Source organism: Rattus norvegicus, chromosome 1 (assembly GCF_021556685.1).
Source record: "Rattus norvegicus strain SHRSP/BbbUtx chromosome 1, alternate assembly SHRSP_T2T, whole genome shotgun sequence".
In the NCBI taxonomy this organism is placed as follows: domain Eukaryota; kingdom Metazoa; phylum Chordata; class Mammalia; order Rodentia; family Muridae; genus Rattus; species Rattus norvegicus.
The window spans coordinates 126,586,711-126,638,360 of NC_141534.1; the positions used below are offsets into that span (position 1 = coordinate 126,586,711).

At 37.3% G+C, this 51,650-nt stretch overlaps 1 protein-coding gene across 1 annotated transcript; it reads right to left on the minus strand.

Moving 5' to 3' along the window:
* Positions 1-32,566: 32,566 nt before the first annotated feature.
* On the minus strand, positions 32,567-50,378 carry LOC103691146 (uncharacterized). Its single transcript, XM_087601046.1, has 4 exons — positions 50,190-50,378; positions 39,329-39,727; positions 39,008-39,048; positions 32,567-35,314 (listed from the first exon to the last, which is right to left on the minus strand). Exons 1-2 carry the CDS (start codon positions 50,220-50,222, stop codon positions 39,374-39,376), a joined length of 387 nt encoding a protein of 128 aa, XP_087457172.1. The 5' UTR covers positions 50,223-50,378; the 3' UTR covers positions 32,567-35,314; positions 39,008-39,048; positions 39,329-39,373.
* Between the last annotated feature and the right edge of the window lie 1,272 nt (positions 50,379-51,650).

Sequence of the window (51,650 nt, forward strand, 5' to 3'; positions counted from 1 at the left end):
TCAAAGGGACACGTACGTTTTGGTACGTCATCTGGCATAATTGGCAGCGACCAGTCAGAGAGTGACACGTCCTAGGCGAGGATAGTTTCCTATATAAGGGACGGTTATTCCTCACTCGGCGTCTCTGCATTGTAAGCTTATGCTCTCCCTCTCAAGACGCATTAAAGCTTTTCTGCAGTAGGATCCTGTGTGTGCCGCGTCGTTCCTGCTGGCGAGACATAGCGCGGGACATCTGGTGCCGAAAACCCGGGAAAGACCTCGCCATCGTCAGCACCTTCAGAGATCCCTTGGCGACAAGGAGGATTCATAACTGCAGGTAGATACGTTCAGAGAGGCAGCTCTCTCTTGGACTTTGGTCTGGGGTTGTCACCGCCTTGGGAAGGATTTGTTGAGGCTATAGTATTTGTCCTGGGAGCCACCCTACTCTTTATGTTCTGTTTTCACCGTTTTCGCTGTTAAAAGGATGATCACAGCAGCTGAAGGCGCGTCTCAGTTTCTCATATATAAGTGAGCTTCGCGCAGCTCCCTTTTACCTTCGATTTTGACTGTTGAGGAACAAGGACGCGATAAGGCCGACGTAGATAAGCGGCACCGTCCGGGGAGGCGCACATAAGACTCCCGTACATAAGTGAGCAGCGTGTCCGTCTCTACCCTTTCACCTCACGCCTTGTCAGACGGACGTAGATAAGCCGCCGGCATTCCTGGCCCATCATGGGATCCTCACAGTCTGTGGTCATGGCCTTGGAAACAGTGTTAAAGCAGAGGAACATCAAAATTGGAGGAGGAACACTTAAAAACTTTGTGAAGGAGGTGGAGAGGGTGGCGCCTTGGTTTGCCTGTTCAGGCTCGTTTACGATTGCCTCATGGAACAAATTTGGAAAAGACCTTGACAGAAAATTGGCAGAAGAGGATCTGCGCCTAGGGACCAAAGCTATATGGAAGCTGGTTAAGAATTGTTTAAAGGATGAAATGTGTAAGGCAGCAGTAGTAGAAGGACAGGCCACTCTCGAGGTAGTCCGGGAAATTCTGTCAGAAACCGAACATAGTGAGAGGTTGGGAGCGCGCAAGAAAAAGGACGTCCTAAGAAAGAAAAAAGGCCCTCCCGGTAAGTCCTCAGACAAGGGAGTGTTGAAATTTTCAGATTCCAGCACTTCCTCCTCTACACATAAACCAGGAGGGGGAGCCAGCCTATACCCTGTGAAAGAGCTAGAAGCGCTGAACCTTGACAGTTCTGAAAGCTCTAAAAATAAAACCTTAGACTCAGAGGAGGAGGCCGAGCTAGATGAGGAAGCTAAATATGAGGAGGAAAGATATTACCCCAATGAATGTAGGGGAAGTAATAGAAGCCTTCTAGCGCGGCCGCCACCAACGGCGCCTCCTCCATATGAGACACACTCACGCGCCTTCTCACTAGTCCCCGAGAGGGTGAGAAGAAAGCTGAGTATGACATTTCCTATCTTTGAGACTCTGGAGGGAGGACGGGTCCATGCCCCTGTTGAATATAATCAGATTAAGGAATTAGCAGAATCAGAAAGTATGGAGTCACGGCCAACTTTACTCTAACACAACTCGACAGGTTGGCCATGACAGCATTGACACCAGCTGATTGGCAGATGATTACTAAGGCAGCCCTTGCCAGCATGGGCCAATACATGGAATGGAAAGCGCTCTGGTATGAGGCAGCCCAAACACAGGCCAGAGCGAATGCTACGGCCTTAATACCTGAGCAACAAGAATGGACTTTCGAACTCTTAACAGGACAGGGCCGCTTTGCAGCTGATCAGTCTGCTTACCACTGGGGCGCCTATACTCAGGTCTCCAGCACGGCTATTAGAGCCTGGAAGGCACTGTCCAGGAGAGGAGGGATTGATAATCACCTTACAAATATCGTTCAGGGACCCCAGGAAAATTTCTCGGATTTTGTAGCTAGAATGACAGAGGCTGCAGGACGAATCTTTGGCGATCCTGAACAAGCAGCACCACTAATAGAACAGCTCGTTTTCGAGCAAGCCACCCAGGAGTGCCGAACAGCCATAGCCCCCCGAAGAAATAAAGGGCTACAGGATTGGCTTAGAGTTTGCAGGGAACTTGGAGGACCCCTTACTAACTCAGGCCTGGCGGCTGCCATTCTCCAGTTCCAGCGACGCCCCTTTAAAGGGACGGATAAAAGATCATGCTTTCAATGTGGGAAAACAGGCCATCTAAAAAGAGACTGCAGGATGACAAAAAGAGACAGGGGGTCTGCAACCCTCTGTGTCCGATGTGGCAAAGGCTACCACAGGGCTGACCAGTGCCGATCAGTGAGAGACATTAAAGGCAAACTACTCCCTCCTTTGGAGACTCGACCTAATGAGATGTCAAAAAACGGGCTGGTGGGTCCCCGGACCCAGGGCCCTCAAAGATATGGGAACCGCTTTCACAGGGCCACGACCCCAGCAGAGGAGGTCCCCCAAGAGGCGACACAAAAATGGACCTGCGTGCCGCCTCAGACTCCTTTCTAATGCCCCAGATGGACATTCAGCTAATTCCTGCTCAGACTGTGGGGCCTCTACCCCCGGGCACCATAGGCCTTGTCCTTGGGAGAGGATCTCTCGCCCTACAAGGACTGATAGTCCATCCAGGCCTTGTTGAAGCTCAGTGCTCTCTTGATATTCAGATACTTTGTTCAAGTCCCGATGGGGTTTTTTCCATAAGTAAAGGAGATAGAATAGCACAGTTATTACTCCTTCCGTGCTCCCAGGCCACAATACAGGATACCAAGGGACCCATGGGGTCCACTGGTCAGGTTTCGGCATATTTGGTGGTTCACCTTAACAACCGTCCAAAATTGAGCTTAGAAATTAATGGAAAGAAATTCGAAGGCATACTGGATACTGGGGCTGATAAAAGTATAATTTCCTCAAAATGGTGGCCTCAATCATGGCCTACCACAAAATCTTCTCACTCACTACAAGGATTAGGCTACCAGTCATGCCCTATGATCAGCTCTGCCACTCTAACTTGGACAACTGCCGATGGCCGACAGGGAAAATTTATTCCTTATGTACTTCCCCTGCCTGTTAATCTTTGGGGGAGGGATGTTATGCAGACCATGGGACTGACCTTATCTAATGAATACCCCCCACAAGTGGCCCACATGATGTCAAGGATAGGCTATAAGGAAGGGAAAGGCCTAGGGCGATTAGAACAGGGTTGTCTCACGCCCATTGAACTGATCGCCAACCCCCATAAACAAGGCCTGGGTTTTTCCTAGGCACCATTGGGGCAGCACGACCCATACCATGGAGGATGGAGGACACGGTGTAGGTTCCCCAATGGCCATTAACCTCTGAGAAATTACAGGCAGCTACAGGACTGGTGGATGAACAATTAAGATTGGGACATTTGGAGCCCTCCACCTCTCCTTGGAACACCCCAATTTTTGTAATAAGGAAAAAATCAGGAAAATGGCGACTACTTCTTGACTTGAGGGCCATTAACAATCAGATGGAATCCCTTGGACCCATTCAGCGGGGCCTTCCTATACTCTCGGCCCTACAAAAAGATTGGAATTTGGTAATAATAGATATCAAGGATTGTTTTTTCTCTATTCTGCTTTACCCCCCTGATAGGCCCAGGTTTGCTTTTACTGTCCCGTCAATTAATCATACTGAACCTGATAAAAGATACCAGTGGAAGGTCCTACCTTAGGGCATGGCCAACAGCCCTACGATGTGTCAGTTATATGTTCAGGAAGCCCTCAAACCAGTCAGGGAGACCTATCCAAATTTACTGTTAATCCATTATATGGATGATATATTGAGGTGTCATAAAGACTTAGAATTACTCAAACAAGCCTATTCCTTATTACAAAAAACCCTTAAACAATGGGACTTACATATTGCTACAGAAAAGGTCCAAATTGCTGACACAGGTAATTTTCTAGGATCCATTATTTTCCCTGATAAGATTATACCCCAGAAACTGGAAATCCGTAGAGACCACCTCCATACTCTTAATGACTTTCAGAAGCTCTTGGGAGATATCAACTGGTTGAGACCATTTTTGAAAATCCCTTCCGCGGAATTAAAACCTTTGTTCGAAATATTGGAAGGGGACGGCCACATCACCTCCCCTCGTGTGCTAACTCCCGCTGCAACCAAGGCCTTACTAAAAGTAGAAGATGCCATAAAACAGGCCCAATTGCAACGCATTGATTGGTCTCTACCTTTTTCACTCTTTGTACTAGATACCAAGGATTTACCCACTGCTGTTTTATGGCAGCAAGGTCCACTCTTATGGATCCATCCACATGCTTCCCCTGTGAAGATTATTGATTGGTATCCAGCCGCAGTAGCACATCTGGCTATTAAGGGCCTAAAAGCTGCCATCTGTCATTTTGGGACTCCACCCCAATCCTTGATTATCCCATATACACCCTACCAGATCCAAACTCTAGCCGCTACCTCTGATGATTGGGCAGTGCTGCTCACATCCTTTACAGGGAAGATAGATAATCATTATCCTAAACACCCCCTATTGTGTTTTGCAAGATCACAACCTATTGTTTTCCCTCGCGTCACATCCCACAGACCATTAAAGGAGGGGATAACGGTGTATACGAATGGGTCAAAAACAGGGGTGGGAGCATATGTGGTAAACTCCCAAATATTCTCACGACAATATTTTGAAACCTCACCCCAAGTGGTAGAATGCCTAGTGGTCATGGAGGTCATTGAAAAATTCCAGGTTCCTCTAAATATTGTTTCAGATTCCTCCTATGTGATTAATGCTGTTAGTATTCTTAAAACCGCCGGTATAATTAAAACCACTAGTAAGGTGGCAGATATTTTCCGAAAAATCCAAATTATCCTATTAAATAGAAGGTTCCCTGTATACATTACTCATATACGGGCCCATTCTGGACTCCCTGGCCCAATGAGTTCAGAGAATGATTTGGCTGACAAAGCCACAAAAATGATAGCTGTGGCCCTGGCCTCTCCTTTAGAGGCCGCTAAAGCCTTTCATGGCAATTTCCATGTCACCTCAGAAACTTTACGCCGCCGCTTCTCTATAACTAGAAAAGAGGCACGTGATATAGTCACCCAATGCCAACAGTGCTGCCAGTTCCTCCCAGTTCCTCACATCGGGGTCAACCCGAGAGGAATACAGCCATTGCAAATCTGGCAAATGGATGTTACTCATAATTCTACTTTTGGAAAATTACAGTATGTGCATGTATCTATAGACACATGTTCTGGCATTCTACATGCCACCCCACTTACAGGAGAAAAAACAACACATGTCATTCAGCACTGCCTTGAAGCATGGAGTGCTTGGGGAAAGCCAAAATGTGTAAAAACTGAAAATGGCCTCGCCTACACATCTCAAAAATTCTGTCAGTTTTGTGCTCAGATGCAGGTTACCCACCTGACAGGCCTGCCCTACAACTCTCAAGGACAGGGAATCATAGAGCATGCTCATCGGACGCTCAAATCATATTTAATAAAACAAAGAAGGGGAATTATGATAGAACTCCGCCAAACACCCCGAGTGGCCACTGCTCTGGCCCTTTTTACCTTAAATTTTTTAAATCTTGATGAAGCTGGACAAACAGCGGCTCAGCGACATTGCTCAGAGCCCAAGAGGACAAAAGAATTAGTCAAATGGAAGGATGTATTAACAAATGAATGGAAAGGCCCTGATCCTGTTTTAATAAGATCCAGGGGAGCTGTCTGTGTTTTTCCAAAGGACAATGAAAATCCCATATGGATTCCAGGAGGACTTACTGGGAGCATCACAGCAAGTGATCAAGAAGGGACTGGGACTCCTGCACCTCCTCACTCTTCTTCCATGGATGCCAGCAACGGTGCAGGGCGAGCTACGATGGGGAATAATGTCAACCTTTCCACTCCCGATGCCGGTGATGTACCACTAACAGGGATTTAGGGTTGGCCTATTTACCTAAGGATCCACAGGTTGAACGACTAAAAGAAAATAGGACTATTCCCCTTAAGGGCAGCCTTTGTTTTGGTATATTCAACAAAACATCTTTTGATCTCCCTTGCATTATGTTATATAATCAATCTTCTGCTTGGTTAAGGGAGGCCACATGGGGAACTGGTGAGGAGGACATTGTGGCTAACGCCACAGTTCTCTATGGTGGTGGCCTTACATTGCGTTAATGGTAGCTGCACTGATCTTACGCCCATGGCGATGCTACGTGGAGGAAAGGGCGAAAAGGGACTTTTGTCATTTTCCTGGACGGGGAACATCAAACCTGCTGCCTCTGTCTGGACAGCTACTCATATAAAATAGCGCAGTAGTTACCCGCATGCCTCGCTTTATCCCGATCCCTGTTGATACCCCGGGGACCATGACCTTATTTAGAGGAAAAAGAGATTTTGGTACTTCTGCAATTATTGCTGGCATTATTGCTACGACAGCAGTCGCTGCCTCGGTTACTGCCTCGGCATTGGCCTTGTCAAATTCAGTACAGACAACCCAAACTATCAATGATTTATCGGCCACTGTCTCTGTGGTTCGGAACAGACAGGCCTCGGCCAATACTCAGATATAGGGAGGCCTTATGCTTGTCAACCAACGTATAGATCTGGTCTGAGAGCAATTAGACATTCTATGGCAACTGGCCCAGCTTGGCTGTGAGCAAAAACTCCCAGGCCTTTGTGTCACCTCCATATAATATGACAAATTTACCCGAGCTGCTAATCTGTCTAAGAGTCTTTCACAGCATCTGTTACAGAATTGGACCTCGGAGTTTGAACAGACACTTCGAGAACTGAGAGCGACCATCATTCAAGTAAATTCTACCCGAATGGACCTGTCTTTGACGGAGGGATTGTCGTCCTGGATCACCTCAGCAGTCTCTTATTTCAAGGAATGGGTGGGAGTGGGACTTTTTGGAGTGATCCTCTGCTGTGGATTAGTGTTACTCCTCTGGTTGCTTTGCAAATTGAGATCTCAAACAAGAAAGGACAAAGTAGTGATCGCCCAGGCGCTTGTAGCCCTTGAACAAGGAGCATCAGCCGATATCTGGTTGACCATGCTCAAGCAACAGGTCACGGGCTGGACAGCTCTTGCACTCCTAGAACCTCGGTTCATTGCACAGGATTAGAGTGTCCGGCTTGAGCAGCCAATGAGGGGTGACGAGCTTAGCATCGCACAGGGAAGTTCTACCAAATACGCTCCCTGGAAGACATGTCATATTACATGAGGGTTTCTGCCCCAGTTTTTCCTCCCTCGAAAAATGGCAGTGTGACGGGTCGGGAGTGCCCTGGGTCCCAACAACAGCCTAAGGGTATCTCTCTTGTACAGGTTCGCCAACTTTTTACGAGGATATGACCTCTGTCTTCGCCCTCCTATATCTGGGTGTCCTGTTTGCTTAAAAAAACAGAAAAGGGGGAGATGTGAGGAGCTCTCCGAGGAGCTGTCCTCACATATGTGAGGAGCTGTCCTCACAAACTCCATTACAAGATGGCACCGGCATCCGGCAGAATGCACCTAGTAAAAAGGGCGATACGCAGGCGCCTGGTAACTTCCCTACTCAAAGGGACACGTACGTTTTGGTACGTCATCTGGCATAATTGGCAGCGACCAGTCAGAGAGTGACACGTCCTAGGCGAGGATAGTTTCCTATATAAGGGACGGTTATTCCTCAAACGGCGTCTCTGCATTGTAAGCTTATGCTCTCCCTCTCAAGACGCATTAAAGCTTTTCTGTAGTAGGATCCTGTGTGTGCCGCGTCGTTCCTGCTGGCGAGACGTAGCGCGGGACAGACCCAGTTGATTAAAATGATAATTTTTTCATATAAACTATTGGAGGTAAGACAAAAAATAATGAATTTCAATTTTCATTCTCAATAGTGGGTGATGCTGCAATCTGATACCACATATCTCCAAATCTCAACTTGAAAAACAATTCCACTTCAATAACTCAATCAATTTCACAGAGTTAGGGTCCAGATGAAGAAAAGTATTATAAAAATCCGAAGGAAAACATGGTAGAATTTGGAAGCTAAGATTCACAATGAGCTTTCTTTAGAAAGTACGTACTGTGCTTTGCTTTATTTTCTGTACTGGCAGAGTATCATCTTCAGTTTCTCCCCACTGTTAGTCAGTTGTTTAAATACTTTGATCTGGAAACTAAAATCCAATAAAGATTAGGATTTCAATTAACCTAAGTCAGAAGGACAAAGATCAACAAAACTAACATGAAATGCTATAGGATATGTGAGGATAAAGAATAAGTCATTTAATTTCAATGCAACAAAAATTTTTCAAGCCACACTGGTAATTAGTGTGGAGAGTTATCCAAAATCTAAAAATAAACCTATTATATATTCCAACTATATAATATAATAAGTATAAAATAGTATATAGATAAACACCAAGAATTTAAATGAGATTTTCTAACAAGATCATCAGAAAAAAATTCAGAAAAAACACAGATAATCAACATACAATATGCAGCCATAAAAACATAGTTATATAAAATATATCCTGCAACTTTATGTCAGGAGTCATTTTAAAAGACGGGTAAAACAGATAGCAAAACCCAGGAAATGGACAGTTTGCTGAAAGATTATGTCATCTATGGAAAGATTATGTCATCTAGGAGAGCCATAAAATAGACTTACTAAGTCTCACCAGCATGATTTCCAAGCATGAGATTTTAAATAAACAGGTTAAATTGAGCTTAGGAATTCCACATGTCCTTAACTCCCTATTAAATATTTGAAGAACCTAAGGAATGTTAAGAGAATGAGATATCATTTTCCAAATGGAAGAAAACCTTTGGTTACAAAATAGAGTAATATATAACCATAAATATACACATATGTAACATTATACAGAACAAAATTGTTTTATTTTTGTTTTTAAGAAGAAGCACACCTATAGATGTAAATGTCTGCATTTGAAAAAGTACAAGAATTGTTAAAAGAAGGAATGGAGAATAGAGAAAGGGAAATTTAAATTATAATATAATTTCAAAATTAAAGAAAAAATTAAAATGCATTTCTACCAAATAGAGATAGAAACAATGCTTACCACTTCACTTAATAATACAAGAAGATGACAGCATGGAATTCTGCTGAACTTATCTCTTTGGCACTATGGAGTTTTATTGAGCTAAATTACAAGACCTACTATTGTAAGTTTGCTCTGACACAAAGCCTTCAAAATAATGTATTTTTCAGGTGAGTTGTTTGATCTCTCATAGACCCATTGATGGAGACATCCTCCACTATTCCCAAATTATGTCAGCAGTTTTTTTTAACTTAGTTTACCTTATATTTACCAATACAGGTCTCTTTGGATATATAGTACAAGACCAACAAAATATGCAACTTATCAGAGTGTGGGAACCACAACCCCAAAATGTACCACAAAGTACTATCTCAGCTGTGATGAACATTCTCACAGTTATGTGTAGGGAATATACTTCTTTTAGTCTTTTCTAACATGTATATGTTACATCTCTCTGAGAGCATATTAATTAAAGTACAATTTTATGCAACATCTGTGGAGAGTCGGCTGAACACTCAAAATCAAGTAATGGACTTTTGATAATCCTTGGTATTCTATGTGGGTGTAGACACAGCAGTCATTAAGTCAAAGGGGCAGAGTGTATATCTTTCTGGGATAAATCTGCTGTTTCTTAAATTTCACATGAATATCTTTGCCCTAAGTGTAGTATTAGCCAATAGAATTTACCTGCATGCAACAGACTAGTCATTTCAATATGTGTCACCAAGTTTTCAGACACATGCAACTGCTATTTGTCAATTCCTGACCACTTTGAAAATGAACTGTCAATTAATATACACCTTTCAAGTTATATTTTACTACATAAGTATGAGTCATTTGTATTTATATCAAGTAGAATATAAGAACAAAGTCAGACAGTGTGAAAATTTAAAATTTAAGAGGTTTAAAAAATAATTGTGAGGGGACCTATCTGTTGGGGAAAAGAGGTGATAATCTCAAGCATAATCAGGACAGAAGAATCTGTGACTTACTGTGTAGACATTTCTATTGACACTATTTTCCATTAGGATAATATGATTTGTCATATTTCTAGAAGATCTACCTAAACAGACCAGACAGGATGTAACATAAGAGCTGCTCTGTAGGGGCTGGGGATTTAGCTCAGTGGTAAGCACAAGGCCCTGGGTTCGGTCCCCAGCTCCAAAAAACAAAATAGAAAAAAAAAAGAAAAAAAAGAGCTGCTCTATAAAATGAGATAAAAGAGTGAAGACCAAGAGAGAATGAAAAAAAGGTACTATATAACATTCTTACCAAAGAGAAAAAAAGTATTGAAGATTATAACAGTAGGTGTTCTGAACAGTGGAGCTCAGCAGTAGACACACAGGTTTTAACAAGTTTTACACTCCTGACACTGTTGGATTTAGTGATCATGACTAAAACTAATGCATGCTTCAATTGCTTGTATTTGACGCTTTGAAATTAATTTATTTAACTTCAGTAACCTTAAATAATTACTACTATTTGCTGGCCTTCTAGAATCCATCAAATAAAAAAAATAAGAGGAGTAACCATTTCATTTTATCCAATTAATCTTTTGTCAAATCTGTAAACTGCACACAAGTTAATAAGAAGTGTGTTAATAATATAACTCATACCTACATTAATTTGATAGTAAAAGCCTGTCTTGTCTATTTACCACAACTGGAAAATAAAAACATACCTGCCAATTTACACTACATGGTATAAAAGAAATCAAAGAAAAGAACACGAAGAAAATATTTAGTTTTATAATCACTGCAGGGTTTGGTGCTGCTTGATAAGAAGAAAAATAATTCTCAATGATGTCCTCTGTTTTCTCATCGAAAAATAAAACAGCAGATCCAGTTTCTGATTGTTACTGGAAATATTTTATCCATCACCTGGCTCAGAGACAAACTAACAGGTGCTTCCAAGTTTTATCTATCTTAGAAGTAGAGTCAAAGGGCTATGGAAATGTTAAATCTCCTTCAGAGAAATGAATTTTTTCACCACTCAATTGTCATTCTAGAGCTGCAGGAGAAATCTCATGTTTCACATATTAGGCAAGGTTTCTATCTCTAAACAACATAATATGGCCATGAAGATAATTTTCTTACCATTCACTACCCTTCTCCCAAATCACTGGGAACTGTAGAACCTATTGTCTTTTTCAATAAAAAAAGAGTTCGTTACACACATAGTATGGAATAAGGGAGCTCACAATAATGACAGGAATCATCTCTAGAGGTGGCTTCTTTAAGTGCATACCTGTTATTTCCCATACAGTCCAGCTAAGGAAGTTGTGTCTCTCCTGTATGATATACCTCCTAAAGATGTCACTTCACATCCCATGTGAAGATCACAGTAAAGGCACAGATCCCAAACTTAGCATCACCACAGTAGTGATAACCCACAGAGTAAGCCTGTTCATGCCTTCCATACTGAGGTCTCAAAGGACATATAAAGAATAACTTCTAGTAGGCCTGTGAGTTTTGAAAAAAAATTAAATCCCCTCTGGACAGCCAGCTCTCAACCATATTTTACAGGACAGGGACAGAGTCTTGTATTGTAACATGTTCAAGTCTCCAGCTCTTAATTCTCTACCCAATCCACCTTGAAATTAAAGCAAAATTGGTAATGTCTACTTCCAGTTCATCTGAAAAGAACAAGACTATATCATGTTGAAGAAACAGAAAAGTGTGACAGTCTGCATTTGTCCAGACAATCTAGACTTTTGTGGATAAATTTAGGTACTCCTAGCAAACATGTTCTGCATCCAGATCTAATTTTTCTTTTCTGGACGTCTTTGATGCACTTGTCCTTGAGCTTTTGAAAAGGAGTTAAGTCAGTTTGCACTTTCTACATGCTGACCCCAACTTAAACCAACACCATTTGTTAAATAGGATGTCTTGTTTCCAAAGGTGTTAACTTAATTTTTAAAGATCAAGTGACCATAGGTGTGTAGGTTAATTTCTGGGTGTGCAGTTATTTTCATTGATCAATCTCTCTGTCTCTGAACCAATACCATGCAGTTTTTAATCAATATTTCTCTGTAGTAGAACTTAAGATCAGGGATGATGATTTTCCCATAATTTCAAGTATTGTAGAGAATAGTTTTGGTTACACTAGGATTTTGTTGTTACAAATGAATTAGAGAAATGCTCCATTTATCTTTGTGAAGAATTGAGTTGTAATTTTGATGGGGATTGCATTGAATCTGCAGAATTCTTTCAGTAAGATTTTCCATTTTACTATATTATTCCTGTGGAACCATGAGGATGGGAGATTTTCCCATCTCTGAGTTCTTCATCAATTTCTTTCTTCAGAAAATTGAATTTCTTGTCCTACAGAGTTTTTACTTGTATGATTAGAGTCACATCAATATAGTTTATCTTATTTGAGAGGATTATGAAAGGTGGAATTTCCTTAATTTCATTTTCAGCCCATTTATTCTTTGATTGCAAGAAGGTTACTGACATTTTTGAATAAGTTTTATATCCAGACCCTTTGTTGAACATTTTTTATCAGCTAAAGGAGTTCTCTGGTGGAATATTTGTGGTCACATAAGTTTAATATAATTTTATCTGTAACTAGTGATGTTTTGACTTCTTTTCCAATATGTATCTCTTTGACCTCCTTTCGTTTTCTAATTGGTCTCTCTAGAATGTCTATTATTATACTGAAGAGATAGGGATAGAGTGGCAACATAGTTTAGTCCCTGATTTTAGTATTAAATTATTTTAGTCCCTGAATTGTATTAAATTTCTCTCCATTTTTTGATGTTGGTTACTGGTTTATTGTATATTGCTTTTTACTATATGTAGGTACTGGCCTTGCATTTTTTTTTGTTCTTTCCAAGACTTTCAACATGAAGAGTTGTTGAATTTTGACAAATGTTGTTGAGAACCTAATCAGATGATATTTTTTTTCCTTTGAGATTTATTGCATAGTGGATTATGTTGATGGATTCCTGTACACAGAAACACCCCTGTAACCTTAAGATAAATCATACTTGATCATGGTAAATGATCATGTTGATGTGTTCATAGATTTGGTTAGAAGAATTTTATTGAGTATTTTTTGCATCAATATTCATAAGGGAAATTGTAAGAATTTCTTTCCTTTTTTCCTTATTTTTCTTTTATTGTATATTTTCTTTATTTACATTTCAAATGTTATCCACTTTCTAAGTTTCTGTCTGGCAATACCCTATCTCATACCCTTACCCCTGCCACTATGAGGGTGTCCCCACCCCCCTCCCTCCATTCTCTATGCTCTTGCATTCCCCTATATTATGGCACCAAGTCTTCATAGTGCCAAGGACCACTCCTTTCATTGATGCCAGACAATGCTCCATATGTACAATTTTGTTGGTGATATAGTCCCTAGGGACCCTGGATTTCTGGTTGGTTGATATTATTGTTCAGCCTATGGGGCTGCAAATCCATTTATTCCCTTCTGTCCTTTTTCTCACTCCTCCATTGGGACCCTATTTACACTGCAATGGTAGGCTGCCAGTACTTCTAGGCATCTGTAATTGTGTCTGGGTTTGGTGATTGAATATCGAATGAATGCCCAAATGTGGCATTCTCTGAATGGCCTTTGCTTCTGTTTCTGATCCACACATTTTCTTTTTATTTCCACCTGTGAGTAATGTGAATATTGACTGTGTGCCCACTGATTAGTCTGGATAAGGGTTTACCTGTTTTGTTGATTTTCTTAAAGAACAAGTTCCTTGTTTTGTTGATTATTTGTACAGTTCTTTTTGTTTTACTTGGTTGATTTCAGGCCAAATTTGATTATTTCCTGCTGTCTACTACTATTGTCCCATAACTTTGAATATGTTGTTCCTTAATTTTGGTTGAATTTTAAAAAGTCTTTAATGTCTTTCTTAATTCTTACTTGACCAAATTATCATTAAGTAGAGTTGTTCATGTTCCACGTGTATGTGGGCTTTCTGAAGACAAGCCTTAGTTTAGTCCTTGATGATCTGATAGTATGCATGGGATTATTTCAAACTTCATGTATTTACTGAAGCCTGCTTTGCAACCAATTATATGGTCAATTTTAGAGAAAGAACCGTGAGGTGCTGAAGGGAGGGCATATTGTTATGTTTTAGAATAAAATGTTTTATAGATGTCTGTTAAAGCAATTTGGTTCATAACTTCTGTTAATTTCATTGTGTCTCTGTTTAGTTTGTGTTCTGATGATCTGTCCATTTATGCCTTTGTATTGGGGAATTGATTCCATTGATATTAAGAGATTTTAATCAGCAGCGATTGTTGTTTCCTGATATTTTTGTTGTTTTAGGTGGAGTTTTGTTTGTGTAGATACCTTCTTTTGGGTTTGTTAAAAGAAGATCAATTTTTTTTGCTTTTTCTTGTTTGTATTTTCCCCCATCTGTTGACATTTTCCATCTATTATCCTTTGTAGGGCTGGATTTGTGGAAAAATATTATTTAAAGTTGATCTTGTCATGAATATCTTGGTTTCACAATTTATGGTAATTTAGTGGTTTTGTGGGTATAGTGGCCTACACTGGCATTTATGTAGTCTTAGTGTCTGTATGATACATGCTCAGAATCTTCTGGTTTGTAGAGTGTATTTTAATATGTCTGGCATAATTCTGATAGGTGACCTTTATATGTTACTTAACCTTTCCTCTTACTGCTTTTAATATCCTTTGTTTGGTGTTTTGATTTTTACATAAGAAGAGGAATCTATTTTCTGATCCAATATATTTGGGGTTCTGTAGACATCAAATGTAGAAGGAAACAGGTAAGAAAATTGGACAGAGGTGTGTAGCATTGGAAGAGGAGGTAGTCACTAGAAAGTGCAAAATTCATCAGGACTCAAGAGTTTCCCAAGACCCAACATGAATGACATTAGCTGAAATACCCAACAAACTGAGATAGAAGATGTAGAGACCATATCCAATGGATAAGCAAGGATGAGACATGGGGACATCCACCTATGTGAAAAGTATCAATCCAGACCAGCACTTGTCTAAATAAAGTACAGGTTAGCAACCCCAGAAGAGGAACAACAATATCAAACAAAGATATTCCCCAAAGCTCCCTTGGACTGAGCCACCAACCAGAGAATACACATGGATATCTCTGAATTCAGTACATACATAGCAGAGGATACCTTACCTGGTATCAATGGGAAGGGATCCACTTTGTCCAGTGGTAGTTTGATGATCCAGCTTAGGGGAATGCTAGAGTGCTGGGGCTGGAGATGTTGGGTGGAGGAACACCCTTATAGTATCATGGGGATGGTGAGAGGATAGGGGGTTTAACTGGAAAAGAGGATAATACATGAAATATAAATAAATGAAATAACCAATAAAAACACAATTACAGCCTATGATACTTAACATAAAGTGTACATAGGAACACTAAACAAAACAATCTTTTAGTTATTAACACAGTGAGTAATACACAAACATGCACATTGAACTGTATGAAGTATGATAACATGCTTTTCTTTCTGTAAGGAATTTTATTGTGTTCTGTGAAATGTTTATGTGAAAATATAGGAAGGTAATTACCAACTATAGAAAGTTACTTACCCAAAATAAAGCAATTCCAATATTCCCAACCCCAAAATCACTCAGCCTAAAAACAAACTTTTCATAATTGTTTTCTATTATCATAGGTATATCTCTTCCTCTGCTTAGTTTATTTTTTTCCATTGGAGTTGGTTGAGTATGCATTGTACATGGTAACTGGTGGTATGAGGACAGGTAGCCTTGTTGTAATAATGATGAACTTGTAAAAGAAAGTGCCTGTCTATGAGGATAGATATTCATTGGGCCAATCTATGCCCAGTGTGTAAGAGACCCTCTTCTTGGCTGTCTATGGAAGACAGTCTCCTCTGACCACATTTGTTCAAAATATAGAACTCTTGGCTCTTCTAGAAACATATCTGACTTCAAACAGCATGACTTCTATCATGATGGTAATGAACTGAAGCTATGAAACAGTAAACTGGACCCACTGCAATGTTTTCCCTTACAAGAGTTGCCTTATTATGGTGTCTTTTCAGAGTAACCAAACCCTAACTGGAATAGAAGTTGCTACCAGGATCTGGGGTAATGCTCTAATAGGCCTGCACTGTTTTTTTGTTTTTTTTTTTTTTTTTTGTTTTGTTTTTTTGTTTTGTTTTGTTTTGTTTTTGTTTTGTTTTTTTTTAAGGAATGTGGATCAGGGAACATTTATTTTTTAAAACAATTAAATGTTTTAAGTGGGGTTTAATGGACCATTCTTGTAGGAATATGGAAGGCATTAGTTCTGAGGGTAGTTTTAACTCTGGGGATGTGACTCAACATGTTTCAGAGGAAAAGAAGTTTAGTATGATCTAAGAGATCATTTGTATGATATATTGGTGAAGAATATAGTTGCTCTTTGCCCTGGTCAAAATAGTGTACCTGAGGCTATGGTAAAAAAAATTATATCAATTGCATTTGCAAAGGATGCTTCAAAATGGCCTGGTAGGAACATTGTCCAGTGGATCTTGCTTGTAAGGATTGTTTTGATCAAGGATAGCAAGCATGTAAAGAAAAATAACAGTGTATGATTGAAGTTTTAACTCACACCAGGAAGTGAAATGAAGATAAATACCCTGTTTAAGAAGATAAATGACTGCTTCCAATCTCTCCCAGGGCCCAGAGTGTTAACACAACTGAGAACAAATGTAAGACCACTTTGGCTCTGAGGGATGGTCCTGAATCCCTCATTACATAGGAACCCAGAACAGTCTGATCTAGGATCCTTTCAGGTTCTGCCTGTTCCCAGAGCACAGCCAGTCCCACAGATCTCTGTATCCATATCCCATTGGTAAGGAAGCTGGACTCTCAGAAGTGTGGACAATGCTGAGAGATCATCAGAGACCATCACTTCTGCTCACATTCCTGGCACAAGAAGAATATTACTGGAGACCTTTGGACATACCTAGGTGCAGTCAGTGGTACTTCTGGATTCTGACTGAGTCCACAGGTGACCCTCTGACATAACTCTCTGTACTCAGATTCTGTTCGAAGAAAGTTGTTCTTGATGAAGCTGAAAATTGCGTGCTGAAAGGGACCGGTTATAGATCTCTCCTGAGAGACACATCCAGAGCATGTCCAATATAAAGGTCATTGTAAGCAGCAAACCACCAAACTGAGAATAGGACGTCCTTTAGGGGAATTAGAGGAAGTATAAAGAGATGAAGGAGCTTGCAACCCCATAAAAACAACAATGCCAACCAACCAGCGCTTCCAGGGACTAAAGCACAACCGAAAGACTATACATTTACTGACCCAGGGCTCCAACTGCATATGTAGCAGAGAATAGCCTTGTTGGGGCACAAGTGGAAGGGGAAGCCCTTGGTCTTGCCAAGGTTGGAGCCCTGGTACAGGGGAATATGGGGGGGGCAATAAGGGGGATGTGTAGGGGGAATACCCATGTGGGGGAGGGGGAGAGGAGGGACAGGTTTAGGAAACCAGGAAGGGGAACAATGTATGAAATGTAAGTAAAGAAATATATCTAATAAAGTTTTTTTAAAAAGGAAAATGAAATACAAATATTAAAAAATCCTATTATATCAAGGCTTATTTTTTTCCAGAAGCAATAATACCAACAAAATTAAACAGGGAATTTTTGCAAATAACATATTTAATGTGTTATGATTAAAATGCATTCATTGGAAAGGCTATATAGGGTAAGTTAAAATGTATATTCTACAGGGAAGCTATGTAAAGACAGAAATTATGTAAAGACATAAATTATGGAATTTTTCAATGCATAAACCAAAAATCAATCTTTCTAGAACTCAGAGTCTTTGAAGTATTCTTTTGATTTTGCTTTTATATAAGAAAGTTATGTGACTATAATTTCTCCATTTACTTGTTTTTTATTATTTCATAGAAATAGTGATATTCCCAACATCTTTACTTTTTGAATGCTGGATGTCTGATTAGCTCCTCTTTGAGAGGTAGGTAGGACTCCTTATCAGAGAAAAGAGTGCATCATCAAAGGATATTTTGTGTGTGATACTAAATTGGGAGGGAGAAAAACATCTTGTACATACAGTTTCTTCTCAGTTCAAAGAGCACATTAGTAATGTTTATATGTAATCTTATGTTTCAGCCTTTCAATCAGAACAAAAACCTTCAGGTGATTCATTGTAAATAAGAAATACCCAATTTAATAAAGATAAAAAAGGAAGCAACAGAAAATCATCATACAAAAAGTATGGTGTCTGATGTAGTCACTCACTTTATTTCTTCTTTGGCATGAATACTACAGACTCCCCAAAAGTGAACTTAATCAATTCACAGTTGCAAAGACAGAATAGTCGAGTATGGTTAAACCCGTGCTGGTCTCCTGATCCTTCTAGCCATTAAATGAATGGATGGAAGCTATCCCCAATGCCAGCAAGTATAAGTCTTTTCCAGATAATGTCTCCAATTTGGCAAGTGTGCCCAAGCACAGAACAATGCTACATAAATATTTGATAGTGCTCTAGTCTCTGTATTTTACTGAGCCACAAAACCTTTTTTTTTTCATTATTCTGTCTCTACAAGAGGAATTTTTGGCCCAAATTTTCATGCTTCTATCCTACTATAAAGGGAGAAGAAACTAGAGGTCAGAAGGGAACTGGGTTTTGTGGGAGAGGCAAATGGGAGGAGCAGGGAAAAATGGCAACATGATCAGGTATTGTGGGAGGGCAGGATTTAAACACAAAAGGCCATCAGAATGAATGTAAAACATACAACCTCTGGAGGTGTGACCTGGGTGGATCCTCTAGAAAGTACCAGAGACCCAGGATATGAGATAATCTCAACACTCAAAGGAGTGGACTTTAGATGAAATGCCCAACAGTGGGGAGAGGGAACTTGTAGAATCCACCTCAAAAAAGTAAGAGTATCAAGTGGAGGGATAGGTTTACAATCCCACAGTAAAAACTCTGACTCAAAATTGTCACTGTCTTAACTACAGGAACAAATTTGGAGAAGAACCTAACAAAAAGGAGATCAAGTGACCAGCACAGTTGAGGAGCCTTCTAATGGGCAGGAAGCAAGGCCTGTCTCTATTATTGATGCTATGATATACCTAAGGACAGGAGATTAGTATGGCTGCACTCTGAGAGGACCAATAAGGAGATAACTGAGACAGAATCAGATAGTTACATGAAGAAGTCCCTGTGGTTGAATGAGGAAAAAGCTGAGAGAAGCTAAGGAGGAGGGCGATACCATAGGAAAATCAGCAGTCTCAATTTACCTTGATCCCTGAGGTGTCTCAGACACTAAGTCACCAACCTGACTGCATATACTAGTTCATCCTAGACTCTCTACAAATACTCAGCAGAGGAATGTCTTGTCTGGTCTTAGTGAGAGAAGAAGCACCTAACCCTTGAGAGACTTGACAGCCCACTATATGGGGAGGCCTGCATAGACATGTGTGTGTGTGTGTGTGTGTGTGTGTGTGTGTGTGTGTGTGTGTGTGTAAAGGAGAGGGTGTGTAGAGATCATTCTGTAAATGAGGAAGGAGGAATAGGATGAGGAACTGTCTAAGGGTAGAACAAGAGAGGGTTAATGACTGGACTGTAAAAAAGATTAAATAATAATAATAATTTTTAAAAAGTAGTGAGGACATTTTCTACTCTGAAACTAAATTTATTAAAATAATAAGTGTTAAATACTGGAAAATTAATTGTTAAAAAGTGCTCACATGCTAGAACCAGGAGCTTCTCCAGACTTGCCTCAACAACTCAGCTGCCAAAAATGACACATTTCCACTGTTGCAATGAGCTCCATACTCTTACAAACCCCATGGCATCACCCCTCTGCTATTTATTTCTCTAGTATCAGAGTTCATAGTCAGCTTATCTGACTGTCCTCAAGTATATTAGGGCATTTGTTTATGCCTGATTTTACCAACCACAAAATTTTAATCCAAATTCTAGGGAGCAATTCGTTAGCTACTAAAGCTACTAAATCCTTCTAACTGTATAACCCCTAAGTGACTCTCTCTCTTCCTCCTGCAAACTTCTCTACTTTTCGCCATATATACTCACATGGGAATCTCCCTGTTTTTCTACCTTGGCTCCCCAGGAGCATACAGTTCTATCTTCAGTAACATGAGACTATTTCTTTTGCATCCTTCTCCTGAAAGTTACTTGCTACACGTCTCCTTGAGCCTTTCTATAGCTTTTTATCTCCTTACCCTTCCCTCGGTTCAAGATGCTGTCTGTTCCACCCTGTAGATCCACTATATCCTCACAGCTTGGAACTCATGTCGAGTTCTTACTCATTCTGCCTTACGCCTTACATGCTCCTTTCCATGTTTAACCCTAATAGACATGTTTGCTCATAGAAACAACAGTCCTGTTATCACCTATCATGGGACAAATTTCTAAGGTTATGACCGGCCACACAATTTGAAATCTCTTTATATAAGAAACTTATTGAATCCTATTTTCCCTGATCTCTCCTGGCTCTCTTTCACTACAACATGTAATCCTGAAGCTTCAGCTTTTACCTCCTTTTTGGAAGTTCATTGCATAGGTGTTCCTTTTGCATCCCTCTATCTCTAATGCCGTAGGTTCAGATTTTATTAACACGACTTATCTGCAATATAAATTAATGGCCAAAAATTGGTGCAGTTGATTCCCATATTATTAAGGATTGTAGCAACTTCTGTCACCGCACAAACAAATGATGCCCAAGTCTCTTATTTCTACTTTTACTACTTCAAACAACTTCTATCTATTACTTCTCTGTGGTCACTCTACAAAAGCCAATTTAGACTGTTTTGTAAACTCTCTCAAGAATTTTAAGTTCATTAGCTATGGTTTAAAATTCATTAAATCTGTAACACAATTTATCTTTAAAATTTTTAACTTAAGGATTAAAATTAAAATGTGTATATATATATATATATATAAATAAAAATCTGTATAAGAAAATTTTAAACATATATATGTTTTAAGATTTGTGTGTATGTATGTATGTATGTATGTAATTTGTTTTCAACACGGTGTTTGGGTGTGAGTGTGTGTGTGTGTTTGTGTGTGTGTGTAAAGTATATAACACTATGTGTGTATAAGTGTATATAACTTGGATTCATTTCCTATTTAAAAATATATAGTTACTAGGAAACATGTTTTTGAAATAGCAACCACATAGTACCCCAACATTTTGGCCAATGTACTCATTAGGAATTAAGCAAACATGTGACTAAAGTTAAAGTATCTATAACATGTGAGTTAACTGCCATCTTCAGATGACAATTTGGCATAGAACAATTGTAAAAGTTCATAGTCCTAATGACTATTTGTTTATCATTATATCTTCTTTCAGACTAAAAAAGCAACACATTTCCAAAATATTTTGGACTGGTATGCATTTTTGTATGCTGGCCAGAATTTTAGGTATTATTTGCTACAATCAAGTCTGGTTTATAATATTGTCTATATGATCCTAGAAAATGAAGGTTATAAAGTACTATTGAGGTTGACAAATTCTGACATTGAGATTTATACCTAAATACTTACAGTTTTGCTAACTTTTTATCACAAGGCTTCCAATATTTGATAAGTTAAAAACATGTGGCTTACAAATACAATATATTTTTCTATGAATTCCTAAATTTTACTCAGGTGCACAGAAGTTGATGCAGTTTATAAATGATTAAAGGTATAAGCTTAATTTGTCCTTCTACATATGTTTTCAAATTATGCCTTAAACAATGATAAGAAGCAGGAAAATTTTGTTTAGTTTAGATATACTTAATAGAAAAATTGTCCACAAGTTCTTCTGATATCTGCTGAATATAGCTTTTAAAATATTTAATCAAAGAGCTTTCTGTGATTAAAAAGAAGTCCCAGCACTTTGTGTCACCCTTCAGATCTCCTCCAAAGAAGATGATGGTGCACAGGTGTACTCCACCTGTAACTTGCTTGAAATGTGTCAAAGCTGACCACTGGGTATAAAACTGCCTATTGCTTTGCCTGAAGAGAGGACCCTGTACAAACTGTGGAAAAGCAGGGCAGTGAGATGTTGATTGCGTTGCTTTCATAAGACAAGTTAGCCTGCCATATATGTGTGTGTGTGTTTGTGTGTGTGTTCGTGTGTGTGTGTGTGTGTGTGTGTCTGTGCCTGTGTGTATTTGTTCCAGCAACCCTCCAGCTCCAACGATTTCCTCACAACTTTGATCTGAGATAGCTTCAAAGTTGCTAGCCCCAGATGTTCCAGATTTATAGAAGCTTCCTACTTTTTCCTAAGCCCAGGATGTAGTGAGAATTCTGTTTACTGTAAAACTTCAATTATGGAACATGAGCAAGTGTTTGTTTGAAACACAGTCTAGAACATGGGGATAATGCAAATTGTCAGAAGCCGCAGACTATTGACCTCATGAGTACACTGGAAGAGAAAAATGATGTTTGCTAGCTACAGATAATATAATTCTGAGAACACATGAGAAAGTACAAATTTGACAGACCTCAGAAATCCTGCGGTTGCTGCTCCCTTTTGTGTGTCCCCACAGCTTCTGGCTTGTTATTCTGCTGTGTTTATTATTACTGGTTTATTGGACTGCTAGATATCATGACAAAAAACGTGGTACTTGCCTCAAGGAACAATATCCCGACTCAACAGGAAATTTACATCCCTTTTCTCCCCTAACATTCTTTCTTTCATAACTATTATTAGAGTCTTAGTGTGAATAAAGGTAGTAGAGATGTAAGAACCCAATAAAACCAACTTTTAAAAAGTGTCTACTTCTGATGATCCTTTAAAAGAGCCTGACTGGAGTGTGAAATAGCCTGCTCTACTTGGATGTGACCAGCTCACCAGCTTTCTTGGGACACAAAATCAGTGAGAAATAATCTAAAGTTCATTGCACCCCCATTTTTGCCTTACCAGCTGCCCCATTGAATTTTATCATCTTTCATAATAAGCAAAAGGCAAAATGTTAGAAACTTTTCATATTTCAGAAGCAGCCCAAATTCAGCATGGAGAACCAGCAGCATTATCATCATAAGTCACTTAATGAAACATATCTCTACTGTAACCATGAGTAGCATACCCTTCTAAAGCCAATACATCACACCCTCCTTACGTTTTCTCCATTCATTGTTCAGAGGTCTCACCCCACTTAATACATTACTTGTGTAAAGTGGTCTATAATGTATTGTCTTTGTAGCATTTCTCAGCCCTAATCTTCCAAGGTATTCTTTTGATGCAAAACTCTAAAATAATCTTAGACAAGGAAAATAGTATATGAAAGCAAGCAAAATATCTGAGAAAATTAATAGGTACATCATTTAACCAATCAAAGCACATTGTTCTTCCTTGTAGTCTCTGACTTTCCATTTCACTAATATTTTCCTAAGCACCTACATATTTAATTTTGGGCCAAAAGAAATTTAGATGCAATATAATAGGAACTTTAATTCAGTGTATAACCTCTCATGGCATTATTTCAATAGGTGAAACATTTTTGACTGAATTTTTACTGGGAAACATGCAAGATGTATAACTGGATAAAACTCTCTAAATTAATTCTCCAAAGCATTCTCAGTGGTAGTTACTAGGCCTGTAGGAGCTAGCTACCACAAAGAATAAACTAACACTCAGAGACACAGACACACACATACCAGAGAGAGAGAGAGAGAGAGAGAGAGAGAGAGAGAGAGAGAGAGAGAGAGAGAATATTGGAGTAAAACGAGGAAAATTCTAAAATTACCATGCAGTGCTTAACAATAGGACTGCAGAGTTGACAAACTTCATAAACTATTTTTAAATTCTATGGTCAGCTGCCATGAACTCAACTTCAAATATAGGGACTTCATATCAGAACATGGGTAGTTCATATCTGTTATCATTATTTGTGTTTTGAGCATATCAATATTGGAAATTATAAATACAAATGGAAGCCTAACTTTTTTTTATCTCTGTGGAACCCATATTCATTTCTCCCTTAGACTTTCTACTTCAATTATCTAGAGTGCTTTAGAGTGACAGCCCTTCATTTACCTACCAATGACTAAAATGATCAACATGGCCCCATATACACTGTTTGTCTCCTCAAATTGATTTTGGGTTTGGGATACTCAAGATAGGACCTTCGTTTTAGGTTTTGGGTAAGCTTGTGAATACCTTTATCAAGGTATTCTTAATGGTTTAAGGTCTGTCTATGTTTCAGGGGAATAAGACATTGAGAATAACTAGGTGAATGGTAGGCACCTAGATTAGAATTGTAATAAAGAGACGAAGGGACACTACTGAAGTAGAAAAACTGTACCACAATTTCATATCAACAGAGTATTCTGGTGGTGGAAGGATTAAGAACTTATGTCAGAAAGGAGCTCTTCCAAGGCTTAGAGAGGAGGAAATATCCCAGAGGAAGTTAGGATGTAAACAAATGGAAATGTTTTACTTCTTCATAATATCTCTGCCCAAGAAAGGTGTTGGGCAACTAGACATAGCAAGGATAAAATGAGCTATCAGTTGGCCATATAAAGAGCACAAAAGAGCCTATAGTCCTTTGCTGGTAGGGCCAGCCTTCAACAGCAATCAAAGGGATCTGAGAAGGATACATTTCATCAGAGAAAGCAGGAAGAATAGTCTAAGTGTTACCTCATCGATGATTTCACAAGGCTGTTCTCAGCAACTTAGCAATTGCTATTGTCATTATACGCTGTCACCAATAGGTGACCCAAGGGTTTGTGTGTGTGTGTGTGTGTGTGTGTGTGTCCTGATAAAAGGAACCCCACCCAGTTCTCTCTCATTTAATTTCTCTTTGGCATTCTCTCTCACTCCATTCTGTCTTTCTCTGGACACACCTCTGCCATGTTTACCCTCATGGTTCTACTCTCATCTATCTGTCCGTCTGCCTAGCTACATGGCTTGCTCCTCTCCCTTCCCCCAATAAATTCCTAGTGCATGGCATGATTACTCAAGTTGTCACCTCGGTATGAGCCAGCAAGGTAACACATGGGACATTATATTTCATGGCATAGGGACTGAGACTGAAAAGCCTCTACTGGTGCTTTGGCTCTTTCTCATGTGCCTACGCTGCACAACAGCACTCTACTTTCTACTCAAAGCTACCTGCAACAAGTTTGCTTTCTGGCTCTGTGATAATTTACCAATTTGATCACCAGCCACAATTAGTTAAGTTTCCCATTGAGTTTAAATCAATATTTCCCTAAGCTCAAAGAAGGGATCTTTTCAATGTCCAGCATTCCTCCAATATGATTACAGGCAGAGGTCCTCCAAGCATAGAAATTAAGGCCAAAGTGATTGTTCTTAACCTAACTCCAACGCTCCATACTTGGATCTGCAACTCTGCAGTTTCCATAGGTGCTACTGGGCTAATGTCCCCTTCCTTCTATCTTCTATGACCCCACCTTTAAATTGCCTGTTAATCTCATATGTCTTCTAAGGCAGTGAGATTTTGTAACTGCCTTCCTCAAAAATTTCATTTGGATCTAGAATCTGTATATTTTCACATATATATATATATATATATATATATATATATATATATATATATATATATATATACACATATATATTCTCTTTATATGTATATTTTTATCAGTTGTCAGGTGTTGAGAATTTCCTCTGCCTTACAGAGGCTCAACCGCTAACCTTATTAAGTGTTATTATGACCTCTAAGTGTAATTATGACCTACTGAACGTTCCACATTCACATTCAGTCCTCCATAAAGGCTGCAGTGACATATTTTCCATCTCATCCAGGAGAACATTGTCTTGCATAAACGTTCATAACTCTTTGGGATACCACTTACAAAACCTGTATCATCTGCACTTGAATGCCCTTAATTCTATTCACTCTTGCAATGAAATTTCCTATTTTATTAAAGACCTTTAAAATAATACAAGAAATTGGAGAAAAGGAAAGAGATACTCTATCCTCTATTTCTCTTTTCTCTGACCTCTATTTCTTTCTGTCTGGTCTCTCTCCCACAAACTGTTTATATATCTTATCTATAAGCTACAACAGATTGGGGTAAGGCAGGTCCAACGGTCTGATCCTGCTAATGGCTGCTCTAAAGAAGTTGCTTATTTAACCACTCCTGAGGTATGCATGATCATTTGTCTATGAATTTCATTCCAAACTAGCTAGAATCCTATTCCACTGCTACTCAGCCTCCCCACATAGACACTCAAGTGCCTTTGCTCCATCATGCTTTCTGGCTTCATGCAGCCACCCTGCATTAAGCCAAACATGTTCACCCTCTTTCCCTTCAAGAACTCAGATATCATTCCAAACTGTGGCTCCATTCAAAGGTCTGAAATTGGCACAACTGATTATCAGCTTCTCACTGACAAGAACAAATGATTCCCAATTATTTTTAGATAAACATTTCTCTCTATGCTGAGAAAGTCTCTTACCTCAAAGGGTCTATTCCCCATACTTAAAGCATCTTTATCTCTGACTTATTTCCATGTTGATCTCAAGGAAAAAAGAAAGAAAAGGAAAGGAAACATAAGGTTATCTTGCAAAAAAAAATTTAAGGATTTGTTGTCTGCTCATTAGATATGATTTAGCATTGATATAATCCACAGCCATATTTGGCTTTAAATTTGTATAATAAAACATATTAAATTAAATTAAATTTAATATGTAACATAAGTTTATACAATAAAAGGTTTTTAAGCACATGTGCTTAAGTACTCTTGTTTAGGGTGTATGATGTGTGTCAGTAATTCTTATTCAACTCCATATGTGTTTCTGTGCATATAACTTGGATGCAACTCATCATAAATAGTAACCATGTTGAGGTGGCTTACAACCTGCCATGTGAATTTACCATCTTAAGAAGGCTATATTTTGACTGGGTTACATGCCTTAGGATTATATTTTCTAGTTTCATTCATTTGCATGCAAAGTTCATCAAGTTGTTGATTTTAATAGGTGAAAAGTAATCCATTGTGTAAATATACCACATTTTCTGTATCCATTCCACTGTTGAGGGACAGCAGGTTGGTTTCGAGCTTTTGGCTTTATAAATAAGGCTGCTATGTGAACTTAGTATTGCATGTGTCCATGTTATACGTTGGAGAATCTTTTTGGTTATATGCCGAGAGTAGTATAGCTCAGTACCCATGTCCAATTTTCTGAGGAAATGCCAGACTGATTTCCACAGTGGTTGTATCAGTGTGTAATTCCCCCAACAATTGAGAAGTGTTCCTTTTTCTCCACATCCTTGCCAGCATCTGTTTTTACCTGAGGTTTTTTTTTTTGTTTTTTTGTTTTTTTTTTTTATCTTAGTCGTTTTGACTGGTGTGAAATGGAATCTCACGGTTGTTTTGATTTGCATTTTCCTGATGACCAAAAATGTTGAACATTTCTTTAGGTATTTCTCAGCCATTTGATAGTACTCAGCTGATAAATGTTTAGCTCTGTACCCCATTTTTAATAAAATTATTTGGTTCTCTGGAATCTACTTTCTTCAGTTCTTTTTATATATTGGATGTTATTCTTCTATCATATGTAGGATTGATAAAGATCTTTTCCCAATCTGTGGAGTGCTTTTTTGTCTAAGATGAGAGTATCCTTTGCGTTACAGAGTTTTTCAATTTTGAGATTCCATTTGTCTGGTGAGATAACACAGTCAAAATAGAATATACATGGTATGTACCCACTGATAAGTGGATATTAGACAAAAAGTTTGGAATTACACACAATGCAACTCACAGACCTTATAAAGCTCAAGAAGAAGTAAGACCAAAATGTGGATGCTTGAGACCTTCTTAGAAGAGGGAATAAAATATGCATAGGAGGTTGACTGTAGGAAGGATTTGGTAGTAAGAAAGGAGGGGAACTCAGAAAAAGGTGGCAGGATCAGTTATGGGAGGAGATATGGATGATATACAGAGGGCCATAAAGCTGAACAAAGATATATAGCAATTGGGATGGGGAACTGGATGTAGCCATCAGAAAGTCCCAGATGCCAGGAAAACCAGAATCTCCCAGTATCCAATGAAGAATCTTTTTTGCTAAAATACTCAACAAGTGGAGAGAGAAACTGTAGAGACCATATCTAGTGATGTAGGCAAGGCCCCAGTTGAGGGATGCGGTCACCCACTCATCTCAAATTTTTAACCAAGATTTGCTACTATCTAAAAGAAATACATGGACAAATTGTGGAGCACAGCCTGAAGGAAAGGCATCTAGAGACTGACCTATCTGGGGATCCATCCAATATACAGACACCAAACCCAGAACCTATTGCTGATGCCAAGAAGTGTGTTCTGAACGGAGCCTGATACAGCAGTCTTTGGAGATTCTCTGCAAGACACTGACAAATACAGATGTGGATGCTCACAGCCAACTAATGGGGTGAGCATGGGTACTCCAATGGAAGAGATAGGGAAAGGACTGAAGAAGTTGAATCCTCATAGAATCAGGTGAGTAGGATGGAATAAGGGTTTTTCAGAGGAAAAAGCAGGAAAGGGGATACAGTTTGAAATGTAAATAAAGAAAATATTCAAAAAAAAGAGATCACACTGTGTTCAGTAGTAAGCAGAAAGCATCTTAGTAACAGTGAACTCTCTGTTTGATACTCTATCTCATTTTAGTATAAGAAAGGAATGAGTTAACTTTTTATATTTATATAGATTTTTATATGATGGTAGAAATTCACATAAAAAATTTTTAAAACAGACTATATATGTGCTTCAACACTTGTTTAAAGTATTTTTGGCTGCATTTCTGAGAGTGCTCTCCCACCCACCTAACCCACCCCTGGCTCTCCCACCCTGGCATTTCCCTACGCTGGGATATCAAGCGTTTACAAGACCAATGGCATATCCTCTCTTTGATTTCCAACAAGACTATCCTCTATTACATATGCAGCTGGAAAAATTGATCGCTCCATGTGTACTGCATGCTCGGTGTTTTAGTCCCGCGAAGTTCTGGGGGATGTGGTTGTTTGTTATTGTTGTTCTTCCTATGGAGTTGCAAACCCTTCAGCTCAATCAGTCCTTGGACAAATTCTCCCTATGGAAACAACATGCTCAGTTCTATGGTTGGCTGTAAACATCCACTTCTGTATTTTATAGGCTCTGGCAGAGACTCTCAGGAGACAGCTATATCAGGATCCTGTCAGCAAGCACTTCTTGGCATCACCAATAATGTTTCAGTTTCTGTCTGTATGTCCTTTCTGTCAGTCTCTATTCCACTCCTTGTCCCCATATTTCCTTTAGACAAGAGCATTTCTAGGTTTAAAATTTGAGAGATGAGAGGATGGCCCCATCCCTCAACTCTTTTCATCTTTCTCCCTGTCTCTCTTTCTTCTCTTTATTTAAAGCAGCATAAATTTACTAATTCCAGATTTTGATATCAAAGAGAAATCCTGTGAGATATGCAATGATTTTACTTTGATATTTGTTACTAATGCAGTATTTGGATTGCTGCTTGTGCTTGTAAAATTGTGAACTGTCAATTGAGCTTTTCTATGCTAAATTCTTTCCCTATCAAATGTTCCATAAGAGAAAATTTGGACATAATGAAATTACAGATAACACCATAGAACACTATATGAAATGAGATATATAGGATTGAAAAAAAAACTTTGTGGTTTCCATCAGCCATTCAGAAAAATCTGTATAACTATATAAACACCTGTATATGGAAATAATTAGCCTGAACAGAATGCTAATGAAGAGATAGTGGTATGTCAGTGGAATATTTATTTTCAAAGAATTAGAAGGAAATTTGGTGGGTAAATTTCCTTCAATGGAAGTATAAAATACTAATTTTATATCATTGAGAAGCGATTGAACTTCTAATTCTCTTATTACTTACCTACTACATACATGGACAGACCAGCAACAGAGAAAAAGTCTGAAAATTATTATTTTTCAAAGGGCAATGACAATTTTATATTGTAAAAGCTGAATCTCTGAGACACTTGTTGGCAACGAAATAATAACAAATAAAACATTATTTTTCTTTGTTCCAAGGTGACCTGATACAAGTATGAGGATAATCTGTGAAAGTTTTTCATCTCAAAGAGAAGATAGTGCCAATGGGTCAGGCAAGAGCAATTCCTGCCTTTGCAAATATTACATCTCGGAATGGGAAAGTATTCTGGCAGTTGAGAGCCAAAACCAGAAAGTCACAACACATATAAAATCTCAGACAAGAGATTTATTGGAAGGAAAAGACAGAGGAGGATGGTTGTTCCTGTTCAGAATAGAACCTGCAGAAAAGCAAGAAGAAACAAGTGATTTTATGATATTTATTGGGGGTAGAATTTTGTGTAGATGACCAGACTATTAGTAGATTTTCAAGTCCAGGGCTTAGCCCTTTTCCTCTGGAGTTCTGTGGTAGGGTCAAGCTGTTAGGAAAAGTAGAGTGTTATAAGAGTGGAACATGGTGGCTAGAGGTCATTAAATAGAGAAGATTGATCCATGTGTGCCCCAAGCAGTTTAAACTTCTTCATATTTTTCAATATTAATAAGCAGTAGGAAGTGGAATTGCTAAGATTTTACTGATTCTTGCTAATTTTTTCTGCTCTCAAACCTCTTTCGCCAAGCCCTCACTTTTATTCAGAGAAAAAGTCCCACCAGTTGACATTCTGTTTTCAGTCTAGGGAACCATAGGCCTGAATAGAATACACGACAGGGTGCATATCAAGTTTATTAGTGGTAGAGATTTCTGGAAATTTCCAGAATTTCAAGTTTAGAGCTTGTTTGGTTTGCAAATAGTACAGGGGGCTTCATCCAGCTGTTAGGACAGATAGAGTATTCTGTGTTTGGAATCTGGTGATTGATGATCTCCAGAGACAGGGTCTTTCCAGTTGTGTACCTCCAGGGACAGTCAATCCCTGTTCTCTTTCAGAAATTTATTCTGAAAGTAAATCATACCCATTGAAGATGATGCAGGACTCCAAGACTCACAAAATCCTGCATGTCTTAAAGCAGCATCAGTGGCTTCAGTGACACACTTATTTCTTGCACAGGAGACAGGATTTCATAACTCAGAACTATAATCCTGTGAACCAACCTATTTCTACTTTCCATTCTCTCTGTCTTCTGTAGATGTCAGGAACAGTTATTCTTCTCTTGAGCATATCAAATGAAGACGTAAGTTATACCCAGAACAACTTGAATCCTAGACTATAGCCAGGGGCTTGGCTAGTGAAAACTCTCACTACAGACTGTTTTAATGGCTCTCCTGTATTTGATTGGATGAACATTTGCATCTGAAAATGAATGGATTATAAACCAGTCAGAAAAAAGCTCTCAAAGAGGAAAAGAAAACAAGGACTTGGTGATCACAATATGAACTGCTGATTCATCTATCTCTCCTCCCCTGAACAAATAGAAAGTGGAAGACTAAGAAAACCTACTATTTATTCTGAGCTCTTTTCAATTAATAGTAGAGTAAAAACAGCTTTAGTGCCTGATTGCTGATCATGTATCTGGAGTCTACAAGTTAGTAGATCCTGCATATCTATAGTAAAGCTGCAATTTCTACCTGCAATTTTCTGATTGTGACTCTCTGCATCAAAGTGAATTTTTTTGATAACTTGTGGTAGGATTTTGCCAGTTTCCACAAGTTCTATGATCATAAAAATCAATTATAACAGTAAGTAACACAGTTTTCTGTATTATAATGACCTTCAGAGAGATGCTGGGAGTGTAAAAGTATATGTTGGATCCAATCCTATTGCTAGAATACATACCAAATTAACATACATTACCCCTGAGTAATATAATGATAAATAAATAATTTACGACATTAATTTTAGAAATTATACACACACACATATACACACAGACACACACAGACACACATATGCAAATTTCCAATAATTCTTAATGTGTGCATGCAGTTTTATGTTATATACATATATACATCATTGGGACAACTTATATCATTGCATATTAGTAGCAATTGATCTTTCTAAAATCGCTTACACAGTATAAATATTTGAATATTTTGTGTTTGAAAAATGTAGCCAGTTCTCTAACATTGAATATCTACACCTGCAACACTATTATCACTATTCTAGCTTACGTCATATACATTCTCACTCTTTAGTAACAACTATTTATTTAAGGTCTCTGTGAGTACATGGATATGACACAATATATATCCACAAACTTTGGGATTCTAGGTTCTCACTCAGATGTACTCATTAAGTTTCATAATAACTCTGGATATAGGAACTCAAGAGATTCTAGCAGCACACACAGGGCCAGCATAGATTCAAACAGTCAGAAATACTAGTGCTAAGAAGGAGAAATAGACACAAAGTTCCATGTTATCCAAGAAAATATTTGTGATACCTGTTCCATAGAAAGGCAAAACTCATTTTTTCCAATGGAGTGCTATTGTATATATCAACCACATTCCAGGACAGGACTCAAGAATGGGAACACAGAAACCAGACCCATTGATTCATTATTCTCTTCTGGGTATTTGAGTCATTTTATTTTTGTATATTTTTGCATTGTTGGGTTTTTAATTTGTTTATGTTTTTGTTGTTTCATTTTTATTGTGGGGGTTAAGACAGACACAGAGATCGTTAGCTTGTACACAGCCAAGGGAGGATGAAATTTTATTGTAGGGAGACAGAAAGCTCTGGCAGTAGTTGGAAACGGGGAAAGATGCTAATTAAAATATGTGTGAAAAACATCAAATAATAATACAAAATGAATTTATATACAAATACAATCCAAACCATCCAACAGAAAAGTAGTTATGCTATTATATTTTAAATGTTACCTAAATAACTAGGAATATCTTAACATAGATAAAGACCTCCTGTAAAGTACTATGACATTAATACAAGTAATGACAAAGGACTACATAAGCATTTCAATGTTCAGTAAAGAAAATAAAAATGCTTGAAAATCTCTAGCCACTTTCATGATTTGAAAAATAATTCAAAAAATAGTTACAAAAATGAAATTCCATAAACATAAATGGAAAACTAATATATACAGATTTTAAACACCTCAATATCTGCTGTTTTAAAAACCATCTGATACATATTATAGCCACCTTCATTGGTCATTGTCCCAGATGTTGCATTCAGGATAGTCATTAGGTAAAGCAAATACTAGGCATTTTTTCTTAATATCTTATAATGTGTAAGTTTCTCAAAGCATACTCTGACAAAAGTAAGAGACTAGACAAAACTAAATGATTTGGAATGGGGCTGGAATCACTAGGGGAATTGCCTGTGGAAGAGAAAACATGTAGTAACAGCTAGGGTAAGGAGAGTAGGTTGTGGAATTCAGGAGGATTAGCTAAAACTAAAGGGCACTAGAGGCGTACTGGGGGCTAGTATGGAAATATAATACAACAAAAACTGTAGAAATTTGTGTGTGTGTGTGTGTGTGTGTGTGTGTGTGTGTGTGTGTGTGTGTGTGTCTGTGTGTTTATGCATGCAATCTAAATGAAATCAGCAAATAATGGGTCTCACTTGTCAACAAACACAGCTTCCAGTACTGGAATTGGTTTACATTTAATTGAGATGTGGGTCAAAAATGCTGTCCTAAATAGAATAGATATTTCTAAACAACCCAAATTGTTGCCAACGTTATAAGGTCCTCTCCCCAAATTTACAGCACAGACACATTGTTGATAACAGTATTTACAAATTGCATTAAAATGGAGATGTCAGGTCAGTGCCTACGTTGACTAACAGTGCTGCATCCCTGTGATCCTTGGGAATATATTAAGTCATCCTCACATATACATCAATTTCAATTAAGGGATTTTATGGGATATCTGAGTGTACAAATAGGTTTATTTCTGATTATTGTGCCTTGTCTTGGGCTTATGTCTTATTGTTGAATTTACTTGCTCAATGTCATTGCCATAGTTGTAGTATTATTTTTTAAATTATTCTTTCATTGGTGACTACCTGTTTCAATGTTTTATTTTCATGAATGAAAAACACACAGCCTTCTGTTTAATATGATTTAAACAACACAATAGCTGAGCAACTGCCTAACCACTATGATGTTGTAATCTACCTCCCACAGATAACCATGAGTTACAAACATTAATATCTTTGTTCTGTTTTGGGCTTCACTTGACTTAATTGAGCAGCCCTCTGGGCCATGTTCTCCTGGCCTTTTTATATAGTGGCTCCATTTTTCTCCTGTGAACAATCCTCAAGTAGTGCCTTTGTCTGCCTTTCTTTTTTCTCATAGTTCCAAGCCTGAGAATCTTAAATTGTGCAGCTGTCTCACCTCCCCTCCTAATAGCGTCTGTCTTCTTTATTTACCAAACAAAATTTACTGGGGGCAAGTTCCCAGAAGTTACTTGTAGATCCTCTAATGCAAACAGGCTTTGGGGATCCAATTAACATTAAAACACTATTACATTGAGGAAGGTAGTAAATCCATGCAGGTATTGATTAGTATATTAATACTATAATTTTTTTATTTTATTATATTTAATTTTCTTACATTTTAAAAAGGAATGAATCAATGGATAAACAAACAAATAATAAATAAATAAACAAATAAACAAACAAACAAACAAATAAATAAATAAATAAATAAAAAGAAAATGTTTGCACTGGAGTAAAGGTTAAAAACTGAACTCTCACATATAACTTATTACAGCAAATTTAAATTTCTAGAATGAGTGACACAAGGTACATCAACTAGGACAGGCCTCTAGTACAGCAGTAATTGATTACCAAGTAATTCCACTCCAAAGTTTTCAGAGTTTATGAGTGTGCTTTACCTGTTTACAGCTTGGTGTTCTTCTTTTAATTGTTTTTGTTTATTGTTGTTTGATTATTTTGTTGTTTGTTTTTGATGTTGTTTGTTTTTAATATAATTTTATTTTTCTGATTTAAAGAGATTGTTTTAGATTGGATTTTTATATCTTCATTTTGTTTTTGCCAAAGAGTTTAAGTTGGGGAGCAAGTGGGCGAGGCACTTAAGAACTTGGGGGAATAGTATAATATAATTGATTATTTTAATTAAAATAACGTTTTAAATAATAAAAATATAATATTGAAATATTTTCAGTGTTTAAATATGTTGCTGTAATTGAAAAGCATGGCAAGTAATAAAAATATGATTATATCTAATGTGATGTAATTAAACCTGTAGTAAATGAGAAAATATAAACATTTGATTCAATTTTATACATAAGCAGGCAAAGATGAAAGTCAGTAATGAAGAGATTTTACAATACCACTAGCTAAGTGTGGTGATCTGCATCTGTTGTGATCTTCTCGTGATGCTGAGAGGAAGCATGGTTTCAGTAATGAGCTTGAAGTTTCAGATGGCAGCACAGTGAGACTCTGTATCAGACATATATAATATACATTAAGAACAACACTGGGGTAAAAGTAACATATGTATAACTTAAACTACAAACAAAAGTACATGTAAGTATATATTTCATAATCAAATTTAAAGTAACTGCTGAGATCTTTTGTAATGAATGGGGTACAGATTAAAGAAGTGTTCATTTTAGTCATCAGGGAAATGCAAATCAAAATGACCCTCAAATTCAATCTTATATCCATCAAGATGCCTAAGATTAAAAAACTTATAGGACAGCACATATTGTCAAGGTGGTAGAGCAAAGAGAACATTCCTCTATTGATGGTGGAAGTGCAAACTTATGCAACTACTTTGGACAGCAAGTCGCCAGGCTCTCAGAAAGTTGGGAATAATTCTACCTAATGCCCAGGTATACCACCCCTGGGCATATACCCATATCCTGCCACACTATACCACAGAGACTCTGCTTACCTGTGTTTATAGAACCTTACCTATGTTCATACTAATAGCTTTAAACTTAAAACAACCTAGATGCTCATCAATTAAGAAAAAATCTATGAAGAAAATGTGGCATATCTACACAGCTATTAAAAAATGGTGTCATGAATTTTTTACTGAAATGGATAGAACTTGAGAATAACAGCCTGAGTGGGATAACCAAGAACCAGAAGGCCATATCTTATTAATGGACATTTGCCATAAAACGCAGGACAAATATGGTGCAATCCACAGACACAAAGAAATTGGGTAATGTGTAAGTCCAAAGGCAGGATGCACAAATATCACTGATAGCTAGAAAGTCATCAGAGGTAGGTAGAGAGACATAAATGGGTAGAACAGGAGGTGATGAGTGGACCAAGGATGGTGATAAGGTCTGGTAAGAGGGGAAGTGAGACAGTGATGTGAATGAGAATGGAAGTAGGTATAGGAGCATCGCTGGTGGCTTGCTGCAGCCTGGGATGGGTGAGGATACAGGGTGACATTATCTGAAATTCCTGCCAGAGGCAGAAATAAAGGCAGAAATAGAGCAAAGCAGGATTTCTAGAAGAGGGAGAGTCACATCAATTCACCCACAAAACTTCAACACAAAATTTGTCTAGAGAAAAAGTGTGCCAGCACAAGATGGAGCAGAGAATGAGGGAATAGCCTTCTGATGACTGCTCCAAGTGAGACAAATATCATGTGAAAGAGCTATGCTGACATTGTTAATAATGCTCTGCTAGGTTTGTGGAGTGGAAAACAGCATAATTATTTACTGAGAGACATAATCATGCAGCTGATGGAGATTGACACGGAAACCCACAGTCAAACATCATGTACAGCATGCAGGGAGTCTTGTGGAAGAGTGGGGGATAGAAGTGATAAAGACAGAGGCATCAAGGACAACATAAGAATACCCATGAAATTAATCAACATGGGAATATGCAGGCACACATCGCCTAGGCTAGCAATCAAGGGATAACCAGGGACCCTGGACCTAGACTCTTATGCATTTGTAGCAAATGTGAGCTTGGTCTTGATGTGTGTCCCATAACAATTGGAATGGGGGCTGTGTTGGTCTTTGTTCATTGCCATTGGATCCCTATTCCCAACCTGAACAGTCAGGTTGTACAGCAGTGAGATATGTGCCTAAACATATTGGGACTGTATTGCTGCTGTGTGAGGTGGTCAACAAGGCGAACTCTGTTTCTCCAAATAAAATGTGCAAATGGTGGTAGGGGAGTGCTTTGTACCAGTAGGAGTAGGAACAAAGGAGGAATGCGACTGTCATGAGGATGTAAGTTGAATAATAGAATAAAAGTATTAAATAATGATGTGGAGTTCTTCCAAGTAATATAACATATGAAACCCGAAAGAACAAGGGAATGCCATAATCCATATAAAAATAAACTACTTAATGAAATGTTTCCATATATAGTTTATGAATAAATACAATAAAATAAAAAAACAAAACCTTAGCAATTGACATATATATAGGCAACTATATCTGATCTATTAACAAAACTTTAACTTTCAAATCTTTTTCTATAATTTCTTTTATTTTTATGCAAAATTGCCTTATGCTAGGAGTTTAAGAACTTTTTTATTCTTTTTCTCTTATCTGTGTCTATAACTAAAGCGATATTGTTTTATATGAAATATTAAAAGTGTATAATGCTTTTAATGATCTGGTTTTTGAACTGATAGCCCATGTAACTCTCTCTGCAATTAAAATAGCAACTCAGGCTAATTTCATGTTCTAACTTGATTCATATACCATAGAATAGTTTATTATACCCTGGTATAAAAAACAGTTTTCAGTATAGATGTGGAATTAGCATTTTACAGAAGATTTTAAAGTATGTTTTCCTTTAGTAGGGAAAATATTAGTCATTCATTATAAATGTTTTCATTGTGAAATCCTGGTATGCATATGAAATTGTTAACAGAACAAATGCCAATAATTTAATGATCACCACAAACAAATTTTAAAAACTATTAAAATTACCCAAATACACATTAAATGTTCTGATTAATTCACTAGAATCTTACTAGTGTGACTAAGCCATAAATTCAAAGAGCTATTTAGAGATTAGGACTCTATTTCTCCAAAGCACAAATAATTTATAATTGGTTTGATGTTCAAACAATTTAAAATTCACAAGGATATCCAGGATAGTCAACTTTGAAAGAACATCCTAAAATCACAATTGAATTGAGTGTTTGATATACCCTTTATTTTAAGTAATTATAACTATGCTATTCTCAATTGTAATATGCTTCAGTGGAAGAAAATTTGCTCCCCCAAAACCTGCAATTAATCCACAGGTAGTGGATATGTCTTAAGTCCTGGTAAAAGAGGGTTAAAATCATGTGGGTCTCTGTGAGTTTGAAGCCAGCTTAAAGTATATCTAGAGTGTTACGTCCTAAGCAACATAGTATTAGTTTTCTAAAAACAAAGTCTAATTACATATCATATGTATGGAAGTATATGTGCGTGTATTTCTTCATGTGTGCATGGGTGTGAGGTGTTAAACTCACTGTCAAGAGGTGAAGATCACATGACTTTCCTGTTCAACTTCCCAAATATATTTTGAGACAAACTCTATTATTAAATTCAGATCACTATAAACTTAGATCAGTAACATAATATACTACCTAGCCCATGCTGTGATTACAGATAGACAATGCCCTGTTGATTTTTGCTGGTTTACACATATAAAGGTTCAAAGGATCCAAACTCAAGTCCTTTGGTTCCAATGCATGCATATCATAGACTAAGTCAACTGCCTAGTTTTGAGCACATATATAACTTAATATATATATATATCCCCATACACATGTCAGCATTTGTAGGAGCTATTGTTGTTTTCTCTTATTTCTTAATAATTTATTTTAAGTTATATATGTGCTCTGGCTCTCTCTCTCTGTCTCTCTGTCTCTCTGTCTCTGTCTCTGTCTCTGTCTCTGTCTCTCTCTCTCTCTCTGTCTCTCTCATGCAATACAAAACTAAGAATAATTACCCTCAATGAGATAACTACTACTAAAATAATAGTTTAAGAAAACTAAGAGCATTTTAAGAAAATAGAAAATTATGAGCTCACTTTTGATAATTGTAGACCTCCAAAACAATAAACCAACAAATTTTAAAAGCATACTATTGAGAAAAAGTTCCAACCAAGGTATATGAAAAGCAATCCTATTATAAGTGCAAAAAAATGTCTTACCTACATCAGTAATTCTTTGAGTACACATTTCTCCAATGAAGCTATGCAAAATACAAATAGAAAATAAAAAAATCAACATGTTAAGTCTAATGAAAGGACAAATCGAAACACTCTTAACATAGACTGCATGACTTTAAGAGCCATACTGCTAAGTGGAAAAGAAAATTTTTGAAATAATTTTCAAATGAACAATTGATGAAAGACGATAGAATTAGCAATTTAATTTACTATATATACTGTATACGGTGTTTTCTGGTCACTGAAGGCTTTCTTATCTTTCACTTATTTTATCAGAATTTCATGTTTGAGTACTATATTTACCAACATTAATACCCCAGCAAACTCTTCCAATATACGTAGACACAGTCACTCATTATTTCTCCTCCTCCTCCTCCTGGTGTTCCTGGTTCTCCTGGTCCTCTTCGTTCTCTTGCTCTTCCTGCTCCTTCTGCTCCTTCTGCTTTTTCTCCTTTTCCGCTGCTGTTGCGGCTGTTGCTGTTGCAGCAGCTGCTGCTGCTGTTCCTGCTGGCACTGCTGCTGCTGGCACTGCTGCTGCTGACACTGCTGCTGCTGGCACTGTTGCTGCAGCTGCTGCTCCAGCCGGTAATGCTGCTGCTGCTGCTGCTGCTGCTGCTGCTGCTGCTGCCGCCGCCTTTGCAGCTGCTGCTCCTGCTGCTCCTGGTGCTGCTGCTCCTGCACCTGCTGCTGCCGCCGCCGCCGCTGTATTTTAAAAGAATATAGTTAATACTACTGCCAGATCTTTAAACCTTAAGTATTTAACTGTGCAACCATCACTTGTTTTCTCTTCCGGATTCCAGATGCTGGTCTCTGTAGAAGTTTCCTAGAAACTCAGATGGTAATGTCTCCATTACCATTTCCGCAGGTATTGTTAGTTTATAGGTTTGACTGCATGGTGTGTTCACTAGCAAACAATATATTTTTCTTCTAGAAAGTATAACAATGATTTCAAGGAAAAACAATACTCTAAACCTAATCGACATGTATATAAGTCAAAAATTTAATTTTCATTTCAATAGAAAATATGTCAGAATATACACATGCAAAAATGATAAGGGTTTGCCTGACAGGAGGCAAAGGAAAGTAGTGCATAAATCAAAAATTGGTTCATAATAAAAATAGCCATAATTTATATGCACATATACAAACATCTGTACATATATATATATATATATATATATATATATATATATATGTATATGTGTGTGTGTGTGTGTGTGTGTTGAGTAACCAGAATAGTTCAGTATAATTCAAAGGAAATTCCACGTAGAGTGCCTGTGATCAGTCATTCTTTGTTCTTCCTTTCTTACACTTAAACTCCTATTCAAATGAATTCTTATGTAATATAAAATGGTTAGTATTCATAATATCATTATCACAGTTATAGTGATATCACAGTGACAGTCTGTAAATATGTTAAGAGTAGGAAACAAATATAACTTATTTATTATTTTAATAATATTATTTAAAGATATTATTTTAATAATATTATTTAAAGATTTTTATTATGTTTGCTTTCCCTATGAACCAACACCCTGACTCTGTGTATGTTCTCCATTATTATTAAAAATTGTGATGTTAAACTGAACGCCAGTGAATCAAGGACCAAATGTAAATCAATGTAAATACAAGGCCTGTAGTTAAAACATAGTCATCATTATTATATCCTTAAAGTCAATGAAGTGTCACAGAAGTAGCTTATATTATCCACAAGCAAAATCTTTAAAGTCTTGTGAAATCTGGGGATTTGTTCTTAGAGGATAAATACATTGTCATGACTAAAAAGAATTTAATGGATTTATCCATCTAGAAAAATATTTTTGGATATTCATAATGATTTAGGACATTAATATAGATCTTCATGTTTAGGTGACCCACAACCATGAAAATATTTTTCTCTACTTCATAAATTATTGAACCATAATGGAAGTAAATGATATGTATTATATCTGATATTCAACTCCCCAAAGAGGTTACAGCATGAAAAATGCTGATCCCAGAAAATTTGGCTCTTGACAGGTACAACTGTGAGGCATTTTAAGGGTTTTTCTTTTTTTTTGTTATGACAACAAAGGGTCTCTCATTGGTCTATTCAGAGTTAGAATTAAAGCTGCCTAGTTTCTCCATGTTTGTTTTATTTGTATTTAATTATACATCTCATACATGCAAGTTTATATATCTATACATGTAAATAATCTAAAATATTTTTGTTAATTTTTAATATAATATACTCCAGCAGTAGAATAACCTAAAAACTCTTTTTTCCTAATAGATAAAGCCTGTTTTTAAGTCGAAGAATTCACAATTTCAACCAAGTTAAGCTATTTCAATGATGTAATATTGGCCTAATATCCAGAGTGTGAGAAACTATGAAAACTGACATAAGGTTCACATAATATTTATACCTGCTACAGTAAACCTAGAAATCTCTCAATGCATGTAGAGGTAATGAATTAAATAATAATAAAATTAACAATCTAGTGTAAAGTACATTTCTCAACAAATATTGTAAAGTATTACCCACGGGGAAACATATGTCTAACCACTAATCAAAAACATTTTTATATTGATTAGTTATGTCATAGCATATAGAAAAAAGTAACTGATTTGTGTCAGTACATTCCTACACCACAGTTTAGAGAAAATTATAGGTCTGGAAAAAATTTCAAGAGCCAAATGAACAAAGCCCATTCTATGAGATAGGTTCTATAATACACTCAATGTATTTGAGGAATCAATTCTTAACCTATTGCCCATATTAAAAAACATGTGGAATGACAATACCATGACATAGGAGAGGAAAATTTCCAGTGTCCCAACCAAAAATGAAGATCTGCAGACATATATTGATTGCTAAGAATTAAAATATCTTTACAGATGGGCTGCTTGACAGGTTATTCAACTGATATAAGACACCCTACGTTATATATAGCTATGAAGAAGATGTTTTTGTATACATTAGTAAGTAGGCATCTTTATTTCTCTTTCTGTTTCTGTCTCCCTCTCCCATATTCACACATATAAATATACCTTTAGGTAGATGTCATGAGGATTGCTGGGAGATGGGCATGTAAAAACTGGAGGACAATGAAGTTAAGACTGAAATGATACAACTGCTATATTTACTTTTAAATAAAATAAATAACAATAATAAGATTTCTTCTGCTGATCTATATTTTTCGTTAAGATTACAGGTATACACACACACACACACACACACACACACACACATATATATGTGTGTGTGTCTGTGTGTGTCTGTGTGTGTATACATATATATGTATATATGTACATATATCAGCATTTACATACAAATTACTGTGATTTTGCTCTTGATAAATTAAAAGTAGTAGAGGAGAAATATGTGCTGCTGATGCTGGAATTTCCCTTTACCTCCTTATTTTTATTTTTATGTATTTATTTACTTTTCTCTTGTACAATGTATCCCTTTCGAATCTACCTTCTCTCCATTCCTCTGGGTTCCTCCAACCTCTCTACTATCTCAAAACTCTGCTTCTCCTTTTTAATTCAGAAAATATAGGTACACAAGAGTTATCAACTGAACCCAAATAAACAAGAAGCAACATCACTAGGCATAAGCCCTCATATCCAGAATGGAAGGGGCAACATGGTAGGAACAAATGTGCTCCAAGAGTAAGCAAATGAGTGAGAGGTATTTGCACTCCCACGTTTTGGAGTATCATAAAATCATGAGCTGCAGAGTATCATAAAATCATTGTATGCATGCAGAGAACACAGCAAAGATACATATTGGCCCCATCATTGCCACTTCAGTTCCTTGAGCTTTGCTCCAATGTGCTTATTTTATTCTACAGGACATGTCCCAGTCCCTCCCCTACTTTCACAGGTTTCTCCAAGTTCCTGTTGATGTTTTATTCTTTTCTTCCACTCCCAAAAGCTGGTGCAAGAAACCTTTCTGATGACAATTCGGTTGGCACTGAACTGTGGTTGTAGTGGATATTCATACTTTCATCCACAGACTCAGAGTGACTACATAAACAAGATCTATTTTGGCCAAATATATATATATATATATATGCATACTCTCTAATATCCTATGTATTCCAGCCTCTTCCAAGGCCACATTCAGGTAGGCTAGAACTGCATAGAACAAGTTGTCTCAAAGTTTGTAGTTTTTTTTTTTTTTACTATTTTTTCCATGACATCCTGATATGTTTTCTCTTTCTACTCTACCCAACTTTGCCTTGTTAATTTCTTTTCTCTTGGAATAAACTTTGGACTTAATTGCTATCTTTTTGTTTTCTTAGGCTACTCTCTTCCACACAGATTCATCATGCTTTTCTTAAGTTCCATGTTTAGTGATACTTACATGTGATCATCAAAAGTGATACTTCGGTGTGATAATTACAAAAAACCTGTAGTGTGGATTCTGTCTGGGCTTTGGTTAATAAGTTCTCAGAATAAAAGCACACACACTGCCTTTATATTTTAATATACCTTAAGCAGCACAAGAGCTTGGAAGATACCTAGTGAGCATGTTATTAGAATCTACTCTGCTGTTAATAACTCCAAGGTATTACCTACTATTTACTTTGGTCCATCTGGGCTGCTCTTGTCTCCAATCATTTAGTCTTCAACATAGTTATGGCTCTCCTAAACCATAGTGGCTTCTACATCCTCCCCCTAATCTAATGATGCCTTCTCTTTCCTCCATTTCATTTATTCTTTGCATCTATAACACTAAGCCTCCTTAACTAAATTCCATCTATGGCTCTCCTGCCCAGCAATTGGCTTTTGGAATTTTTAACAATCCTAAATAACTTGGGGGCAGATTTTCTAAGCATCTACATGCAGACTTTCTCCTCGATGGGATAGCTAGCATTGGGAACACAATATTAGCCGTTGGATACAAGCACCATTATGTCAACCCACAACATCTTTACTTTTTTTATTTCTTTTTTCTTTTTTTTGAGTCTTGGTTGACTTCTATAGTCCTCCACCTAAATATGATAATAAACATTAAAAACCTCCATTTCTCAATTTTATCACTTCTAATGTCAATTCTTTATTTTTAAAATCAATAAGAACCCTGTTATCTCAGGTAGCTACCAATGATAATTCTTGCCAGATGTGGTACTCCAAGCACTGATACAAAACATGAATCAATCAGGTCTGCAACTTCATACAAGATGGAGAAAGACTGCCTAACTGTGATGTAATTTATAGACATCCTCTGCCCTATTGATCTCACATTAGTGTTATATCTTACCATGCTAGATACTAGTCATGTTCCCGTTATTATTAACCTTACCTAAAATTTGAGTAACAATCATAGAAACATTTTCCCATCAAATTAAACTTCCTCATTCAACATAGTTTCAGTTGCCTGTCTCATTTCACACCTCAAGGATATCATGGATTCTTTTGGAGAACTCATCATCCATTTTGTAGTTATTACAAAAATACACGGCATTCTGCTAAAATAAAATTATTTTTCCTGGTGAAAGACATAAATCATGTCTCATGCTAGGCTTAATTGCATATTTAAATTGAAAATTTCACCAAAAATTCATCTGAGGAACAAATGATGTTCTTGGGCTTAATGCCCTCTGAAAGACCAAACAAGCAGCTGAAAGAGTGAGTTGCAGATACTTGCACCCTACCAATGAACAGGAGCTGCTGGCTGCTGTGGTTGGTTTAGGAAAATCTCAACTCACCTGGAACCCTGAGATCTCCCGGACACTGGATCACGAATCAGGCAGCATACACAAACTGATATGAGTCCTGAACACCTATACACCAGAGGACTACTGAGTCTGGGATCAGTCAGAGAAGATACACTTAACCCTCAAGAGACTGGAAGCCCCAGGGAATTTAGAGGAATGGTGGGATAGGTGGAGTGAAGACATTCTCATGGAGCCATGGGGGGAGGGCGAGTATGGAATGTGGGACAGTCACACAGTGGACCAGGAGGGAAATAATAATCTCAAGAGTAAAAATAAACAAACAAATAAATAAATATTTATAAATCAGAAAAAAAAGCAAAGCAATGTTAATAGGCCATTTACTCGACACACCTCCAACACAAAAGCTGCACCCGAACATATTTCATTGTTACAGATAACAGCTTTCAAGTAGTTGTATGTATGGAAGCTTTCACCACTATAACTTTCTGACTAGTATATGCTACACATCTTGGAGATGATGTTATTTCAGGGAAGACTTGCATATAAAAGTTGGGTATATGAAGCTGATTACAGATGAATATTCTCACTGCCAAACATTAGACAGAGCTCATAAATACTATGGAAATGTTAGTGGAAGTATTGAAGGCCAAAAAGGAATGACAAACTCACAGGAAGACCATTAGCTTTTGTGAAGACTATGGCACATATGCAGCAGAAGGGCTTAACGATGGCACCCCCTCAGAGGACAAGGGGAGCAGGGAGAGTGGGAGAAGTAATATGAGGGGTATGAGTAGGGGGGCAGGATTGGAGAAGTAAATCTCTCCCTGTCTCTCTCTCTCAATCTCTCTCTCTCTCTCTCTATTATATATATATAATATATATATATATATATATATATTTATATATTATATTATACATATATATATATTATATTTCACTAGTGTAATCGTTTTCATAGCATGATTCTGAACCTGATACCCAGTTAAATATATTGTCACATTTATAAAACCTTGGCTATATATATTAAATTTTTCCTGTTGCTTTCCTCTTAAAGGCATAAGAAAATGACTCACAACCTTTCCACAAAGGAACATAGATGTGTATCATGGACAGGATGATGTGAAAATTGAAGCATTAGCAGCATAATATCATCTTCCAAATCAATATGGTTGTTATTCAGTTTCTATTCCAGACCCTCTAGGAAGAGTTCATTGGTTAGTAAATAAAATCATTTGATAATTAATACAAATAATTTACTGTAAAAATAAATATAAAATAATTTTAAAATATTTTTATTTTATTACTTTTTTGTAATTTAGACCATGTACCCAATCTCATCAATTTCCCTGTCTTCTTGCACACATCATCAGCCCTTGCAATCTTTCTCCTTAAAGAAAATTAAAAGGACTTATCACAGAAGAAGGATTATGTCACAGTATATCATTCAGATTTTTGTACTCTTCGTTGCTTAAAGAAATTCACTGCAATGGGCCATCCACCTGGTACAAGGCCTCTGGCATACTCTATACTATCAACACAGAAACCTCACTTAGTACTTTTCTCAGAAATCCTATTGTTGACCAGTGTCATGGAATCCTGCCACTTTGGATCTGTAGGCCCAGCCTAGTCACATATTCCAGCAGTTCATTAATGAAATAGACCAACTCAAAGGCCTGGGCTTGGGAGTTTTCTCAGTTATTCAGCTTGGAAACTCTTCCAAACTTGTTCACCCAATGCTCCTGCCAGGAAGGAGCACGGAGAGCAATGCGCTCTTCTGTTCTCATGCCTTTATGTCTTGCTCACTTGCTTCACATTATCAGTGACAGCTGTAATGTACTGCCCATGTGAGTTGCAGGGCCTACTCTCTCGGTGTCTGGGGTCATCTCAGGAGTGGTTTCAGGAATTTTGTGCTCAGCCTGCAGTGTCACATAGGAAAAATGTCATCTTATTTGTGGGTCTGTGTGTTGCCTGACTGCTGGTCATCTGAGCATAGATCCCTAAGCTCCTTGGATCCAGTGTCTTGGTCACCTTGGCTGGCATCCTGCTTGGTCCATGATGCAGTAAGTGGAGATGAAAAGCACCTTGTATCATAAAATAATATTTTTGAATAATTCTATGAAATAATTTTGACTGCTAACAAGGACAGAAATGCATGTCTCCATAGCTATATAAATAAAATGTAAGAAAAGCATAAAGGGGCTGCAGGGAGAAAGTACTGTAGTATTTGTCTAAAGCAAGACTACATTTTAGCTTTGGAAAGAATTTAAGAGTACCATTTGGGGTTAGAGCATTGCTAGTATAAACAAAACCATTAATGAAAATTCATTCAGATATTCAATCACAGACTGATAACAGAGAAGGCCATATTGAGTGACAGCTGATATGAACCTACAACTTCCAGATCCATGCTCACATTTTTGCCCAACTTGTATTGGGGTTGTTCATAGTCTGTCCTGAATTGCCAAACTTCTACCTCTTCTCCCATTTATAAATACCAAAAAATTCTACTCATAAAATATTAATAAGCACATAGCAACAAGAAGGAATATTATCATAAACAACAACAAAAATGAGAATCCATAAGATCAAGAATGGCATGTCATTCAATGGAATATCAAATGTTCTATCAAATAAAGTGAGGAGTGTACAATGTTCAAACTATGTCCAATACCATGGTCAAGTTACCAGACAGGTGGTTTATCTGAATAGGCTAACTGTATGAATAGACATTTCTCCAAAGTAGGTCTGCTATTAGGGATGGAACATAAACATTCCAATACTTTCATTTTTAATGAAATATAAATATTATTAATGTGAGATATTCTAGAGAAATCTAACTTGCATACTGTTTACTCAACATGTCATTTTACTTTTAGTACATAGCCCATGTTAATTATATAGGAGTAGTCACATAAAGACTGATTTCTGGATAACATCTCTTCTACTTAAGATAAATGAGTGCATATTGTTAAAATATTATTTAACAAAATAATTTCCATTTTATTACTTCTTATTACTCGTTTAAAAATTTCAGGTAAAGTTTACATAGAGCATTTTATGAACAAACATAGATCAGAAAAACTTCAGTGAATAAAAATAATGTTTAACCATTTGTTGCTTAAAGTTATCAGTCCTTAGCAGTTTTAGCATGATCAATATTTAATGTTGGGGGAAATAAAAAGGTAAAATTAGTGCAAAGATCTTGACAATTTCTACATTTTTACATTCTCTATGTCAAAGTGATCCATCCAGACACCCATCTTATTGAGGATTTTCCAAGCGTAAATCAGATCCAACTTTTAATTTGCACAAGTATCCTAGGTTTTAATGCACATAAAAATATTGCATAACAACTCCCAGATAGAAACAATAAGACCCCTGCTTTTCCTGTCTAAAAATACTACAAAAGAGAAGTCTTTAAGTAATGTTGTGCACCATAATTAATGTTTTCTTGCTACCCTCCTTATTTACCACTCTTCTCTGTTTCTCTATCTTTCTCTTCCATTGCTATATTGGCACATATAGCTATATGTACTCATTTTTACCAGCTTTTTATGTAAATCTGTTATTCTGAGAGGCAAACAATTTTCCTCCTCTAATTGTTCTAAGTATTCTAATACTTTTACTGTTGCTTCTGTCTGTGGAGTTATCTTTGATATATATCAATGGAACACATTAGATTCCACTATAATATTATCCTGTATAATGATCTACAAAGAGCCAAATTTGAGAGAACCAAATTGCAAAGTGGATCCATCCCAATTACATGCAACAATTCAGACACTATGGCAGATACCAAGAAGTGCTTGCTGACAGGAACCTGCCATAGCTGTCTCTTGAGAGGCTCTGCCAGAGCCTGACAAATAAAGAGGTGAATTTTCACAGCCAACCACTAGATTGAGAAGAGGGAATGCATTGGACAAGTTAAAGAAAGGCCCAAAGGAGCTGAAGGTGTTTGCAACCTCATAGGAAGAATAACAATATTAATCAACCAGACACATCCCAGAGACTAATATACCAACCGAAGAGTACTCATGGAGGGACCAATAACTCCAGCTGCCTATGTAGCAAAGGACAACATTGTCTGGCATCAAAAAAAGTAGAGGATCTTGGTCCAGTGAAGGCTAGATTTCCCAGTGTAGGGGAATGACAGGGCAGAGAGGTGGGAGTGGGTGGGTGGGAAGGGAAGTACCATCATAGGAGCAGATGGAGTGGGAGGGGACAAGGCATTTCTGGAAGTGAAACCTGGAAAGGGATAGCATTTGAATTATAAATACAAAAAATATCCAATTTAGAAAAAAAGAGTAACTGATAGATCAGAGGACGAGATTCCTTGCGAAAAAAGGACAGGGAAATCTGGTGGTTAATTTTTTTCAATAGGAATATTGAATCGGAGTCTGGCACAACACAGAGACGATTGATTTTCCACTCCTCTCAGGCCTTAAAAGACCTCATGAAAAGGGATGGCCAGTAAGTGAGAATAAACTATAAGAGCTACTATTTGGCAAACAACAATAACAGTTTGACCTTGACTCTCAATCCTGTATTGTAAAGAAGAACCTTTGAAGATCTCAATGGCAACGAAATGATAATAAGTATGATTGCTATTGTTATATTCCTATGACTACAGAGGGCATTGGGTATCATGTGTAATATTGTCTTCCAATGTTTACATCTCAAATATTTCAGAGCGTCTTAGGTGGTCAAGCGAGAACTAATCCTGCTACAGCAAATGTTTCAGGTTGGTGCCCCCCCAAAAAAATTGTTATGAGATATACATGCTCATTCTCCATCAAAAATCAATTCCCAAACTGTCTCATTCTCATCTGAGATGATACAGCACTGTAAACTGACAGGATGATGCTTCAGAGGCAGAAACCTATTTCCTGCACAGAAGCCAAAACAGCTGACTCATAGCAGCATATTTTGTATGTTAAGCTTTTCCATTGGAGTACATGCAATCTCTTTGCTTTGACTGTCCTTAAAGGATGAAACATGCAGATATGTAATTATGAACATAGAACTATGTTTGTTCCCAAAAATAACAACATAATTGTGATTTTAGAATTTGGATTGAAATTTAATATGAAACATCTGAGACTTTTGATGGCATGAACATGATAACAAAGGAGAATTGCAGTGTTTGGGTTTTATTCCTCTCAGAGGTTAATGGCATGCTAGGAAAGGTGATGTCAGAACATGTTACAGAATGTCTCATAATGCCAAGTGGGAACTGCTGTCCTGACATAAAAATCCTTTACAGATGCGACTCTCCAAAATTGATTAAGTTGCAACAGGTCTCCTGCCTCTGTCAGGTACTGAAGGATGACACAATACACTATCCTTGCAGATGAAACAGAACCACAGACTTGAGACATGAATTGCATATCTTAAAACCAAAGCAATGACCAAAAGCAATAACAAATACCTACAAAATACAGCAAATAGGAGCAGTTTCATTCAGAGTAAGAATGTAAAAAATCATAGCAAGTTACCTGTCCATGCTTATTTTTTCTTTTAATTTTCATCTCCAGGTTTTCAGAGCACCCCTCCTCCTCCAAGAAGCAGGTTGTCGTCAATCCACAGCAAGAGCTTGGTGCAAGCTGATAGCTAGATATCACCCAGCAGCGTTACTGGAATTTTTTTATGTGAATAGATTTATTTTGCTGTGGTTGACCCAGACTGGCTGAGTACACGTAGGAAAATAGAGAAAATGTTTGGAACCAATCAGGAGAGAGCTCTCATAAATGACAAAATTGCAAAAGCCTGTTGTTACCATGGAGATTTTTCCATCAAAGCTCCTCCATCTCCTCTCCCTCCTCCCTACCTACCAGTTGCATCAGCTATAAAAAAGATGGATTAGGAAAAAGACCAAAATATTATGTGGTTATTCTTTGTTTTCTGGCTCTTATTCGAAAAAGAGAAAACTGTGCAGTAAAACCTGTCCCTTTGAGCCTGTAACTGACTATTGGTACCCACGATAAAGCCTCCATTTTTGTCTAGGGACTGCTGTTGTAATCATGGTCTGGCAAATGCACTCCAGTACTGTGCCAATACACTGAGGAGTTATGTTTATTTGGAAATTTATCACACAAGTTCATATACTTATGCACATTACAACTAAATGCATTGAATTATCTAATGCCATACTGGTGTCCAGTTTCCTAAAGCTAATTTACCACATAATACACATCATGTTAAATTATAATATTACGGAAATATTAAGAGGAGTATATTTTACAAAATAAATACCCAAAATCATGTCATACTGCAATCGTTTCTTTGTGTGTGATTACATTATTTTAAGTGTTTTTTTATGCAAAGAAACAAATTTTGTATATGAGTATGGTTTATATTTTTCAACTTAAAGAATCATTATTAAGATGTCATTATTTTGTAAACATTTAACTTAAAATTCATATGTAACATAATGTGTTAAAATACAAACATTACATCCAATATAGTATGGCTACCCATAATATCTATAACTAATTATTCGTGGCCACTTAATTTGAACTCTTTTTAATACATGCTCAGCTGATTTAGCACTGTTGATATGAGCTCATATGCAAAGAGATCTCCAGGATCACGAAGACACTTGGATGGTAATCTTCCCAGTAAAATATCACTTTCCTTCTGCAATCAGTTCCTCAAATGCCAACACCGAGAAGTTTCTTCCCTCCCAACTCTGATACCTTCCTGAACAGTTATCCTCAAGCTTCAAATTTAGATTTTGCATACTTGATTGAAATTTTAGGATATGCAACTGTGTTTAGTCTGTTCCCTTGTAAGGAAGACATGAATAGCTGGGAAAAAGCAACACAGAAGACTCTCTTATATCCTCCATTTCATATGTGAAACAATCTTCTGACAAAGTAAACATCTGCACTGAATATACTTTCCAATTATCCCCAACTTTCTTTGCTCTGAGAATCAGTACTTTTTATTAACATATT

Coding starts and splice junctions, on each gene's coding strand:
- LOC103691146 (XM_087601046.1), bottom strand. CDS start 50,222: ATGAAAATTAAAAGAAAAAATAAGCATGGACAG. Junction 39,728..50,189: donor GAAAAAATAAGCATGGACAG/GTAACTTGCTAT, acceptor TTTAAAATACAG/CGGCGGCGGCGGCAGCAGCA.